The sequence below is a fragment of the Cervus canadensis genome, chromosome 18 (assembly GCF_019320065.1).
Source record: "Cervus canadensis isolate Bull #8, Minnesota chromosome 18, ASM1932006v1, whole genome shotgun sequence".
NCBI classification, from domain to species: Eukaryota; Metazoa; Chordata; class Mammalia; order Artiodactyla; family Cervidae; genus Cervus; species Cervus canadensis.
The window spans coordinates 45,976,534-46,045,539 of NC_057403.1; the positions used below are offsets into that span (position 1 = coordinate 45,976,534).

Genomic DNA, 69,006 nt, shown 5'->3' on the forward strand with positions numbered 1-69,006 from the left:
AAATTGTGTTAGGATCAATGTTGCTTCAAAACATAGTGTATCTTGGGACTTCCCTGGTGGTCCAGCAGGTAAAAATCTGCCTGCCCATGTTGGGGACACGGGCTCGATCCCTGGTCTGGGAAGATTCCACATGCCACAGGGCAACAAAATCTGTGCACCCCAACTAGAGAGTAGCCTCTATTCACCCCAACTAGAGAGTAGCCTCTATTCACCTCAACTAGAGAGTAGCCCCTACTTGCCTCAACTAGAGAAAGCCTGCATATAGCAACCAAGACCCAGTGCAGCCAAAAATAAATAAATAATTAATGAAAAACCCACCTTGTATCTCATTGGACATCCCCCACGAGGTCAATGCTAAAATAAACTTTAACCACCACTTATTAAAGGTTTACTATGTGGTAAGTACTGGGTAATGCACTTTTCATGCATTACTTCATTTCATTGTCATTAGAGCTTTATGGGGTCAACAATATTACTTTCATATTATATGTGAGGGAACTGAAGCTCAGAGAGGTTAAGTGACTTGCCAAAAGTCACACAGTAAGTCACAATAAGTCACATGTAGTGTCAGGATTAAGGATCACTGCCTCTCGTTACTTCACTTAGCCCCAGTCTCTCACCAAACCCTGCAGAGCTTCCCTCATAAGTATCTGAAACCCAGCCTCTCCTCTGCCCTTCCTTGTCAGGCCATCATCATTGCTGACCTTGGCTGCAGAAATAACTTGCTCTCTGGCTCCCTGGCCCTGGTCTCGCCTCCTCGAATCCACCCTCTGCCCTCTAGCCAGTATGAAGTTGCCACAGTTACTGATTCTGTTACTCTCCTGATTAAAACCCTTCATAGCAGAGTTCATAACTCCTGTTACAGGACACTCGTGGGCCGCCTGGATGCCGTCTTTCTCACCACCCTTTCGTGCACCCACCCTGCTGTTAATGAGAACCGTTCGCAATCTCCTCAGCGCGCCATACCAGGCTTCTTCTTGACGCTGTGCCTTGGCATAAGTCATCTCTTAGTTCTTTCTTCTGCCCCCTGACTCCTCATCCTTCACCAGGTTCCCTCCTCCTTGTCTTACGAGGCCAAGTCTAAATAGCAGCCTAAAGGAGAAGCCACCCCTGAATCTCACCACAGCCCCTTTAGTCAGAGGGCATGGCCTGGTGGCCCTGACTCACACAGCCTACTTACCAGATGCCCTCAGAATCATAGTAGCGAGACCTCCAAGGTCATCTGGTCAACCTTCAACCTTTTCCCTAACGGACGCCACACAGCTTAACCCATTTTCGGTGTGAACTGGCTCATTTTCTCCAGGCCGCTTTAGCAACCCAGTTCATATGGAGCTTTGCGTTGGGGACCAGGTTATCCACTTGTGAATTGGAAGAGAGCACTTTCCCAGAGAGTCTCCAAGGCCCTTTTCCACTCTAAATTTCAAGATTCCACACATTACCTTATCTTAGGGGCTACACTGAGCTAAACACAGCCTCCTATTTTCCCACCTCCATTTCTCTGTCTGTCTGTCTGTCTCTCTCCACCCTCCTCCTCTGTGTCACCTGGTTGCCTCCGAGGTGGACCTGCTTGTGGAAAGCTGTGTGGGCTCTAAAGCGCAGGTACCAGTTCTACGAAACCGGAGTCTCGGGGCCTGAAATCTTGCAGGTGGTGGCTCCCGGCAGCGCTCCCAGCGTGCCGTGCGTCCTGCTTGAGGAGGAATAAAAGGCCAGGCTGGACGCCTGCAGGATGGATAAACAAACCCATACATTTGCTACCATAAGAAAAAAGGAAAGGAAGAAGGAAAGGGTATTGATTATGTGGCATTGAAGTGCCTGGGGCTTTAACAGACATTCAAGATTGGACGCACTGCCCAAGATCAATAGTAGGTTTTATGTCTCTGACCTAAAAAGTACCAGCGCCATGTAATTTAAACACAGACAGCTATGAGTATATCTCCTAACACCTGGCATGCTTCCCTCAGCTACCTCTGACACACGTGCTTAGTTCTCTGCAGCCATTTCCTGTTTCTTTCTTTTTTTTTTTGGCCAGAGGAGGACATGGATAAATATAAGGATATTTAGGAATGTAGAGTCGGGTGTTTCTGATATCATTACCTTAAATGGTAACCTCACAGAGCAGAGTTGAATGGCTGGGCGTGAACCCTGGGGGGATGGCAGCTGATAGGCGCCTGCAGAGAGGGTGCGGTCCTGAGGTTGGAAATGAAGGAGAGAAGGGCAGGTGGCTCCCTGGGCCTGAGGCTGTGATGCGTGCACAGAAGTTCTTCTGTGTCTTTGGAACAGCCCTGTGGAATGGGAGGCACCCAGTTTACAAAGAAAGAAATATAGTCTGTTGCTTCCTTGATTGAATGGCTGTTTTGGTTGCTGCCAGGGGAAGGGCCACTTCCCTGGCGGCTCAGTGGGTAAAGAATCTGCTTGCAATTCAGGAGACCTGAGTTTGATCTCTGGATTAGGAAGATCCCCGGGAGAAGGCAATGGCAACCCGCTCCAATATTCTTGCCTGGAGAATCTCATGAACAGGAGAGTCTGGCAAGCTACAGTCCATGGGATCTCAAAAGATCAGACATGACTGAGCGACTAACACTTTCATTTTTCAGGGGGAGGGTCAGGGGATTTCTAGGGCAACACTTGCACCCAAGAATCCCTACACACGCACATGTGCACACACATACACACACTTAGCATCACAGGGGAACAAACAGAAGCAGAAAAAGTGTCACAGTTATGGCTGTGCGTTCTGACTGCCTAAGGTTTAATCTTGGCTCCACCAATTGTTAGCTGTGACTCTGGACCAGTTACCTAACTTGCCTGCGCCTCAGTTCCTGCATATATAAAATGGGGATAATAATTATACTTAATAATATTATGGCTGGGGGGAAGATCAAAAGGGTTAATACAGGTAAGGTTTAGCAGATGGCAAGGATATGATAAATGCTAACTAACTTTGGCAATCAGCAGACAAGCCCGCTTAGTGAAAACTGTGGCTAAGTGGGCTTGAATCAGTTCACCAGGATGCATGCAGGTTTCTATGTCATTTCAACAGAAGTCCTAGTTCACTGTGGATGACGTGGGCCAAAATCCACCCTCGCCTCCTAGCCTGTACATATGAGGCAAAGCTTGGGGGCAGCGTCCCGGGCAGTAGATTCCTACCTGTGGCTCCTGCCCCTCTTCCCCCGAGCCCGTCCCGCCCAGCTCCATCTCTGACAGGGTTCCCAGGGACCTCAGAAGAAAGAGAGCTCCTCACTTAGTGACTCTGCAGCTTTTCTCAGCACTTGGGCTCCAGAAACCCCCCCCCAGGGACCCTTCTCACCCCTCTCTTTGTTTACGGACATATGTGCATTTGTTGAGGAGAGTTGTAGAAAGTTCTCGCCCTTAATTTTGTGGTGGGATAAGATGGCTAATCTGTTTTGACATGCTATCTAAACGGCCCTCAGATCAGTATACGGAAGAAGTCATCCATAAGTCATGTCTTTTGTACACATGTACTGGTGTGTACCAGAGAAAGAGTTATATTGGCTGCGAGAGGCTGAATAATAATGGTCGTTATTATGGCGAATTCAGGGTCTCCACATTCACTCCACATATCAAATCCTCTTTCAATAAGGCCAGTTCCATCAGCTGTCAGATTCTATTAAATATATCCCTCAGACCTACTGACCAGCTGACAGGAGAGAAACTCTAAACCGTACAGCCACCATTAGCATCATAAAATGTGAAATCAGCTGGAAGGAATGATAACAGAACTAAAAACAGAAGAGATGAAAATCTGTAATGCCCTTGTGTGCTCCTAAATAGAAACCCCGAGAGTTACAAACACACCCATAAAATACCGAGGTTAAAAAAAAAAATAACAAGACAAAAAAACAAAGGTCGGCCTCTTGTATGCTTCATAACATAGAATGGTTCTTTTACCTTTTGTTAATGTGAGATTTGCATAAATGTTTCATGAGGTTAATACAATGCATAAAACAAACATTTATTAGGCAACATCTGTGCTGTTTTCCCAGATAATGCAGTGTTTCTTCCAAGTCAATGAAATATAACCTATCAGAAGGTTGGAGGTGTGGGAATACTTGTACAAGGGCTGTTGATCATATTTTATACTTTTGCAAATGCTTGGGTCCTACCAGAAGATTTCTTAAACAAGGAGAAGCAGGTGCTGGCTGGTGCTCTAGTAAAAGATACAGAACACTTGGATCTATCAAGGAACCAAGCCCTGCAAAGAGAAGAAAGATTTCTGCATGGGAAGTAGACCTGCTTCATCATTTCTTTAGCCTAACTTTCTAAATTTGGAGTTGTTCGCTGACATATTCACTTAATACTCAAAAGAAAAAAAAAAAAAAAAGATCTGCGCTTAAAATCTAAGAAGCAGAGAGATGGTCAAAATGTCCAATGGTTTTGTGCAGCTACAATCCTATCATGATATTGGTTCCATATGGGGCTCTTTAAAGCAAAAAACAAAAAAAAAAGTTATGAGACCAATAATTTTTAATGAAACTTGGCTTAGCTCACAAGCAGGTCTAAGAGATGAAACAGCAGCCCAGGCTGGAAACATGACTTTTCTTCTTCCTGGCAGGGATGAAAGAAAGCATCCTTTCAATTAAAGGAAACCTTAATGGAGATATGTTTTGTATTATCGATTTTGTACAAGTAGGGATTTAGGCATTGTCCCTTTCACCACATGTGTCTAAGCAAGTCCTCTCTTTCTCTAATGGGTGTGTTTGGGCCATTTTGAAAGTGGGAAACATCCTGATCATGCCTTTTGAGCTGCATTTTGGGTGGAATTTTTTAGTAGAATATTTGTATTAACCAGTTCAGGCTGCCATTAACAAGCTATCATAGACTTGGTGACTTAAACAGAAGGAATTTATTTCTCATGGCTCTGGAGACTGGGAAGTCCAAGGTCAAGGTGCTGGCTAATTCAGTTTCCCAGTGATGATTCCTGACCTGCAGACAGCTGCCTTGTCATTACCTTCTTACATGGGCAGGTTGAGAGAGAGAGAGAGAGAGGAAGCTTTCTGGTGTCTGCTGTCGGTAGGGTACTAATCCCATCATGGGGACCCCACCCTCATGACCTCATCTAAGCCCAACTGACTGCCAAAGGCCCCATCTCTGTCACATTAGGAATTAAGCTTTCAACATATGGATCTGAAGGGGTTGGGGAGGCAAAATTCAAGGCATAGCAAGGTTGTTGAAAACTCTTGTCTCCCTAGAAGTTTGAAAGGATTTGGGGCATAGAGATTCTTCAGAAAGTGAATGAGGTGCTCTCTCTCCAGACACTTCAGTGTGAGGCTTCTGAACCTTGACACTATTGACATTTGGACAGGATCATTTTTGTTATAATCCCTTCCCAGGTGGCACTAGTGGTAAAGAACCCACTTGCCAATGCACAAGATATAAGAGATGTAGGGTCGATCCCTGGGTCAGGAGGATCCCCTGGAGAAGGATATGACAACCCACTGTAGTGTTCTTGCCTGGAGAATCCCATGGACAGAGGATCCTGGGGGCTACAGTCCATGGGGTCGCAAAGAGTAGGACACTACTGAAGTGACTCAGCACATTTTTGTTATAGGGAGCTGTCCTCTTCATTCTAGGATGTTTAGACGCATCCCTGGCTCCTGCCCACTACGTGCTATTAGCATCTATCTCCCAGTGATGACAACAAAAATGTCTCCAGAGAGCACCAATTTTGGGAACAAAAATGGCTCCCCGTGGACAGTCACTGATTTTAGTGTTTTTCAGTCTTTGGACACCTGCTTGCTCCATATCTGGCATCCTCTGTAGGATTATTTGCTTAAGGACAAAAATGACTTTTTATGCAGGTATCATCTAACTCAGCTCATTTCTAACCGTCTAACTTACTCTGTGCTGGGAAATCCCACGTGTCAGGACGCAGAGGAAGAATGCTGGTCGTAAGTAGTGAGGAGTGCTACCTGTACATCTATAGCATGAAAGGAGCCATGCAAGCATCCTTCACCCAGCCGTCTGCCTTCAGGTGGAACAGTTAAGCCCAAAGAGCACCATCCTGCTGTCATAGGCACCCAGGTGGGCAAGGAGGATCCTTGTCTTGTCATTGCCTCTCATATCACTCTGCTCCGTATTCTCCTATGTCCTTACTGCTATTGAAAGTGTCTTGCTTGTTTATATGCTTACATTTGTCTTTCTTTGCAACTGAGCGTCTCCCCACTAGGATGAAAACTTCATAGGGCAAAAATGTTGCTTGTCTTCAGTGGCAGTGGAGTGTTTCAGCCAAATTTCAGGGTGTGGGTCTTGGTATCAGGCTGCAAGGCTGAAATCCAAGGTCTGCTGTGTAATAGCTTTGTTGACTTTGGGCAATCATTTAGCTTTTCTAGCCTCAGTTTCCTCCTCTGTATTTATTTATAAATAAATTTAAAAAGACCAGTTCCTATCTCATGGGGCTAGTGAAGAAGTCCCATGAGTGTTGATAGGAATAACTAATAAAATAATGTTTATCACATAATATATGCACAGCAAACAAGTTATTTCTGTTCACCACTGTAATTATTATCCCTTAGAGCAGTTCCTGGGCTTCCCTGGTGGCTCAGATGGTAAAGAATCTGCCTGCAATTCAAGAGACCCAGGTTTGATCCCTAAGTTGGGAAGATCCCCTCGGGTAGGAAATGGCTACCCACTCCCACTCTTGCCTGGAGAAACCCGCAGACAGAGGAGCCTGGCGGGCTATAGTCCATGGAGTCGCAAAGAGTTGGACACAACTGAAAGACTAACCCTTCCACTTCACAGAGCAGTCCCCAGCACAAGATGAAACACAGTATCAGTAAAATGAATGAATGAATTCCCTTGTGTCTGTCTCTGATTTTCACTTCTTCCTGTTGCAGTTGATAATTTGCTACCTATCCAATCCCTCTTTTCTATTTTCACATAGCTGGGAAGAGGAGGTCTAATCAAATGTTTGTTTCTAAGCAAGTAATTAAAGCAATTGTACATGGATAAGAGGTCCAGACTTGGGAATCATATGCTCCCAATAATTTTTCAAGGTAATAGCCCACATTCTGTACAAGCACGCCATCATCCTCTGAAACTCAACCTTAGACTGACCCAGAAACTTTTTCCTTCCTTGTGGGCTAGTGGGGATCTGCCAGTGCCCCCAAATCAGGCACATGCCAAGGAAAGACAGAGGCGAGCAGAGGAGATGCAGTTCAGGACTGGAGAGGCAAAGCTGCCGGGCTCACAGCCTCCTCCCGCTTCCAAGTGGTAAATCACCATTTGTAAGAAATGTACTCAATCAGAGAAGAAAAAGAGATGTAATTATGTCGTTTATAATGAATTCTGAAGGAAACAAAGAATTTAAGGAGAAAAGCTCTGGAGACGACCAGAGAGCCGAAGCCTTTCGGATCGTCTGAGCTGCCCTGGAGAAGACGCATAGCTGATCAAACATTCGTGTTGATCACAGGGGGGCCCTCCCAACCCCTGAGAATGCTCCTAAGGAAGCAGGAAAACTCAGGAGCCCCCGCAAACACAGTCCGACTTTTATTAAATAAATTACATGCTCCTCTCAGCTTCCCCCAGCATCAATAATATCAACTTTTGGACAAACGGTTCTCTCTCGGGAACGGGTTCTGAGACTCACTCCTAATCTTCTCGCTTTGAAGTATCCACGGGCTTAAAGGCATGTGTCAATATCTGGGGCCTCTGGCCTTTGTGGGAGGGGCTGTGAAAGGGTCCCTGCTGTGGAGGGGAATCAGACCACCAGCATCTGCATCCTCCCTGTTTTCCTGCAGCCAGTTCCCAGGGCGCTCCAGACCGCCACCTGCCCATTCTGGGCTGAGCGTTCCTAGAGGAACCTGATGTTGCATAAGGAAATGATCCCCAAGCCTCTCCACCTCTAACACAGGCCCCTCTCAGGGGTCTTTGCTTTCAAGAATGAAAAAAACAGGAGGCTTGGGGGCTGGGGAGGGATAATTCAGGAGCTTGGGGTTAACAGACACACACTACTATATAGAAAATAGTTAACAAGCAAGGACTTATTGTATAGCACAGGATTATATTCAATATCTCATAATAACCTATAATAGAAAATTATATATATCTATGTACACATATATATACATGTGTGCTCAGTTGGTTAGCCATGTCTGACTCTTTGCAGCCCCAGGGACTGTAGCCCGCCAGTCTCCTCTGTCCATGGGATTCTCCAGGCAAGAATACTGACTGGAGTGTGTTGCCATTTAGGAGAATCTTCCCAACCCAGATATCAAACCCAAGTTTCCTGCGTCTTCCTGCATTGGCAGGCGGATTCTTTACCACTGAGCCACCTGGGAAGCCCAGTATGCACGTGTGCATGCTCAGTCATTCAGTCATTTCTGACTTTTTGTGACCGCATGGACTATAGCTCGCCAGGCTCCTCTGTCCATGGGATTTTCAAGGCAATAATACTGGAATGGGTTGCCATCTCCTTCTCAAGGGGACCTTCTCCAGGGATTGAACCTGCGCCTCCTGCATTGGCAAGTGGGTTTTTTACCATCTGAGTCATTTGGGAAGCCAACAAAGGTCCTTCTAGTCAAAGCTATGGATTTTCCAGCAGTCATGTATGGATGTGAGAGTTGGACTATAAAGAAAGTTGAGCACTGAAGAATTGATGCTTTTGAACTGTGGTGTTGGAGAAGACCCTTGAGAGTCCCTTGGACTGCAAGGAGATCCAACCTGTCCATCCTAAAGGTAATCAGTTCTGAATATTCATTGGAAGGACTGATGCTGAAGCTGAAACTCCAATACTTTGGCTACCTGATATGAAGAATTGACTCATTTGGAAAGACCCTGATGCCGGGAAAGATTAAAGGTGGGAAGAGAAGGGGACAGCAGAGGATGAGATGGTTGGATGGCATCACCGACTCAATGGACATGAGTTTGAGTAAACTCTGGAAGTTGGTGATGGACAGGGAGGCCTGGCGTGCTGCAGTCCATGGGGTTGCAAAGAGTCGGACATGACCAAGTGACTGAACTGACTGACTGAAGTGTATACACACACACACACACACACAACTGAATCACTTTGCTGTGTACCTGAAACTAACACAGCATTGTAAATCAACTATACTTAATTTTTTTTAAAAAAAGCAAAAAGCCTGGGATAGTGAGCATCTACCTTGGACTGAAATTTCTAAAAGTTCCCAAAACATCAGTTATATAGCTATGGCCTTTGTTATGCCGTAAGATATGGAATACCATGAACTAATTCCTTTAAAAATTAATATGAGAAGCAGATTTATTAATAACTTTTGTAAGTTCTCTTGATCTGCATTTCCAATACATCCGGTCCTGGGGCACTGTGTCATAGGCCACATGCTAAGCCCTCCAGAATCTTCATCGTGTGTGTTCTTCACTCTAGCCCCCTGAGATAGGTATTATTATTCTCATTTTATTAGATCCAGACCCTATGTTTTTAACCTATGAGCTATTAAGTTTTTGTGGTCAAGTGAGTTTGTAAAACTCAGAGCTAACCAAGATTAACAGGTTTCGTTACTATAGGAATGCTCAGCCTTTTAATACGCTTATATCCATTAGAAATCTCCAAGAGGGAGAAGAGAATATATAGACTTTCCAAATGTATTTCACCCTGGAACACTTCCCCCCACTACGTTTCCATGGATTATTGTTCTACAGGAACAGGAAGGTTATACTCCTAAGGAGACACAGATGATCATTTCCTGAATTAGACAGGATGCCATACACGGATCCTTGAATGGCTTTTGGTAAGTCAATCATTATATTCATACAACCCACCCCCCCCACCCCCGCCGGCCTTGACTCCAGTTTTCTTTTTTACAAACCACTTTCAAAATCACAAATATCAGAACTATTTGACAAAGAGCCAGGCCCATGGCCGGCTGGATACAAAAATTCACAGGAAAACACTGGCAGAACTGTTCACTGCTTATGAAAGCTCTCATCCCTTCTGTCATTTTACCCTGGAAACTATTTCCTAATCTACAGGGTCTTCTCCTATGCTTGGAAAAGAAGTTGCCAGCAGAACCTTTATACTCCTACCCTAGAGCAGGGGTCAGCAAATTATAGCCCATAAGCTAAATCTGGTCTGTCATTTGTTTATTTGCAAATAAAGTTTTATTGGAACATAGCCATGCTCATTCACCTACATATCACTTTAGCTGCCTTCATGCTACAACAGCAAAGCTGAGTCGTTGTGACAGACACAGGGTGGCCCGCAAAGCCTAGAATATTTGCTATTTGACCCTTTAAGGAAAAAGTTTGCTGACTCCTGCCCTAGAGCTGTGCATTTCAATGGTTATAGAGCCCGGCTGTCACGCAAAGCTTCTCCGATAGGGACCACTGCCTAAAACACCATGTGTTCAATTTGGGGCAAGCTACCACCATAATTTCATTGTTGCTTAATTGCTAAGTCATGTCTGACTCTTTTGTGACCCCTTGTGCTATAATCCACCAGGCTCCTCTGTCCATGGGATTTCCCAGGCAAGAATACTGGAGTGGGTTGCCATTTCTTTCCCTAAAGGATCTTCCCAACCCAGGGATCAAACCTGCATCTCGTGTGTCTCCTGCATTGGCAGGACGATTCTTTACCACTGTGCCACCTGGGAAACCCTAGGAGTGCCTCAGAAAACATTTTCCATTGAGGCTTACTGGCTAAATGGAGGCAGAACTGGGGGGAGAGATCTATCAGGAAAATGAAATAATTCTCTCTTTCTTTAAAATATCGATCTTTTCTATTCCCTCATGTAAATGTGCTTTTTTTGGCCACACTGCGTGGCATGTGGGATTTTAGTTCCCTGATCTGGGATTGAACCAAATGCCCCCCGCAGAGGAAGCGCAGAGTCCTAACCACCAGATCACCAGGGAAGTCCCAGGAAAGTGAAATCTTGAGCAACTAAACTTGTTAGCAGAAAGAGCCAATGTGGGGAGCTCAGTCAGCACAGGTGCCTGACTTTTACTACCGCTTCAGAGGATTCGGCTTTGGTCTGATGTTTCTGTTATTTATCATGCTAACTGTCATGCCTTAAAATCATTTCTCATCTCTCAAGACTCTGTGGGTTGATGGGGCTCAGTGCTGTCACTGGGAGCTAGGGACTCAATTCTTCCGAAACGACCAGCAAGATGGCTCTCTCAGACAGTTGGCAGTGGGTGCTGGCTCTGGCTTGGAGTCCATCTGGGGCCCCTGAGCAGAGCAGCTCGGTTCATGTCCACATGACATGAATCAATGTGCAATGCCAACCACGTGTCCAATGCCTCTGCATTTGACTTGGGATTCTCTCAGTGTGATCTGCGAGTTTTCAAGAGGAAGAAAGCATAACTGTCTTCTCAAGGTCTAAGCTTAGAAGTTCCAGAAAGATACTTCCTCAGTATTCCTTGATCAAAACAAATTCTAAGGGCAACCCAGATTCGAGGGGAGAGGAAATAGACTGCCTTTTGATGCAAGAAATGACAAAGAATTTGTGATCATCTTTACTCTAGAAAAACTCCTTGGACATCATCTTGGACTATCTGATTATAGCCAGGATCTTCCTCCCCCATGAGACAGTCCCTTTATTCTGTTTGCGAGTTTGTTGTTATTCAGTTGCTAAGTTATGTTTGACTCTTTACAACCCCGTGGACTGCAGCACAACAGGCTTCCTTGTCCTTCACTATCTCCGGAGTTGCTCAAGCTCATGTCTATTGAGTCAGTGATGCCATCCAACCATCTCATCCTCTGTCGCCCCCTTCTCCTGCCCTCGGTCTTTCCTAGCATCAGTCTTTTCAACTGAGTTGACTCTTCACATCAGGTGGCCGAAGTACTGGAGCTTCAGCATCAGTCCTTCCAATGAGTATTCAGGACTGATTTCCTTTAGGATTGACTGAGAGTCTTTTAGGAACTCTCAGGAGTCTTCTCCAGCACCACAGTTTGAAAGCATCAATTCTTCGGTGCTCAGCCTTCCTTATGGTCCAGCTCTCACATCTGTAAATGACTACTGGAAAAACCATAGCTTTGACCATCTGAGGTCTGCGAGGTTACCCAGATCTTAACCTGGCATTTCAGTGCTTGACAAATGCTGTCTGTTCAGTGAGGTTGTGAGCAATTGGATTCCTGCTCCTGGCCCTTGACTTTGCTGTGAGCTTCCTAAAACAAAGGCAAGCTTGCTCTCACTTCAGCTCCTTCAGGTCTTTCTTCTCTGCCACTAAATAATTTCCACTTACCCTTCACATTTCAATTTAGGAAACACCTGCTCCAAGAAGCATTCCCTGCTTTACACCCACTCTAATTGTTCAGTGCTCCCATAACACTAGGACTTAACCGCCACCTTGCTCATCCACCCACTGCATTTCTCCCTGAGTTCACCCCCATCAGATAGAAGGTTTAATGGGAGTAGAGACAATGCCTTATTCTCCTTACCAGCAGGTGCTCAATGAATAACACCTTCTCACAAAGCAGAGCCCCCTCATATTCCACCGTCCTCCTGCAGGATAGTGGAAGCCCCTCAAAGCCCTTCTCTCCATGCTCTAAGCCCAGCTTCTGCTTCTCTCTCTATCTCACTTCACCGCACATCTTCTTCCCTAAAAGCAACATCCCACATCCCCAGCTGAGAGCATCAGCTCCTTATCCCTTCTACACAAAATAGAGCTGTGTGTCTCCTGCACCCTTACTTCTGAGACCCCAGAGCAAAGAAGGGGGTCTGATCTCTAACTATGGGGACAGAAAGAGCAGAGACGGCGTCTTCCTGTGCTTCCCCGGCGTTGCACTCACACGCCAACATTTGTCACACGCAGATGAACGTGCTATTCCCAACATGATAAATTTCACATCAGTCCTGCTGACTTGGGCTTACTAATTGCCCGATAGCGTTTTCTTTGTTAAGCTTCACTGTGATCATCACACTTTTTGTTGAACTGACAGTAAAAATATTCTGCAGCTGACGACCCAAATGCAGCCCTAGTCTTTCATGGTTGGGGTTCATGCAGGTGGCACTGGGCAGGCCCCCAGGATCCCAGCCCCTGGGATCTGTGGAGGGCTCTCCAGGTCTGCCATGATGTACAACTTCAGGGAGGTGACATTTACTCTGCGCCCTTGTGCTTCCTTCAAATGAGGAGGGTATAAGCTGTACACAGTGGCCCCAGGGCACACCCATTCTGAATCTGGAGGTTTGATGCCTGAGAGGCAAGGGACCCAGCAAGCTTATTTATTAAAAGCTGTGGCAACAGGAATGGGGACCAGGAAGAGAATGCCCATGTTCACGTTATTCTAGATTGTACTTTCTACGTGCTGTGCTGTCTGCCTCCCTGGCAAAGCCTTTTGATGGAGGCATCTTCAGTTTTAGCTGCCAAGTCCAGCTGTCAAATGATACCCAGGGAAAGGCGGACAGCCTAGATACCACTGACTGTCTGGAATCCAACCTGGGTTTGATGTGGGTAAAAGGAGACCCTATGGAAGATGGGGATGCCTTCCTAGAGAGGCAGGGACAGAACAAACCACAGGGAGGTCTCCTCACCCCAACTTGCAGACTCCCTCTTAGCAAGAGACGGAGCACTCTTATCAGCTGAAGAATTCAGCCAGACAGTCAGGGTCGCATACCACACGGTGGCTGGGCCTGGCTCGGCTGTCTAGCCAAGAACAGGCTGGTCTTTGTTCCTGTGTGACTGGGGGTGCTGCTTGGGGATGGTGGATCCAGGGTGCGTGCAATTATGGGATTTTTTTTTAAAAGGTATAGAAATTGTATCCCCCATCTTGGACCTTGGGAAAATAAATTGAAGAAGGGAGTGTGATGTTAAAAGGGCAAGGGGAGTCATTTTCATTGCTGGCAACTCTTCTCCCCCAAAGTGATCCTATGTGCTCACATGCCTTCCTATTGTTGCAGAAGCCACCAATGTTCTAGAAACACTGCATTTAGCTTTTCAAACCTCATTTACATTATCCCAATGTCTCATCCTCCAGGGATGCAGAATCCTAAAGCTTGGAGCTTGAAAAAACTTCCTAGGTCATCCCCATCCATCCACCCATCCATCTATCCATCCACCCACCCACCCACTCATCCACCCTCCCACCTACCTACTCACCTACCCATCCATCCATCCACTCATCCATTTATCCACCCACCTATTCACCCATCTATCTACATTTTTACCCACCCACCCACCCTCTCATCTATCCTCTCACCTACCCACTCACCTACCCATCCATCCATTCATCCAGCCACCCAGCCACCCATCCATCTGTCCACCTACCCACTGATTCATCTACCCATCTACCCATTCATTCACTCACCTGCCCACCTAATCAACCACCTGAGCACCCACCTATCCATCTATCCATCATCTATCCACCCATCCATCCATCCATTCATTCATCTATCCACCTACCCACCCATTCATTTACCCACCCCCTACCCATTCATCCATTCACCCACCTACCCATACTCATCCACTCAACCACCTATTTAGATACCTACACACCCACCCATCCATCTATTCATTCATCCATCCTTTGAAGATACATTTATTGAGCATTTGCCATACGCCAGTCAGTGGTGAACAGGGAGACAAGTTGCCTGCTCTCATGAAACTGACATGCTCTTGGGGGGAGATGGGTAGTAAACAAGTAAGCATATAAATAAACAAAATCAGTCCAAGGCTATGATTAAGTTCCCAGAAAGAGAAAACAAAGGAGATATGAAAGAACAAATGCAGAGGCCTGAGAGGATACAGAAGTTAACACTTAAGTTGAAAGGTAATTGACAAGGAGAGTCAGCCATACTTAAAAAAAATGGACAGACAACTGTACTAAAAAAAAAAAAAAAATGGCCCAGAGAACAGCCATCATTCAGCAGAGGCTCAGAAATGGGCACAATGTTGAGAGACAGACAGGAGGCCGGCATGGCCGGAGCAGAATGAACTTTGCAAAAACCACTTGTTCAAGTGAAATATGGCACAAAGTCTAATAGAAAATAAACCAAAGCAGAGGGATTCATATAAAGCCAGTTTAAAACCACTGATAAGACTTGACGGCTGGCTCGGCTCTCCCCTGTGATATTTAGCATTTCTTGGAAGGCTTTGCTGATGCTAAACCACTGCCTCTAAAATCGGCAGCTTCCTGGGGCACCTCCGGAGTACACGCGCCCAGAGCGGGTGGGCCCAGAGACCGGCAGGGCTTTCCTTGGGGACCTCTTTCTGAACAAAACGTCCGTCCGCGTGTGTGCTGAAGGCTTGACGCTCTGGCGGCCAAGTCACGCTGTGGTTTCCCCCTCCCGGCGGAGGCAGGCTTATCCCAGCTGGTTCTTGCTGAGCGGCGTAAAGGACATATTTCAGACCAGGAGACTTTGAAGTACGTGTTCTCTTAAGGCTTAACAATGTCAAGCTTCATAACCCAAGAACTGGCTTGCTAGCTTCCTACTTTAAATTGCTCATAATTTGAAACATGCAAACATTTCCACTTTATCAAGCAGGGCTACTAAACATATTATTGCTGGAACCTGCATGTTTTATGGTCTCCATACAGCCAGGGAGCTGAGTTTTATTAAAATAGACTGTTAAGAGGCTCAACTCATTATAGAATCTTCCAGGCCCCAGAATGAAAGAGTTTTGTTTATTCTAAGGGCGGGGGCAGGGGGAGAAAAAGCACTGGGAAGAGGGTGGGGATGAGAGTGTGTGTGTGTGTGTGTGTGTGTGTGTGTGTGTGTGTGTGGTGGGGAGAGAGGTGAAAAGAAAGCAGAGACCACCAACAGTCTGGGCCCTGTCCCTCACCCCACCTCCTGCCCCACCTCTGTGCCCACCGCCTGTCCCAGACCCAGCGCTTGTTTGCGGGGTTATGAATCTTTACTTACGGCAAAGTTCAGTCTGGGTGCAAGACAAATGGAATTTAGCAAAGAAGGGTGATTCTTCACTTGGAGGAAAAAAAGGCTCAGGGCCTCCAAGGAGGGCAAGCATAGGAAGAATGGTAAAAATCAGAACTGACACAAACATGCACTGTGCACAAAGGTTGTTAAACATGTTGGTGGTGAGAAGACAGGTCGGGCTGCGTCTGTCCTTTTTAGTGTGTGTCTGGGCTTGGGCCATATTTAATGATGCTAAAGGTAAGATCAGGTAATACAGTCATCTCTTGGTACTCAGAGAAGGCTGGTCCAGGACCCCAAGCAGATACCAAAATCTATGGGTGCTCAAAGTCCCTACGGTCAGTCCTCTACATCTGTCAATATGAACCCCTGGATTCGAAGGTCCAGCTATACAATCATTCCTGTCTGTTCTGTTAGCCTTCTTTGCTTGCCAGAGCGGAAGCACTGAGCTGCTCCCAGCCTGTTGTGTCTATTGCTCTGCTACTGCCCACGCTGGGCTTGTAGAAAGGAGAGACTCCAAGACAGCATGGGTTGGTGGGAAGCGACTCGACTGTCCTTGGATCCCCGCTGAGTCTGCCCTTAAACTCTAGCCGCCAACGCCCATTGGGCAGCAATAGTAAGAGAGACTCCAAGTGAGACCAGCAAAGAACTGCCCCCCTGAACCCCGTGACCCATAGAACCGTTGAAGACATTCAGTGATTGTCAAGTCACTAAGGGTGTGTTGGATGGTGATGCAGCAATAAATAACCAAAGCACAACACATCACTTCCTCCCTCCTCTTGGGGGTGTTGGGGGAAGAAGCAGCTCTCCAGGAGCAGAAAACAATGTCTGTCGGCCATCCTGCGCACAGTGATGATGAAAACGAGAATGGTAGCTATCATTCATGAGACATCTAGAATGTGCCAGGCACAGCTTCAGAGTTTTTATCCATTGCCTGTGGTTCACTTAATTACTGCCCCCATTTTGCAGACAAGGAAACTGAGGCTCAGTCTGATTCTGGAGCCCATGTGGTTTTTATTTTTTTAATTGGAGTATAATTGCTTTACAATGCTGTTAGTTTCTGCTGTACAAAAATGTAAATCAGCCATATATGTACATATCCCCTCTCCCTCTCGGACTTCCCTCCCTCCCACCCCCATCCCACCATGCTAGGTCATCACAGAGCACCACGTTGAACTCCCTGTGTTATATAGCAGCTTCCCACTGGCTATCTATTTTGCATACAGCAGTATATATATATGTGTCAATACTACCGTCTCAATTTGTCCCACTCTCCCTTTCCCACCCTTGATCTACAAGTCTGTTCTGTGTCTGCATCTCTATTCCTGCCCTGGAACTAGGTTCATCTGTACCACTTTTCTATCACTTATATGTGTTAGAGTGCAGTATTTGTTTTTCTCTTTCTGACATACCTCACCCCGTATGACAGGCTCTAGGTCTATCTACATCACTACAAATGACCCAGTTTTGCTCCTTTCAATGGCTGAGTCACATTCCATTGTATATGTGTGACATATCTTCTTTGTTCACTCATCTGTTGTTGGACTTTAGGTTGCTTCTGTGTCCTGGCTATTGTAAACTGTGCTGCAATGAACACTGGGGTCCATGTGTCCTTTTGGATCGTGGTTTCCTCAAGGTATATGCCCAGTGGTGGGATATCCCACCCTGCGTGGCTGCCACAGAGGTCCACACCCTGCCCCGCGGCGCCCACAGCTGTTGGCAGAAGGCCCGCACGCAGGAAGTGCTCAGTAACAGTAGTTGGGGGCAGACAACACTAGGAACTCCTTGGAAGTCACCTCTCATCCCACATTTACCAAGTTACCACCCAACTTCCAGGAGCTGTGCTGGATTCTAGAAATATCCGTGGAGCTTGGCATGAGATGCACGGCCTTCCCGCACACAGAGGCACTGGCAGTCCCCATCCTGGCATCTTGGGGTTGCCCTTGATCTCCTTTAATCCCTGCAACTGTGGTGCTGGATGCCATCAGCATAAGCAATCATTGTTTACCACATGGGTTTAGGACTGAATTACGTATGAATAAACAAGAGACGGGTAGATGGACAGATGGACAGATACATAAGAAAAACATTCTTTATTTTTCCCTAAATTGAAGTTTGGCTTAATTTTTTTACAGTCTTTATTGAATTTGTTACAATATTGCTCTGCTGTTTTATAATCTGTTTTTCAGCCACAAGGAAGGTATAAGGGACCCTACCTCCCTGACCAGGGATCGAACCAGCACCTCCTGCATTGGTAGGCCAACTCTTAACCACTGGACCACCAGGGAAGTCCCACAAATCACACGCACATACCTTTTAAGAAGCCCCCTCTGAAGTATCCCTTGTGATGGTTTTAATTCTATCCGAGTGTCATCCTCACTGTGATTTTTTATTTGGCCTGGGTACAAGGCCAAGAGTGTTGGGGAGTACGATCTGGCCATGGAGGAGGTCGGAAAGGTGTTAACAAGCTATAAATGACCTTCCCGGCCTATTCAGGCATAAGTAATGTCCCCAAATTGCCTACAGTCAAAACTGCCAATTCCAAGCTGATTGCGATGAATCAGGCTCCCCCTATACGCAATAATGTGATCAATTTCTCATTTCGCTGAATAAATAAGCTGGAGGATGGGGAACTGTCTCTGACCCACCGTTAACCTTCTGCCTCATTATTCATATCAGACCTATGACATGCATGTAAGAAATCCCTGGTTCAATTTTAGCTAATTATTTGTTAGGACTGAAGGCTCTGTGAAGTGTTACTGATGGTACAAGTGCCCAGGGACCTCCAGGCAGAGAAAAGCAGACTGAGAAAGCCTTTGTCTACCAGGAGAGAAGCCCGGAGCAGCAGCCTTTTCTATGCCTGACTCTAAGTTTACGGCTGGTGTGTTCACTTGCGTGTACACGAGTATTTGCCTCTGAATGCGATGCCATAGTAATTTACAACATCTCTGACTATTGTTACCTTGCATTTTTTTCATTGTACTTAGTGAAGATCACCCTTACAGATCAGTTCTTTCATTGGAAATAAATCCTGTCACAGACTTTCCCCTCCCCTCTACCCTACACAGCATAGCCCTGGCATGGGTATTGAAGGACCCATGAGGTTTTGGAAACATTACATTTTGTTGTTGTTGTTTAATTGGCTGGCTGCCTCTGAGAGATTCCTGGGAAAGCTGCAAAAGTAGGTTTGTATGTACGGGGAGGGATAAAGCTCACATGGGGGATTTGGCAGACAGTGCCCTCAGAGATGCTGGGGGCCACTGGCTTGATTCCATCCCAGGGGCCATTGGTGACACCCCTGGAAGAAGATACTGATGGGGACTCCTCTGGAAGGGACTCACTGGCTCAATCTGGAAGACTGGGTGCCTACCCCAGAGAGGGGCCTGGATGGAAGGTTTGTGACTGGTCGCCCTTGCCAGGGGTCCACCTGGAAATCAGGATGGGTGACACCCAAGGACTCTCCCAAGACCAGAAGAGCACAAGCTATTATTGGTGCAGGTGTGTTTCCTTAACAGGATAGAGACCTTCATTGTCCACTGGCTGTCATGGTGCCTTTATAAAGATCTTTTTCATTAATCAAAGTTCCTAAGAGGCTCTCCCAAGCACCTTCACCTCAGGAGACCCAGTGAATCAGCAGCGTCCATTCATTTCATTCAACATACAATTTTTGAATATGAGTCATGCACTGGGCTAGACTCTGAAGGTAATGGAGAAATAGTGTTATCAAGTCAGTACAGTCTTGTCTTCCTGGAGCTTTCTGTCTAGTGTGGAGACAGATTATGTAGAAGACATCACTGTAATGAGGCGATGAGTTGAGGGATTGATGGATTTGGGAAGCCAGAGAGGCTTTCTGGAGGAAGCTCTGAGGATGAAAATCTGTGGGAAAGGAGAGAGGTAGAGAAAGGGGTATGATGGTGGGGAAGAAGGGTGTCCCACTAGAAGAAGCAGCATCGCAGAGGGTATTTCAGGGGTGAGAGGGAACTTGGCAGGCTGGAAGACAGTCTGATCACAGGAGGTAAAAGAAGAGGTCAGAGAAGTAAGTAGGATCAAGGCATGAAGTGTCCCATTTGTCTGCTGCAGGATGTGAATGCTCCAGTTTGGGGGCGGGGGGGCGGTGTGGACTGGGCTCCATTAATAATTGCTTTAGATCATAAACCTAGGATGCTGTTGTTGTTCAGTTGCCCAGTCGTGTCCGACTCTTTGTGACCCCACGGACTGCAGCACGCCAGGCTTCCCTGTCCTTCACTATCTCCCAGAGCTTGCCCAAGTTCATGTCCACTGCATTGGTGATGCCAGCCTAGGATAAGTCTTTTTACGTTTTTTTAAAGATTTATTTTTATTTTTTGATTGTGGTGGGTTTTCACTGCTGCATGCAGGCTTTCTCTAGTTGCCGAGAGTGGGGGTTACTCTTGACTGTGACGCACCAGCTTCTCACTGCAGTGTCTTCTCTAGCTGCAGAGCAGGGGTGGGCTCTAGGGCATGTGGGCTTCTGTAGTTGCCGCTCACAGGCTCTAGAGCTCGGGCTCTGTAATTGGGGCCCATGGGCCCAGTTGCCCCGAGGCAAATGGGACCTTCCCTGACCAGGGACCATACCAGTGTGCCCTGCGCTGCATGGCGGATTCTTAACCACTGGACCACCAGGGAAGCCCTAGGATAAGTCTTTCATCAGGACTACCACACACAAACCAGCATGCGCAGTCACCCTGTTTAAAAGTCAGGTCTGGGAGCTTGAACTTCTTGGATTTTATCCCAAGATCCCTCAAAAGTAAATAAGATCAACTTTGCATCTTAGGAAGATCTACGCCTGTGGCTGAAAGCTGGGAAGAGGGCAGGACTCGATGAAGAGAGGCAAGAAGAAGCTATGCCTTCCCCAAGGTGGGATGGGCCCTAGACTAGGTGGGATTAGCTTCATTTTACAGATGCAAGACCAAGATTCAGAGAGACAAGGATCACTAACAATTGTTGGATGACTGGCTTTACCAAACCAATCAAAGAGAGTTCCATCATGGACCCAATTTTGCTGTCTTCCACTGTGGAGAGCCTATTTTCTGTTTAGGAGATGGGAGTGATACCAAACCTAATATCATGTGTATAAAACCCCAGGAAAGGGAGAAATTGTTGTTTTTAAAAAGAATAGCTGACTCCCAGGGACCAAACCCTGCACATCTTGGCCAAAGAGCTAAAGAATCTGTATTTCTGAAAAGCAGTCATTCAGTGTCTAAATAATTAACTACAAAAATATCCTCCTTCCCCCGGAATAAGAGTGACTGGTCCACCAGTCCTCAATATCATTAGGAGCCACCGCCAGGCACATACACCCAAAGGGCATGCTAATCTCTCTCCCAGGGCTTTGCATATGTTGTTCCTTCTAGCTGCCATGCTCTTCCACTTCACGGTCACATGCTTTTTTCAGGTTTCTGCTCAGATGTGGCCTCCACCAAGAGACATTTCCAGATCATCTTGTCCAACAACCTTGCCCCCGTGATTGTTTTTTGTTTTTTTTTAACTGCCCATCCTAGGGTAGTCAGTTCACCATCTCTTTCCCTCACTAGAACATGAGCTTCCTGAGGGCAGGGACTCTGTATCCTTCACCCCTGTATTTCCAGGGCCTTGCCTACGAGCATGAAATGAACAAATCAGTAGTGAAGTGACTGCTCCCTGGTGAAGATACTTGGAAGAGGCTCCCAAGATGCTGTGAAGGGCCAATCGCAGGAGGATAGAATAGGGCACAGCCACCCCCTGGACCTGTGATTTCCTTCCTCTCCAGTCTTGTATCTCTGAAGCCCAGAAAGGGGCAGACACAGGACTCGGCTGGCTGAGATTTGTTTGGGTGATGGATGAGGGAATGACTTGACTGAGCAGCCTGTTAAATCTCCCCTGGGGTCTGGACAGGAAGCAGATCCAGCTCAGGGGAACTGTGGCATCATGGGTAGTAAAAGTGTCCTCATTATTGGAGTTGCCATCTATTGATTGCTTATTATGTGCCAGACACAGTCTAATCATTCCACATTCATTATCTCATTTAACCCACACAAACCAGCCGTTAATCGGTACTATGATTGTCTCCATTTTACATCTGAGAAAACTGAGACCCATGGAGGTTCAGCAGCCAGCCCAAAATGATACAACATGAACATGGAATAGTCAGGATTACAATTCAGACCAATTGCTTTTCCTGCAAGCAGGGGATGTGTCGGGGGTTCAAACCCTGACCAGGGGTAGGTCATGTTTGGTAAGTGGGCACAGTGGAGGGAGGACTTCTACATGTCCATTTGCAAAGAAGAGGGAGAAGATGAAATTCTCCCCTTGGAGATATGGTAGAGACTACTTCTGATGGTGGAGGCCTAGTGCATCTTCCCTAATACTTTGGGAGATTCCAGCTGAGGAAGAGAAACCATTTCAACTTCTGCATTGATAGCTATAGAACAGCAAACTCTCTCAAGAGAAAACATAAGATACAATTGAGTTTGGACTTCATTGCTTTGTCCATTCATTAATGCAATCGTTTTATTGAGTTCCTACCATGTTCCAGGTGCTGCTTTATGAGCTGGGGTTACATCAGGGTGCTGGGCAGATAGGAGCCCTGCCCTCATGGAACATACCATCTCCTGGGAGAGATGACTATACAGGGTAGGGAAAGGAGGTGGGGGAACAAGCGAGGAGCTGAGAGAACAAAGTTGGAGGGTGCAGAGACTCTTCTAGAGATTTCCACCACAGCAGAGAGCAGGAGAGGCCAGGTAAAAGTGCTAGGCAGGGGTGGGATGAACAACAGCCTGGCTTTAAGAACTGGCATTCATATGTCCAAGAAGGGAGGCCGTGGTGGTGGAGGAAGTGGGTCTCTGTGTTGAAGAGGGGAGCAGAGACTATGTTCAGACTTAAGAAGGAAATCAGTTGCCCAGATGCCTCCAGACAAGGCAGGAGTGGGGCAGAAGTCCTGCTGTAGGACCCTCGGTAAGCTGCGTGCCCAGGAGCTCCATCCATCAAAGTGGATGCCTTTTTCAAGTTCACATCAAGTCCCCTGTGGACCATCAGTCACCCTCAACAGGTCACTTCATAAACATGGCCCGAATGTGTTTCTTCTCATAGGAAGTAGCTTGGTCTCTGGATGGCCAAAGCAGCTATGTCCCTCTCTGAGACTAATACAGCTCTATGGTGGGGACAATCACAGTCAGGTGGCTAACCTTGGGAACCTTGAGGTTCCATCCTCAAACCAGTACAGGTGGGAAACAGCCCCCTAACCTGGTCATGGGAAGAAATGACCTGGGCTCATTTCTCTCCCCAATCTTTAAGATCCCTTTCATGAAGTCATCTCTATTCGTGTTTCAAATTCATCATAAACTCAATTATTAAGCTTTTTCCATTTCTTAAGATTCCTCCAAGAATTTCTGAGGAATAATTGCTGAATGGACTTATATTGTTGCCAGTCAAGGTCTTGCCCCTGAGTGGTCCAGGCTGAGTCTGGGTCCTCCCCTGGCTGAGCCCCTATCCGGGCAGGAAGTGAATGATGAAATTCATGTGAAGAAAAATGAAGGCCTCTCTCTCTACGATCCAACAACCCACCATCTGCTCTGACCCAGAGCCAGGGATCGGTGGCCGGTATCTCCGTGGCTGTTTTCCATGACAACTCACATGCCTGAGCTCATTCATCAATTTCTATGCAACAAAACCAGTTGGTGGAAAACTTGCATGAGTTTCCTGAATCCGGGGGCGAAGGGGCGGGGAACACAGGGAGATACAAGACAGACTTTTCCCGTGATGGTAGGAAAGTTCCAACTCCCCCCACAGGCCTCCCTTCCGGTCCCCAGCCACGGGCTCACTTTTTCCACCGCCTTATCAAGTTCTGATAGGCAGGGACTAATCCAGCATTTGAGAGAAAAGGAAGCTCTGGGAAAACCAGAGCCCACCAGGTCCCCCCCCACCATACACACATGCAGCCCCACAAAGGCTCAGCCCTGCCCTCCAAGCATGACATCAGCTAGCTCAGTCACATCGCCTCATTCCCTGCACACGTAGACTCAGGGAGGAAGCTGAGCAGGACAGGAAGTCATCAGTGACAGAAGGCCATGCATACGTTGACCATGCCTGGCTTTGGCCTCCAAAATGGAGGAGAAAGATGGGACTTCCTGAAAAGGTCTCTGCGTAGCCTCCGAGCATCACTGTTAGTCATTAGTGCTGCTTACTGGGAATTTCTGGTTCTCTTCTCTCCTGGGCCCCAGGGGGCTTCCTGCTCACCAACCCCCACCCATAGGTGAGTGGGACCCTGTGACCAGTGATCAATGGATGTGACAAGCATCAGTGCCTGGCTCAAAATTTAACTGACAGTAGGAAAGCTCCCAGATTTTACTATCACTCTTATTTCTGGTTATGTGATTGGCAGTGGTTGAGATGATGGAAGCTCTGATCATCTGGATGCATGGATGACTACAGGATGAACAAGGCCCTTCCACCAACTGTGATGGACATATAGCAAGGGCAAGAAGCCTTTGATGTTTCTGAAACTTGGTGCTGTTTGTTACTGCCACATAATGTAGCCTATACTGACTGAAACAATGATGGAGAACCATAGAGATAAGTGGAGGAGAGGAAGCTTGGGTTTCAAGTCTCCCAGTTTAGTGCTTGTTCCTCTTAATAATGCTAGCAATAACTTTATGAACTTAAAGCACTTAATTAAATTTTTCTGAGTAGTTATTCTTACCTATAAAATGAGGATAATGATACTTGCCTCTCAACATTCCATGAGGTTTCATTGAGGTAATGCATGTACGGTCTAGCCTGTTGTCTACACTCTACTTGCTGTATTTCATTGATTCTGAAATTTTTTTTCACATTCAACATTTCTGACATTTACAGTCAATGCCATTTTCCAACTAATTGGAAGTTTTGTTTTTCCTTTCTCAGTGGCTTGTAAATAATGCTATTTTACGTTTCAAAGGTCAGAGTTACTTAAACACAATAGTTTGTCATCAGTAATCAGTAGCAATTATTATCTGTCACCTTATCTAGTTGAACTTTTCTGGGTTTGTGTTACATCTGGAAAATGGGAATTATGATCATAATCCGAAAGGAACTGATAAAGTAGAAATGCTTTCAGAAGATTAAGCATTCTGGTAGTAGAATGAATAGTAAAACTCCAGGGGCACTGCCTCCAGGAAGCCTTCCTGACCATATCCTCTCAAAACCTGTGCATTTCAAACATTTCATTCTAGCAGAGCTGTTGAGGATGCAGTATTTAAGGTGTGGCGAGAAATGGTTCAACCAGATGCACACAGCAGTGCCCAGCCAATGCCCAGCCAGTGCAGACCCATGTTGAGATGTGAATTTCATCTCTCAGAAGCCATGAGCTTTCAGACAGCCCATTTCCCCTTTAGGAACCTCAGAGTTATCATCAGCAACATGAGGATATAAATAGATTTCTTACAGGATTATTGTAAGGGCTCAACGAAAAAAGATATAAATGTAGAATACAAAACTATGCTGTCTAGTATTGTAGGCGCTGCCCACATGTGGCTATGAACACTTGAAACGTGGCCAGTCCAAACTGAGTGTGCTATAAAGTATATAATACACACCATATTTCAGAAATTTAGTAAGAAAAAAAGAATGCAAAATATCTCCTTAGTAATATTTACATTAATAATGAAATGATAATATTTTGGATATACTGAGTTAAGTAAAATATACAATTAAGAGCAATTTGATCCATTTCTCTTTTACTATTTCTTATATGACTACTAGAAAATTTTCAGTCACGACTTGCATTAGTGAGGGCATCATATTGGTCTAGAACAAGGCCTGGGCCCTGATAGGTACTCAATAAAATTGGATGGAGACAGACAGAGTGCTGGAGGCTTTCAGGGGAGAATTCCAGGGTTGCCTCGGGGGACTGCAGTGAGGAGAAAAAGAAAACATTTTAACGTGGGGAAAATTGCCCTAATGGTTTCAATATGAAAGAGGAAATGCCTCCCATTTTGATTGTGGGTAGAGATGAGGGGCAGGACGTTCTTTTATCTCCCAACCCTGCCCTTCCTCTGTTAGCCACACTGCTGCTTATGCTTCTCAAGCTTCAGAAACGGTGAATACTATGAACGTTTGTCCTTTTCTCTAAAGTGCCAGCTCCCCGCAAGCAAGCCCCCTATCTGTCATGGTCACATGTTATCCCTGGGATCTATCGTGGTGTCTGGCTCAAACTAGGTACTCAGTAGATGCTTGTGCAAAGAATACATTAATTTCTCTAGAGGGTCGTAAGACATTTGGACAGTTACTGCTCTTTGTTAACCCCCCACATTTGCATATATATAAGTGGTGTTTTCTAAGAGCTAGAGCTTGGAATTCAAGCTCCACCTGCTCAGGCAGGAAGGCATAGAACATCTGTAGCCTCAGTGTTTCCATCTGCCAAATAGGCATACCCCTGTTCCTCCTCCTATTTCCTTCACACAGCTGCTGTGAGATCAGATAACAAAGGTGGCCAATGAATGGAGCAGGTGAGAGATGAGAAGGTGTTCACTCAGCTAACCACAGAAATGAGCTTCTTTCTAGCAACACTGAGAAAGTGAATCTGTGGTCTTGGCTGTGTCAGGCTAAGAGAGAAGCACTGAACTCCTTTCTCTAGGATGACTACCTTCCTTGTATGGGTCTGAGCTGAAAGGATGGAAACACAAATTTGGGCATAGTCTCCAGGAGACAGAGAGTGTACATTTCCACTGACCCTTTAATGACCAGGCATGTGGGGGGCTCCAAAAATATTTTGTACATGACAAATCCCTAGACAGAGGAATGTGATCATAGTCATCATGATAATGATGGGAGTAAAGATGGTCTTTTTTTTCTGTAAAGGAACAAAGTAGAAAGAAATCATGGGGTGAAAGTATAAAAAGATGCATTGTTGTGACACAGGATCATTCAGTAAATAACCGAAGACTTGAATTCAAGTCTGGGTTCCGTGCTTTTGAACCTCTGTTTCCCCAACATGGAGGTGGACTGGTCCCTGTCCCGCCCATCTTGAGGAGTCAATGATAGACGGCACGGCGATGGATGTTAAATCACTTTATGAACTGTGATACCCTTTACAAATGCAAATGTTATTGATTATCATTAGAGCATCTGTCAGCAAAAGAGGTTGTCTCATGAAGCTGTGTTAATTGACCAAAATGATTCGGAGTAAGATTGGGTCAAGGAAACCAGGTAACATGGAGACAACTGAGAATTAGACCAGAATGATTTCCAAGCAACGTGAATACACAGGAACTCAGGCTGCAGATGGCTCAGGAGCAGAGCTGGGTTCAGAGCGTTAGTCCTGGGCAGATGGAGGCAAGGGACGTTGTCTTGGCCTCTGAATAACCAGGGAAGTGAGGCTAAACCTCCCTGATTCCCACTGTTCCATATTCTAGACTCCAAACTGTGCCCTGCAGATGGTGGCTTCCGTGGGGGGCCCAGGCGTGTTTCAGTTTGAGGACACAATGTGTGGAGTGCTGGAGCAGAAGTGTCTAATAAATGGTTGGCGTGGGTCTCTGGACATCAAACAGTTCTTAGGAATAATATTTTGAGGAGCTAAGTGTCAATGAATGGAAACACATGGATTAAATTTCCATGAAATACATATGGATGTAAAAATGAAAGAAAAGCTTCGGGCACTGCGTGCTAAGATTCAATTGACCTAGAACCAAATAAAATAAAAACTTCAGAGGAAGTGGACCTACCCCAGAAAGATTCTCTTCCTCTAGCCCCTAAGAGCACCCTAGAATAGCACCCTTAATTCTAGTAAACTGAGGGATGAGGAAAGAATGGAGAAGAGTGAGTGAGAGAGAGGGGGGTCCCCAACCGGACAAGCCACAAAGTTGTCCTAGATGGGGCTGTTAACACTCCTGCTTTTACTCCATGTTGCCTTGGGACAGAGGGAGCAAATACGACAGTCTACCCAACCTCTGGCTTTGAAACGGCAGGTGAAAGCATTTGTCGCTCAGTCGTGTCCAACTCTGCCACCACATGGACTGTAGCCGGCCAGGCTCCTCTGTCCGTGGGGTTTTCCAGGCAAGAAAGCGAGAGTGGGTAGCCATTCCCTTTGCCAGGGGATCTTCCCGACCCAGGGATCAAGCCCAGGTCTCCTGCTTTGCAGGCAGATCTTTATGGTCTGAGCCACCAGGAAAGCCCAGAGTGGCAGGTAACAGGGTGATTTAGAAAGCCAGCAGCCATTTCTCAGGCCCCGCTCAGCGAGCGAGCTCCCAGAGCTGACTGTGATGCATCAGAAGAAATGCAAGCTAAATAATGTTTAATTGACAGAGCAGCTTGTTTACTTTTGAATAATTGCACTAAATTGCAGTGCTTAAAAAGTACTTAGACTTTGCAACTTGGCTCTGCCGGCCTGCTCAAGTGGGGATGGCGGGGGCGGGCCTGGGAAAGGGTGGAAGACCCTTGGAGCAGGCAGAGGGGCGAATGGGTTGCAAGGCAAGTCTGTGGGGTGATTGGCCATGAGCCTATTTCTTCCCGAGGTCTTGCTGGGGCTCTTGTGTCAAGCAGCAGCTCACCCAAGTTCTCTCTGAGCTTCAACACCAACCCCCCCTCCCCAGGACAGAGTGCTTTGTCCTCAGGAAGTGGACCCTTCTACAGCCCTGGCAGGTACTCATGCCTGTGGCCGACATGGTGGTGTTACAACAGTTCTGAAAACAGTTCTGAAAACTTGTAACTTTGAGCAGAAGCATCATCGCCATCAAGACCAGGAAACCAGGCAGTCTGTGCTTGAACCCCGGGCCCCCAGGAAATGTGCACATGTGTACAACCAGAGGTGATTCTCAGCAGGTCACTGAGGCACTGAAATTCTTCTGCACTGGTTGGGACACAGCTTCAGCCTGAGCTCCTGAGTGCCGCCTGCCTTCCTGGCTGTCCCAAACCCTTCTCTGGGACTTCCAAGACCACTCCAGAAATGAATGAGCCAACCCTGGGTACCAAAGGCATCCTTTAGGACCTGTCCAGGGAGATAGTGAAGGACAGGAAAGACTGGCATGCTGCAGTCCATGGGGTCGCAAAGAGTCAGACACGACTTAGCGACTTAACAACCACCACCAGTACCTGGGCGGTGGCCACTCTGGCTGGCGATGCCACAGTACAGGACATGTTCAATGCTGTCACATCATTCTGCTGACTGCCTGTGACCAGGTACGTGACTGATGCAGAAGCCTGCCAGGTGGGGAATTTTCATGGAAGCCAATGTCACCAGACTGTCTCTGTCAGACCCTGGCTCACACCATCCACCCCATCCCCCCATCTCCGTCACCTCAATCCCAGGCTGGGCCATTTAAAACATTTGGCACTACAGGCAAAATAGCTAAGCTTTATAATATGTTTCTCCAGGGCCTGTGAAAAATGCTGAGAACTGAAAAAAAAATCTTTTTGGCTTCCAAATACAAAAAGAAAACCTCAAAATTAAAATTAATGCATGTTTAAATGTCTACAAGCTGTAACATTACGTCAATGACTCACCTATAAGCCAACTCAATTTGTATATAGTTATATAAAAAAATGGGTTTAATGTGGACTGGGGGTGAGTTTTAATTGGTTTGATGAGGGGCTGAGCCTTCTAAACAAAGAGTCTCTGGGGTCAACGGGTCATGAATGCCATGAACTCAGTAACAGTAAGACAGCTCCAGAACCTGTGGTCCATAGGCATGCTCCCCTGAGCCACTGACCATCGCTTCTCAAATTGCGTCCTTCCTTGAACTTTAACATGACAAGATATCCCCTTTTCCCACTCCTCTGACAGTTTGTTGCTAGTTCTCTTGCTGTAATTTTTTTTTTTTTTTGGATGGGGCTGAAGAAAAACTTTAATGCACTAAAAAATGTGTTCTTGGATGTGAAGACTCAGTGTGTCTATTCCACCCAAATTAATTGAGATTTTTATAACTTTCTTCAAAAAAACTTTTTTACCATGATAAAAGTTACATAAAACCAGTACATGGAAGCAACCTAAATGTTCATCAGCAGAGGAATGGATAAAGAAGATATGGTATATATAAACAATGGAATATTACTCAGCAATAAAAAGGAACAAAGCTATGCCATTCGCAGAGATGTGGATGGATCTAGAGTCTGTCACACAGAGTGAAGTAAGTCAGAAAGAGAAAAACAAATATCATATATTAACGCATACGAGTGGAATCTATAAAAATGGTACAGATGAACTTATTTGCAAAGCAGAAATAGACACAGACATAGGGAACAAACATACGGATGCCAAGGGGGAAGGAGGGGTGGGATGAATTGCTGTGGTATTTTTGATATTTGATATTGAACTGTGAGTGTCTGTCCCAAATAGGCCTCAGCTCTCTCCACTCACTCTCTCCTTCCGAAAGATCATCCGCCCTGATCGTGTCAGCTGTCGCCTCGATGTGGCCGCCTTCCAAATCCATGTCCCCAGCTCCAGCCTTCAGCTGAGTCCAGACTCCTATCTCCAAGTGTGGATTGAATGCTTCCTCTCCGATATCCCCCACAAGCCTCCTGCTCAGCACGGCCGGAAGCCACCCGGCCTTCACCCAAAGAGCTGGACTCCGCACCTCCAGCCACACCCTGCCTTTCTCTCGCTAACAATATCAAAGACATTTTCCCCTTCCCTGAGAATTCAAATTCAAAGTCATCCCTGACCTCTTCCTCTTCTTGATCCTTTCCATCCATTAGCCCACCCCTTCCTGCATGATTTTTCTGTCCTTTTATTAGTGTTCCCGTGGTCCGTCCTTCTCATACCCAGTCCCACCTTCTCAGTCTAGGACCCAGTGGGCAAGTCAGGTTCTTTGCAAGTCCCAGCTCTGACCCATAGATGGTGACCACCTGGAGTACAAGGTGGAGAATGGGACAGGAGGCTGTGATCGATTAGTGATGTCTGCCATGGACACCGAAACAGAGGGAGGCGGCAAGAGTTCTGCCATCCAGTCTTGGCCTTTTCAAGTGGGAACTTGCCTGGAGGTGAGCTGCTACCTGCCTGGCCTCCCAGCCTCCAAGGGCTCCCCTCTTTCATACTTTTCCGTGCATAAGATCAACACTTGCATCCAACAGGCTCCCTGCCCAGAAATCACCTTTGACCAGTTACCTGACATGAGGCCAAGCCCACACTTGTGGACTTGCATTTATTTTATTTATTTATTTTTGGCTGATCTGGGATCTTAACTCCCTGACTAGGAAAAGAACCCACACCCCACCGCATTAGAAGGCAGAGTCTTAAACCACTGAACCACCAAGGAAGTCCATGGGCTGGCAGTCAAAGTCTGTTTGGTCTGACCCCAGCTTTCTTCTCTCTCTTCTGTTTCCCACTAACCCCCAGCGCCAGAACCTTGCTCCAGCTAACCAGACTAGTCATCGCTCCCTGACTGCGTCTTGCTCCTCCCACCTCCACATTATTGCTCACAGCCGTCTAACAGCCTGGAGTCCCCTCCTCTTTCCACTCCCACCTACCCACATCTTCCACCCAAGTGTCAGGCTTAGCTTAATAATAGCAGACTTATTGAATGTTCTCTCTGTGACGAGAGTGATTCTAAGTGATTCGCTCCGATGAACTCATCTGACCCCTGCAACAACAGTATGAGAGAAATATCTATTGCGATCATTTCTATTTTATAGATGAGGAAACTGAGGCACGGAGAGGTGTGATAACTAGCCCAACGTCACACAGCTTATAAGGAGGAGAGGTGGAGTAGGAGCCCAGGAAGTCTAGCTCCAGAGTCTGCACCTTGGTTACCTTGTCCCTTAACTCCCACCTGTTCCAGGCAGACCTCTTTACTATCCAGCCCCTCCTCTGTGGTGACTCTTGTCTGTACCACTTAGTTTTCACCAGATGCTGTCTTCGTTCAATTCCTTTAGCCTCCTCTGCTGTATTTCATATTTCAGCGAGGACAAATCAAACCATGGGTCAGTAGTAATAACATTAATGACATAACAACCAGCATTCATTATGTCCCTCCCGCATATTGGGAATGCCTTCTCATAGTGCTCTGTCAGCATTATTTTATCTTTACCCTGGGACGCAGGAGGGTATTATTATCCATACTTTTCATATAAGGGAACTGAGACCAGAAAAGTTAAGAAATGTACTCAAGCTCACACAAAGATCAGCCACCCTTTTCTCCTTACTCCACAACTTCCTTTTTCTGGGTTTACGAGGAAGAAGTGAGTGTGGGGAAGGAGTAAATGGTGGGTTTCTCTCTTCTGTCCCACTGCAAGTAAGTATCAAGTGGATGAGACCCCCACGCAGGGCACAGGAGGACACTGGTGTCCAGAGGTGCATGACAGAACCACAGACTCAGGGTAAATGTGTCATAAAAGTGCACACGATATGGGTGATGCCTGGTCCAGACACACCCCCATCATTTCTGTTTCTCTTTTCTCAGATATATATATTTTTTCATTTATCTCTTTCTCCCCAATCTCACCACCTCCTTTAAAATATGATTTTACGTCTCTCTGTGGGAATATGCGTGCTAGGCCCTCTACATGGAGCAAGCGCCCCCACCCAGCCAGCTCTGAGCCAGGAGACGCGTGGCGGATGCCCAGGTGTAGAAGTCTGGGGGTGGTGGTGCTGGCAGATGAGCTCCAGGTGATCCCCAGAGAAGGGCTGTCTCAAAACAGAGAGTGTCATCTTCATTTCCAGGGTGGGAAGCCTCTTTTACGTCTTGAGTATGAGCTGAAGCCCTAAAGACCCCTTACCATGTGCGACCAGCAGGGAGACCCGCCAACTCCATCAACAGAAAGAGATCATAAGCCTTTCTGATCTGAGATAGTTTGTATTACCTGAGCTTCCCCTAAAATCCTACAGGAGGGCAATTGCCAGCTTCTAAATTTAGGCGTTCGTGGGTGCCTGTTGGCAGAGAGAAGAAAGGCTTGCTTCAGTGCTGTGGTTTGCCTTGAAATCCAGTCAAGCCCCAAATTCTAAACACAAAGCAGCTGTTTGCCCAGAAAGTGAGCCGGGATGTTTCATATCGATGGCTCTTCCCATCACCACCTCCCCCCGCCCCAACCCCACAACCCCTTCTCTTTCTTCCCTCTCTCGTTTTTCATTACTATAGTGCCAGAAAAACTCAGTGTGAATGAAAATGGGGAAAGGATGCACATTCAAGCCAGCATTATCTGCCATAGACGATCACGGATTCGGGGGCGGGCCCGTGGGCAAGCCATCCAGGCAGACCTGCCTCAGCGCCACTGTTTACAGAAGAAAGGAAAAAATAGAAATTGATCTGCAGCGTTGGTACAGGGGCCGGGTCAGGCGGGGCAAAGGATTCAGTTGCCACTCTTTCAGCCACACGAAATGCCAGCTGATCTCTATCGGGCCCCAACCGGGGTATCTTTAAGGTAAATCTTCTGTTCCACACTCGCAGCCAGGGTTCTACTTTCCGATGCCTCGGGCGGAGCGGTCCACCACTGAATCCGCCCGATCGGGTGACGGCTCGGGTACCTGAGCAAGGCGGGCATTCTGACACCCCCTCTCCCCATTGCTGGTCCCCTCTGGCCCTCTCTGGAGGAAGGTTCCGTCCCTAGGCCTGGCTCCAGCTGTCTCCATAAGGCCGTGTCACAATCGCATGACAAAATCCCATGGATTTGGGTCTTCTGTGAAATGGCCAGTTCTCGAATTCTTTAAGAATCAATAATGGGGGATGGCAGGAGTACAGGTGTCTATCTGATACCTAGAGAGAGTGTTTCTTGGGCACCTGCTACATGCCAGTCACCATGGACGGTGGTTGGTGGTTTCAGTCCATTATCCTCACACTGTGATGGGCAGGCTAATTCCCATTTTATAGATGAGAATGTTGAGGTGCAGAACTTAGTAACTCCCCAAGATTATGCTGCTAAAGTGACAAAGTGAGGATTCGAACCAAAGTACACCTGATTCTAAACTTTATTTCTTCTCCCCACAGTCGATACTTCCCACCAATGCCAATATTTCCTTATATCAATCTACAGTTTATTTCCAGGTGTCTAATTTCACTGTGGACTTCCTGGTGGCTCAGAAGTAAAGAATCTACCTACAAATTCAGGAGACATGGGTTCGATCCCTGGTTCAGGAAGATTCCCCTGGAAAAGGAAATGGCAACCCACTCCAGTATTCTTGCCTGAGAAATCCCATGGACAGAGAAGCCTGGCGGGCTACAGTCCATGGGGTCACAAAGAGTCAGACATGATTTAGAGACTCAACAATATAAACAACAACAACTTTGCTCTGGGCACCTCCTTGGCCCTCGGTTTCTCCGTCAATGAATAAGGCAATTGGAAGGAAGCAGTCTGGCACTTTCTTTGCCAGCTCTGACATTTCTGAAATCCTGTGTCTGCGGCAACAGTCAGGGGCTTTCGAGCAATAAATCAAGGTGTTTGAAAATTACAATTTAGCAAGGGGAGCCAGGGCTCACAGTGGCTGGGGCCTTTAAGCTATGGTCTATAAAAGTACAGACTGACTTGAGAGGTTTACTGTTGGCAGGCCAGGTGCCCAGCCTCACAGGGCTCTTGCACTGGCGTCCTTGTAACCAGGCTCTGTAATGTGACTGACACATACGGAGCCCACTCCACACCTCGGGGGCCTGCTTCGAGATATGTCCTTACCGGGCCATGGACGGCTGGAGTGAAATGTGACTTTCTGTGAGGTGGCGGGAGGGGTTTGGGGAGCCATGTGGGGTGGCGACAGGCCGTGTGGCAGCCGGCTTTGGCAGGCCCCGGGGTGTTTTCTTTGCACAGCATGCTCTGGGGAACCAGGTTTCCAATCCCCCTTGGCTCCCTTCTATGGCCCTCACCTTCCCTCTCCTGCCCCCCTCTTCCCGCTCTCAATGAGTGTAGCGGGAACCCGGCCAACGACTGAGCCAAAATGAAGACATTTCGCAAATGGCATGTTCCAGAGGCTGAGCGCTGGCAGGCAGGCCTGGGGGGAGTGGGGCCGCTCCCTGTCCATCCCCTAAATATCCTAAGTATGTTCCCTCCTTGGCCGCAAAACCACAGCAATGTCTTCCTTCCTCCCCTCCGCCCTCGGACCCAGGGTCTGCAAGCAGATCAGCCTGCCGCAAGGTCCCGGAGGCGCCGCCGCTGCCAAGGGAGGGGCCTCAGCCAGCCTGGCGCTCCGGCTGGCGCTCCAGCCATCAGCTGGCCCATCCTGCCTCAGCTTCTGCTTGCGCTGGTCTGGCCGCCAGGCCCAGGGCTGCTTCTGGTGAGGAGTGGGATGGAGCGTCCCCTTCATGAGGAAGGCCTGCCGTCCCCTTATCACTCCTTCTGGGACAGGCTTCCCTTCTCCCAGTCTTTCTAAGTCACAACCCTGGGGGCTGTTGGGCATGAGGTGACCTGGTGTCATTCACTCCCAGGCCCATTGCAGGCCTTGACTATCTATCTGTGGGACCCCTTAGAGAATCACGTCCCTTTTTGGGCTTCTGTTGTACCATGAGAATCTCGGGGAAGAAGGGTGGTTTGGGATCTTGCTTTGGGGAGTTTGGTGGAGGGAGCTCAGGCCAGAGGGAGATAGTTTGGGGTGTGTTCATCACTCGTCGTGTCCAACTCTTTGCAACCCCAAGGACTGTAGCCTGCTGGACTCCTCTGTCCGTGGAATTGTCCAGGCAAGAATCCTGGAGTGGGTAGCCATTCCCTTCTCCAGGGGATCTTTCCAATCCAGGGATCGAACCCCGATCTCCTGCACTCCAGGCATATTCTTCACCGTCTGAGCACCCGGGGGAGCCCCAGGCCCTCAACTCTCAGAGAAGACCCTTGCTTACGTGTTTCACATCCATTCAACCAAAGTTCTTTGCATACACCAAGCTCTGGGTGCCAAGACTACTGGTGATGCCCTGAATGCCTGTGACATGGTGTCTGTCTTCACAGAGGCTGCTAATACTCTAAGGATAGAGTTGACGCCAACCGAAAAGGTCAGCTATCAGATCCAGTGAAGAAGAGACAGGTGGGGGCCTGCAGAGGACTTGAAGAGATGGGTCTCTTGGGCTAAATAAGTGTTACCCTTCCACTTTCCCCAGAGTCTTGGGGTCAGAGAGGTCTTCCCAGGTCCTTCCTTCAGATCAGCCACTCCTACTCCTCTTTCTTGGCACCACCTCCAAACACCAGTGCTCTCGGGTTCTGGCTATCTGGTCTAGATGCTCTGCTCTCTCGACCTTTCTGGGCTCAACCACGCTGATGGCTTCCCCTTGCACCTCAGTCCCGGCAATCTGCCTTTGCTGCCCCAGTCCACTAAGATCCAGACTTACAATCCTGCCTCCTCTGGGCAGTCTTCCAACATGCACCGTATGACTTTCACTCAATAGCTTTTGCTCTCATGCCCTCTACTTTGGTTCTGGGCCCCCAGGCCCCAGGTTATTTAGGCCGAGACCTTGGACTTCACCTTGGATGTGCCCTGTCTCTGCCCCACCCTCTGACCTGGTTACCAGTCTGCAGCTCTTTGCTATATGGCCCCCCTCTCTCTCCACCTCTTTGTAGACACTTCTGCCGCCTAGCTCATGACTTGCGGCTGTTGTCTGCATCCTTGAAGCAGCTTTTTCTCACTTCGTCAAGGGAAACTTTCTGCTGCTGCTCAGTTGGTCTCTGGCCCAACTTCCCATATCAGATGCCATTTCTTCTGCCCTGCTTCTTGACCTCTGGGCATAAGGGAATCCAAGTGAGGCAAAAAGGGTCACCTGTACTGCATTGCTTCAGCCAAGGCCATCATGAAGTTATCCACCTCCTCAGGCTCCAGGGGAGGACTCTTTATTTAGCATTCACCTCTTCTTGGGGGAGTGGGCAGGTTCTCGAAGAGTATGTGGGACAGGAAATACGGTGCTGAATGCTTTTTGCATGAGAGGGCGTGAGAGCAAGAGCTGGTTTGAGATAGTTTACTTTGGTGTCCTGTTGAGAACCAGAGGAATGAGGGATGCTGCCTCGACCTTTTCCCACATCAGGTGACCCTAGGTGACATCCAAGTCCAGACCATGAATATCAATACCATCCACCTGACATCCTCTTTGGAGTCCTGAGCCACCATGCTGGAGTACCCAGGTGGAGGGAGATGTGCCTGAAGACACTCCCTGTCCCAGCGTCTGGCCCACGAGTCAGCCACCATCTCACGCCACTGAGGGCCCTGCAGATGATTCCAGCCCCACCAGTGTCAGGCAGGAAAGAACTGCTTGAGAGATGCCAGTGAGAACCACCTAGGTGAACCCAGGTGACCCTCAAACCATGAGATTATAATAAAAGATTATTATTGTTTAAGCCTCACATTTTAGAATGCTTTGTTACACAGCAGTAGCCTGCTAACACATCAGGCTCTGGAGCTGGAAAGCCCTCATTTCAAAGCCCAGCTCTAAGACAAGCTGCCTCAGCCAGATCGCTTACCTTCTGGTCCAGAGCTTCTTCATCTATAAAACAGAAGCATTAATATCAGCACAGCAGGCTTGCTTGGAGGCTCACACCTGATGTGAGAAAAGGTCGAGACAGCATCCCTCATTCCTCTGGTTCTAGATAAATGACATCTGTATTACTATTCCCCCTAACTAGAACATGACCCGGGCCCACAATTTAACCTCAGTTTAGCCCAATTTTACTCTGCTCAAACCTCTTCTCTCCTATGATGTCTTTCCCATCTCTCCAGCTGGGAGGAAATTGTCTCAGTTCAGAGCTTGGTACCAGCTGCCTGATGTTTTTCACACATTCCCTCATCTCATGGGTATTTGGCATGTTGGTGTAAGACTCACACATACCTAACAAGCCAGGAGATTGCATGTGGGTAGAAGCCACGGGTCACACCTCAGTCATCCCTCAACCCCTGGACACCTACTCCCTCAGATATATGGGCTGCAATAAATTCTTGACTTAAACAAATGGAGAGCAGAGCATTTCCTTTAGAAGTCCCTATTCGTCTCTGACCTGAAATCCTTGTGCTACAGAGTCAGCTACCTGTGCTGCGGAGCCTCAGCTGCTGCAGCCGGGGGCCCTCCCAGTGCAGGATCTGGGTCTTGGTGCCTCTCCTGCCTGTACTCTGTTATATTCCTGGCACGCAGGTCACAACCCACCTGTGGTCAGCACCAGCCAGCCAGTTGGCACCTGAGTCCTTGAATAGGAGTGATGTAACAGAAGCAGATGTCCCCTGAAGTGCCTGACACATAAGTGAGTCTGGGGTGGATCAGGCAGGTGCCAGGAGAGCTGTCATCTCAGAGAGGTGAGCGGTTCTGCCCAGAGGGAGGACCTTAGCCCAGAAGGAGATGCAGCTCAGGGCATGCGAGTTGCATGCATCACCCTTCTATTAAGGGGATGAAGATGGCGCCCGTCCACCAACGTCGGCACCACACTGGGCCAAAGACATAGTCTCCAATGTTTCCTGAGCTTTTCTCCTCCCTTCCTCCTTCCCTCTCTCCCTTCCTTTCTTTTCTCCTTTCCTTCCTTCCTTTATCAAACATTTACTCCTGGCCTACTATATTCCAGGTAAGTACTTGGGGGCCAAATGGTCATCAAAACACAGGACTTGCCCCCAAGGATCTCCTGTTTTACTGCATGCAGGTGTGTGTGCAAATAACTAAGCAATTAATTGTCACAGTCTGTTAAGTACTGGGCATGGTAGAAACTGGGAATCCACCCAGCCTTAGAATTCAAAGAAGCCTTGCAGAAGAGATGGCAGCTAAGCTGAGTCAGAAACAGCTAAGCATGCAAACGGGTGATTGGAGTGCATTGCAGGCCATTGAAGAAGGGCATTCCAGGTCACACGGACAGCTGGTGCAAAGGCCCAGAGGTGACTGAGGGCCCAGAGGAACTGCAGAGTCAAGCAATGCTGACCCAGGGATGATGGATGAGGTAGGGTGAAGAGAGAGCTGATGGAGAGGGGCTCAAGACGAGGATCACAAGGGTCTTGTGGACCATGTTAAGGGGCTTGACTTCCTCCTTGGGTCACTGAGGGACAGCTCTGCATATTAGAAGATCCCATTAACAGGATGAAATGGCCGTGCCTGGAGTAAGGGGTCAGTTAGGAGATCAGGGCCATCTCCCAGGCAAGTGTTCATAGTGGTCCAGACCAGGGCAGGGGTGGGAGGGTGGCACAGGGCTGGCGAGGAGCAAGTGGATGGTCCCCAGAAAGACAGAAGAAGCAGGAAATGTGTAGGAAGTTGAAGTACATGTTGTATAAGGAAGCATAAGAGCATATTTCTGAGGAGAGGGGCAAACAGACATTCCGCAGAAAGGAGAGAGAGTTGGAAGGGTCTGCACCGGTGAGCACCTGTGCGCTTCCAATCCCTGTTTCTGCTTACGTGCACGTCTGCCAGGAGACACACCGAGGCACAGTACTCTAGGGGCAGCAAGGACCTCGATCATCACCCCTCACTCAAGCACTCCTGTCTCCATGATGGAACTTGGCTGACACTAGTTCTAAAAGGCTGCCAGAGCCCTGGGACTCCAGAGTAGGAGGGGGTCTGAGTCATACGCAGGCATCGGAGTGCCTTGGAAAGGGAGGTAGTGAGCCTCTAACAGTGTTTCTGTGCCCTGAGCCCAAGGCTTAGCAACCGGAAATGAGAGGGAAACAGATGGACAGTGCAGGTGGTCACAGAGAAGGATTTGCAGTGGTCTGGGTGCTTACAGATCGAAGCGTGCTCTGCCTCCTCTCAGAGTGGGACCTCAGTGTGACCATCAGTCCTGGCTGGGTTGGACGATACTTGTTCCCAGGACCACTGCCTTCACTCAGCCAACTGGACTCCAGGAAGCATGAAGGGGAAAGGCTCATGGCCACTCACTTGCTCACAGAGTGTGGTCAATCCACATGGAGGCATCTGTCCAAGTGAGCAGTGTTTACATATACGTGTGTATGTGTTGAGTCATGTGTTATAGGTCTACTTCTGTATGTGTGTTGTTTATGCATGCCCGTGTATGTGCTCTGTGTGTGATCACCAGAATGTGTGTGTTTACCTTTCTGTGCTCTTGTGTACAGTGTGAGTGTGGGAGTGTGTATGGAATGTCTCTGTATGTTCCTGTGAGTGACTCTTTGTATCAGTTAGCTTGTGCTGTTTAACAAGTTGCCCCAAAACTTTATAGCCTAAAGCAACAAGCATTTATAATTGCTCACCATTTTTTGGGTTGGCTTGGAGGTTCTTCTGAGCTTGGCTAAATTCTACTGAGCCTGTTCATGTGTCTTGGGCAGCTAGTGACTCTGCTGGAGGTTGGGCTACAGAGACATCACTCCCCTCTCTGGCACTGGCAGCTGACTTGAAGTCAAGGAGTGGCTTGGATCACTCTTGGTGGTGGCAGTTTAGTCACTAACTCGTGTCCGACTTTTGCGACCTCATGGACTGTAGCCCACCAGGCTCCTCTGTCCATGGGATTTTCTAAGCAAGAATACTGGAGTGGGTTGCCATTTCCTTCCCTAGGGGATCTTCCCAACCCAGGAATTGAAGCCGGGTCTCCGACATTGCAGGCAGATTCTTTACTGACTGAGCTACAAGGAAAACCCACTAAGCTTCCAGCAAGTTATCCAGGGCTGATTCACATGGTTCCCAGTACATCAATAGCAAATGTTAATTTCAATTTCAAATTTTCAATTTCTCTCTGCATTGTATTTGCTTCTTTCCCTCTGGCCAAATCTAGTCACATGGGTTAAACCTGAGGTCAATGTAGAGGAGGGAGATTACAAAGAATGTAAACACGGGGAAGGGATTCATTGCTGCTATTTTCACAAATAATTCACCTAGACTGCATGTGTGTGTGTGTCTGTGAGGGTATGGCTATGTGTTCCCCTGTGTGTACATGCATGCCTGTTTGTGTACATGCATGTGCTTGCCCCAAAGAATAGCAGCAAGAGATTATGCATGAACACATGTGGGTGTGCCTCTTTATGTGCACGCACATGTGTGCACACGGACATATCCACAGTGTGTGTGCATGGCTGCTCAAGAGAACCGCAGCAGAAGCAAGTGTGTGAGCACACACACACCAGAGAGCTCCTCCCTGTACACATACGCACTTTCACGCCAGCATGTGGACCCGTGCATGTGTGCGTGTATGATTGCCCCATTAGGCAGAGACAGGATCCTGGGTGTTAGTACCTACCCGGGCTCTGTCTCTGTGTGTATAGGTACCCATGCAGCTTGGAAAGGAGCCAGAGCCTAGGCTAGGTCATGGGCCTGGGTCTGGACCTAGTTCTAGAGCTTTCCCACAGGTGGTTAAGTTAATGGAGACCAGCTCTCAGTCCCCAATTCACATCTGTTGCCCCTCAGCTCAACCTGCTTCCACTGTCCAGCACCCACCTAACCCCACATCCCACGCTTTAATCCTCCTTGTTTGAAAGCTCAGCTGATTTTCTTCCTCCTCCAGGACACCTTCCCAGGTGAAACCGCAGCGGCACCCTCAAGGCTTCCAAGCCCTTGTCTGAGTCACTGGTTGTGTTCGGGTTAATCCACAGGCACCCTGCTGTGTGTGCGGGTTCCTGTCTCCCCTTTGGGCCCAGGGCCCCAGGAGGACAGCGGCCACTTCATGTTCAGTTCTGCTGCTTCCTCGCCCCCTTCTCCCACATGGTGCCTGTATATAGTAGGTGCCAGATCCACACTTGGTGGATTGAAAAGGACGCAGTCTGCTGTGTCTCTGAAGGCGAGGTCCGAGAAGGCTAGTGGTTGAGATACACTTCTCCCCAAGCACCCCAAATCCCTCCACCACCCACCCCTTCCACGGGTCCCACTTCCCGCCCTGCAGCCACCTTACGCATGCACATCCCCACCTGTGCTGAAAAAAAAAAATAGTAATCAGTCCCCAAATGAGATGCACAGCCACTCCACAACAGACACTTACCACCCGATTTCATCAATTCTAAGATGGCTTTTTTCCTATTATCTCATTTTCACCTTCTGAAATCGGGCCCCATCCCACAAATGATGATGTCTCAAGTCACTGGCCAAGTGGCTGTCATGATGCGGTTGTCATCTCCTGGCGAGCATGTTCATAGCCCTTCCCATTGTTGTCGCATCAGTGGAGAGCTCGGCATTGTTGTACGACTCGCCCTGAGTGTAATTGCCGCTTTACACATCTTCAAAAAGATCAGACTATGATTCAGCAATGGAATGAAAAGTTACTGTGTGTGCAGAAAGGCAGAGATAAGACGGCAGCCGTGCAGCTGGGATTAGAGAGGCAAATACTTATTGTTGGAGCAACCACGATATATTATTTCCTTGTGAAGGAATGTTCCACAACAACCTGCATTATGGAACCTAAGACGAAAGATAGCACAGGGAGCTGACATTGTTCTTGTTTTTTTATTACTGAGATATGTTGGAAAGAACTGTCCAGCACCTGCCAAGAATGAACCAAAGGCAGGAGAAGTTGCCAAATCCCTGGGTGTGTGTGCTCAGTCATTAAGTCATGTCCATCTCTTTGCAACCCCATGTAGCCCACCGGGCTCCTCTGTCCATGGGATTTCCCAGGCAAGAATACTGGAGTGGCTTGCCATTTCCTTCTCCAGGGGAATCTTCCCAACCCCAGGATCAAACCTGAGTCACGCAGATTCCTTATTGTTGAGCAACCAGGGAAGCCCAAACACCTGAGACTATATGATAAATTCAAAAGCAACAAAAGACTTTTCTGGTGAATCGTTGCCTCTCACTCTTTTGAAGACATTACATCAGAGTTTACCAGATATTTTTCTTTCTCAGTGATGGCTGTAATGTGTCCTGCAATTGAGTCATAAAGGAGATATACTAGGGCATATGCCCAGTGACACTTAATCCTTTCAAGACTCTAAGATGTGGGTTTTAGAGGGGAGTCAAGAGTCCTAATGGTCAAGTGCACCCTAGTCAACCCAACAGTACCCTAAAAGCACAGAGTGTCCATCATAGAGGCTAAGAAGACTGACTGAGGCTTCTCTCTGTAGCCCGCCTTTGAATAATAATCAGAAAAACAAGTTGACCCTCCACTTTCTAAATAAACTGCTTCCCAGGAAATGTACCAACCTATTAGCACAAAAGCATTGTTTGCTCCATAAATGTCAGTTATATGCAGGCTACTGTCTTACTTTCTGCCATATCCACGTGTAATAACTGCTTTTATTTTTAAATTACCCTTTTTTTTCCAGGGTGTGTATTAGTCAGTATAAGTGGGATTGTGCTGCAGTAATAAGCAACCCCCAAAATCTTAGTGGTTGATAATAATCTAGGATTCCAGCTCAGGGTGAATGATCTGTCAACAAAGGAAAAGGCTACACAGGGGAAAGTGTACTTCAGCCAAAGGAGATGCACAGAAGCCAAAGGGACCATTCCAGCAGGGGAAAGTCACTCTTTTCTTGAAACCACAGTGGCGTCATCTGTCAAATGGAGATTGTCAATTGCAGTCAGCCCTCTGTATATTCGGGTTTTGTATACATGGAAACAAAAAATATACCAACCATGGATTGAAAATATTTGGGAAAAAAATTCCAGACAGTTCTAAAAAGCAAAACTTGACTTTGTTGATGATTTAGTGTACTGGAGGATGAGCACAGGTTACATGTAAAAACTATGCCATTTTATATCTGGACTTGAGCATCCTTGGAATTTTGTATCTACAGAGAGTGGGGCATCCAGGAACCAATCTCCCACAGTTATACAAGGATAACTGCATTTCTTCTTTGCCTCCTTCAAATATGTCTTTCAAAAATACAGTAAGATTGTGCAGTCATTTGAAAACATTCAATTTTAACCATTGTGGGTGATCCTATTGGTGTCTGGTCCATATCCTACAGCCCGACTATTTATTCTTGCCCTGGCCAGCTCCCAACTGCCAATATCTGATGGGTTTGCTTGAGAACTGTTCTCCAAGACTTGGGAGGGCCTTTCAGGCTGTGCATATTAGCAGGCTGGGCTGTCTGCGGCATCAATGTCCTGAGGGAAACCTCTTTCACCAGTGACTCATGAGGTTTGGAGGACAGCTCCCCAGCTGCCTTACCCTTTCATAGGGCAGTTCTAAGGCAGAATTTTTAATTTCCTAGGGAGAGTAAACTCTGGGTGCCCACTGTGGTAACTAGTTCAATAACTCACTACACCTTTGCTGCGTCCCCTACCCCACAAGCTCTTCACATGCTCACATTCAAAGCCTTGTCTTGGGATTTGCTTCTGGGGAAACCCAAACTCAAAGATCCATAGAACTCCCTTACATAAGATGCAGGGAAGAGGCATCACTCGACTTCTGGCAGAAGTGCGATGCCCCCAACAGTGATTCCTGTTCTGCACTTTGCAGGTGATGATCTCCTAGATGTTGGTACCCAAGTCCTCTGCCAACACAGTCAGGAGTTTCTGGGTGTGATGGCAGAATGGGGAGAAGGCAGGACCTAGGCAGTCTTGAGAGTTCCACCCCAACTTCAGGCTCATAGAAGGATGTCAAGACCCAGAGAAGGGGTGTCCAAGGTTATATAGACAGTTTGAGTGGAGGCTAGGGGTTCAGACTTGTTTTCAACATAGCTCAGAACACAAGCCCCCAGATGAAAGGGGCTGGAGCTATCTCCTTTCCCCTTCCTCCAAGTCTATCATGCTATTGACACAAAGCTCCTGAAGCTGTTGGAATTTCCTGGGTAGCAGGAATGCCCTTTGTTATTCATAGGGACTCCCTATTGCACCCTTGAGTTTATACTGAGATGACAGGATGGAGCCCCTTGATAATCTCTGAAAGCAGCAGGTCACCAGAAAGGCCAAGGGATTGGAGGTTGGAACTCAGCCCCATCCACCACCTTGTTCCTGGAAGTAGGGCTGTTGCTGAAGGTTTTGTTGTTGTTCAGTCGCTAAGTCATGTCCGACTTTGTGATCCCATGGACTGCAGCGTGCCAGGCTTCCCTATCTTTCACTGTCTTCCAGAGTTTGTTCAAATTCATGTCCATTGAGTCAGTGATGCCATCCAACCATCTCATCTTCTGTTGTCCCCTTCTCCTCTTGCCCTCAATCTTTCCCAGCATCAGGGTCTTTTCCAAAGTTAAGTTCTGCCAAAACTCTTGAATAATAAGACTCAGTGAGCTTCAGAGTCTGTAAACACACTGAAGTGATGGCAGGTTGTGCCAAAGAAGGTATGGAAGTTCTGTACACACCCTCCCCCCTGAGACCGTTCCCCATGCCCCTCTTCCATCTGGCTATTCCTGAGTTATAACCTCTACAACAAACCAGTAATTGTGAGTGAAGGATCTCCCTAAAGTCTTTTCTGTGTGGGATTCCCCTAGACTTTGTAGCCAAGTCAGATAGAAGTATGGGGACCCTGGGAACCCAAAACTTGTGTCTGATACCGGAAGTAGGGACAGCCTTGTGGGACTGAGTCCTTGAACTTGTGAGTCTGATACTTAGTGTCAGAATTAGTCTAGGTACTTAGTGTACTAAGTGAACTCAGTACTTAGTCTAAGTACTTAGGGCCAGAATTGACTTGTCACACACCAAGCTGGTGTCTGGAGAATCAGTGAGCTGCTGGCTTGGTGGTGTCAGAATGGCCAGTGTGAGTGGGAACAGCATTGCGGGCCCTTGCACAGCTGGGTGCCTGCTCTGGCCCTTTTCAGAACCATCTCCCACTGTCATGTGGCCTTCTGCAGCCCGACCCCTTCTCACCGGTCCAACCTACTGTCTCGCCACTCTCTGCCCCTCCTAATCTCTGCCTCAGCATCCAGACTCCATGCAGTTCCCAGAAGGAATGTTCCCTGCTCTTCATGCCTCAGCCTCTGCCCTTCTGGATCCCTCACGAGGCTCCTCCCTCCCCTCCCCTTGCCCTGCATCATCTAGCCGACTCCTGTCCATCCCCCATTCCTCAGCCCAAGCACCACTTCCTCCGAGAAGCCTCCCTGCTTTTTCCTCTCACAACCCCTTGCCATTCCTCTTTGACAACTCTCATCACCCACGTAGCATGGGGCCCCCAGATCACTGGCTCCAGGCCGGCAGGCTGGGCCCCAATCACCTGTCTGGCCCTTTTGGGGCAAACAGGTATTAGTCAGGGCCACGCAGTACCATGAGGAGAGGAGCCAGCAGGTAGAGTGTGCGGAGACAGGGCTGGGGAGAGAAAACAAGATCCTCTTTTGATTGAGCCCGTGAAGTCACTGGGGAGAGAGTGAACCCAAGGAGTTATAAATAGCCTTGGAAATCATGCATATTACATTAGGGGTGTTGGTGACAGCTTAAGTATATTTCCATAAGGTTCCATTATATTTACGTATTAGTTAATGGATACTTAAAATATTATGTTACCGTAATGCTCATGTTTTATTAGCAAACTATCACATCAAATGGAGTTGCTAAGTGCGATGGAAAATTGGCTCTGTGGCTAGATTTCTGTATTTTCACACTGAATTTTTGATTTCTCATTCCTCGCCCACCCACTGCTGGTGAGGAGCTAATTTTCTTCAAACACTTATGATCTCTGCCCTCCACCTGACTGAGAGGCTTGGAAGTGTGGAGGTGGGACCCCAGCCCCTCAGTAGAGGGCAAGAATTATAGACTAGGAGGCTTTTTGAAGGATCTAAGCTTGGTTATTCATCTGCTGTGTGGCATTAGGTAAGTTTATTGCCTTCTCTGAGTTTTAGTACTTCTTTCTGTTTAATGAAGAGTTAGAGTTGTTTATTAGCATTAGTATTATTCAGTGTTCTCCAGAGAAACAGAACCAACAGGATGGGTATAGATAGATATAGATATAGGCTATCCAGTTTGGCTCAGTGGTAAAGAATCCACCTGCCAAGTAGGATACCTGGGTTCGATCCTTGGGTCGAGAAGATACCCAGGAGAAAGAAATGGCAACTCACTCCAGTATTCTTGCCTGGGAAATCCTATGGACAGAGTAGCCTGGCAGGATACAGTCCGTGGGGGTCACAAAGAGTCAGACATGACTTAAGCGACTAAACAACAACAACAGATACAGATACAGGAAGAGAGATTTATTTGCAGGAATTGGCTCACTCAGTTGTGGGAGCTGGCAACTATGAAATCTGTAGGGCAGGCTGGCAGGCTGGAGGTCAGGAGAGAGTTGGAGTTTGACCAGACACTGGGTATCATGACCTAGCCAAGTTGACACAGAAAATTAATTTTCAGTTTCTAAGCATCTTATGGTTCTCTGGGTCGAATTCTGGATTTTCTGCAAGGGAATGTCGAACTTTACTGCTTTCTGTTTGAGAAGGTGGCTGGAAATGGCCATATATCCTCAGGTGTCCCAGGGCTGCCCAAGGGGTGTGGCAGGACAGCTTAGATCCTTCCCAAGTGGGCTTCACCACCTCTCTTTTCTCTCCCCAGGGTGGTCCAGGCCCAGAGGAGGAGCGCGTCAAGCTTTGCTTCTTAAAGCCAAAGGGAAGCCCCTAATAGCACTTGCTAGAAGTTTGGTGTTTTTTTCCCCCCCAGACTTTGTTCAAGGATGCAAAGACTCTAAAGAGGAAGAGCTGGAGGAATTGCCCCAGGTGAGGGTAGAGTGGCAGCGGAAGCTGGGGTAAAGAAGTTGCTGGCATGGGAGGCAGAAGGAGAGGGGGGGCTCCTGGGAGCATGGAGATTCGAGGAGGAACAGTGGGAGAGTCTTCTGTAGCATCCTTGCCCCCAGCCCAGAGCCTCTGAGGTCCTCACGCGTGATCATGGAGGCGATGATTTCACCTTGCTCACCGGTAAGTCAAAGCCAGTGAGGGGCAAGCAGAGGGCTGCCCACCTTCCCCCACACCAGATATTCCCAGGTCTTGGGTTCTCAGTTCTAACCACAAATTCTAGGATAACAAGGATGCCAGCGAGGCAAGAGAATGGACGTTGATGAAGAGGGTCCAATTCTCTACTTCACAACTGGCCAGCTACCTAACCTCTGAAATAAGTCACTTCTCTGAGCCAATTTCTCCACGTGCACCAGGGTAATTCAAGCAGGATCTTTTACCCAAAGGGCTTCAAAAAGGATTTGATACACTGAAAACAAAAAAATAAAACCTCAGTAAGGATTCAAGCCTGTGCTTAGGAATGCTTCCCAGATGGATGACCTTGAACAATGCCTGAAGCTCTCTGATCCTCAGTTTCCTCATCTGAAAAACGGGGCTATTGGGCTTCCCTGGTGGTCCAGTAGTTAAGAATCTGCCTTGCAATGCAAGGGATGCCTGTTCGATCCCTTATCTGGGAAAATTCCACATGCCACTAGGGGTAACTAGACCTGTGGGCCACAACTACTGAGCCCAGAAACCACAGCCTTGAAGTCTGTGGGCCCTAGAGCATGTGCTCTGCAACAAGAGAAGCCACTGCAATGAGAAGCCTGAGCACCGCAACTAGAGAGTAGATCTTGCTGGCTGCAACTAGAGAAGGCCCCTGTGCAGCAACAAAGACCTATCACAGCCAAAAAATAAAATAAGTAAATCTTTTCTAAAAAATGGGGCTATTACTAGCACTTACCTCAATGGGGCCATTTTATTCCCATTATGTGCCAGCTGCTGTGCCGGACACTGGAAATGTAAGCGACTAACACAACAGGTGAAGTCCCTGTCCTCATGGAGCTGACATTCTAGTGGTAGGTATGGTGGTACTGACCCAGGGATTGAGCTCAGACCTCCCGCATTGCAGCAGACTCTTTACCCTCTGAGCCACTAGGGAATCCCAGTATTAATATTAGCAACATAATAAAACAAATATATATCTCAAAATACGTGGCTTCCCTGGTGGCTCAGACCGGTAAGAAAAATCTGCCTGAGATGCAGGAGAACTGGGTTCAATCCCTAGGTCAGGAAGATCCCCTGGAGAAGGAAATGGCAACTCACTCCAGTATTCTTGCCTGGAGAATTCCATGGACAGAGGAGCCTAATGGTCTACCAGTCCATGAGGTCACAGAGTCAGGCAGGACTGAGCAACTAACACTTTTACTTTCTTTCTTCATGTGATTAAGAGTTATGGAGAAAAATGAAGCAAGAAAGCAGGCTGAGGAAAGCCAAGAGTTAAATTTTAAATAGCCAGGGAGGCCCTCATTGAGAAGGTATCATTTGAGCCAAGGCTATGGAGACGTTTAAATAAGATAATCGCATAAAACAGAGCAAACTAAGACCACGCCCATTCAGGCCATGCCCATTCCGTCACTCAACGCCTAGGCTAGAATTGAGTAGTTGTAACAGATCCCCTGCAACCCACAAAGCCTAAGATATTTACTGTCTGGCCTTTGCTAGAACAAGTTTGCCAACCATGAGCATACAGTCCTGCACAGATGGTCTGAATTCTGGTGGGACTCAAGTATTATTATTACTGTTGTTAGTATTATTAGCTGACAGCTGAAGGACGCTGTCCCTGGAGGTGGCAGAATACAGGGACTCCGATGTGGCCCCTGAACCCGGCCACAGATCTGTATCTCAAATCCTGTTTTGAGAGCATATAGCATCTTGGCAGACAGACCCGGGGGAGGAGGCACTCCAGGCTGAGAAAACAGTGTGACCAAAAGGTTGGTGGTGGGAAATGACAAATTGTGTTTGGAGAATGGTAAGTGGCACAGGGAAACGGGCCTCCCATTCCGCCTCCAAAAATATCTCTCCCCCGCACGTGGCCAGCAGCGGGGCGGGCCCAGGGACCACCGGCTGACAGCGGGCTCCCGGCATCCGCCGTGGGCTGGAGGTGCCGGGGCGGCGCGTTAGCCGCCTGATTGAGTTATGACAGCTCTTCCGCGCCCAACGGGAAGCCGGGCAAGGCGGTCCTAGCGGGGACCTGCAGACAAATGATGATAAAGTGCTCACTTTAAGGAACCATCTCCATAATATTTCATGCTCGCGGCGGGGGAGGGGGCGGGCAGGCTGCCCTGGTGGCACAGCTAACTACTCCATCAATTGATTTGATTCACGGCGGCAGCTACTCCCAGTCATAATATTTCAAATAAATGGGGCCGTGGATAGAAATAATATCTGCATCAATATTAACCCTGAAAGAACTAATGGACATAAGCTATAATTTCCTGGACACCCTAATAACGCGTTTTGACCATTGTTGGCATGGGACAATTTTTCTTTTTCTCTTTTTCTCTCCGCTGCCTGGTCTGTCCGTCTCTCTCTCTCCTCCTAACCTCTGTCAGATCTGCTTTGTTCAGCCCCAACCTCTGGTTTGAGGGCCTCGGGGCTCCCCATTCTCACCTCCCACCAGCCATAACACCCTAAGAGGAAAGAGAAGGAAGCTGAGGGCTGGTTGGCCCATCTATCCTGAGCGGCTTGTAACATGCCCCTGGGGAGGGGGAATAGCATTGCTTGGCCGGGGAGAGCTCGCCTGGCAGGCCTGTTAGAAAGGAAGGGCAAATGACTCTTTTCTAGCCGTGGTGCATCCAACAGATGCTTACTGTGCACCTACTATGCGCTAGGTATCTTACCAGGTGGTTGGGAAACATCAGCGAACAAGAGAGAAGAAAGTCTGTCCCTTGGAGCTTCCATTATGGTTGGGTGGGTGATGGGAGACAAGTGACAAATCCCAAACAAACAAGTGATAAATTATACAGTTTTGGTGTTCACAGACCCAGAGGAGTGAAGTGTGATGGTTGAATCAGAGATGACGTGGACCTGTTCTTTTCTGAACTGGCCAAGAAGCAGCCCTCAGAGAGTTAAACACAGCCCTCACGATGGTGGGAGTGGGTTCTTTGGCCTGTATAATGTTTTTTAAAAATTCATCGATAAAATTTATAAAGCAGGAGATTTTGCTTAAAACTCTGATGTCCTCCGTCTCTTCAGAAATGGGAGGATCCAGCATCACCCATGTTCTCACGTGATGCCCGTGGCTGGAAGGGGTTATCACCAGCTCCCGCAGCCAAGGTCACACTCTGCAATTCACCACAGTCCCCACTGCTCCCTACTGTTGGCCCAGCCCACCCGTCATCACCCAGGTGGTCCCTGTGGCCTCTGGTTTTCATCTTGAGCTGGTTCCTAAGCTTCGCTGTGCCTGCCCAAGCACCGCCCCCACCCCCCACCGCCACTCTAATCATCCCTTCTGCCTTTTCTTTGTCCCTACTTTTGATCCCACCACGGTCTTTCATTTTGTGGCTTTATAATCAGAATGCTTGGGACACTGCATCACTTCCCGGAAATACACATTGAGCAGTGAGGTGGGAAGCCAAGTATCATCACTTTATAAGATTATCCCTCCCTCTGCTATTCAGCAGAATTTTGACATTGAAATCTTGTTCCCTAATTAAAAAAAAAAATGACTATATGAATGAATGCAAGTATATATTTGCCTATACACACATATATTAATACATATAGCTTATATATGTGTGTATTATATATGTACATAGATATGTACACATTTTATTTAAAAGTTTTCTATTATATTACATAAATAATGCATATAACCATTTTCAGCAGAGTTTATGAGCATGTGAGCATTGTCACCGGAACCGGACGGATCTGGGCTAAGTCCAGCTGCTAACCTCTTGCTACCTGTGAGAACTTGTACCTTCACTTCCTTATCTTCAAAAAAGGTAGAACAACAGAACCTATATCATAGGATTGGTTTTTCATGGGAATAAAAGGAGACAAAGTGTTTATTGTATATTGAGTGTCCAATAAGAATGGTAACTACTATGATTTTTTCCATTATCCTTAATCTTACTCTCCCTAGTATGACTGCTCACTCTCCCTAGGGAGACAGGGTGGAATGGTGTGGTAATCTTTGGAGGTGACCCATAGGTCACGCTCTTATCTGTGCTAGAGCCCAGGTGGAGTTTCAAAGTGCTTTCCTAGCAAAGTTGACCACGCTTTTGGATGTCCCCCCACACTTCTGATGGGCAGGGGCCATCCAACCTGGAAGGCAAGCGTGAGGGCTACTGTGTGTAATTACAGACACCATTCACTTGCGTGTGTGCGTGCTAAGTCACTTCAGTCATGTCAGACTCTTTGCGACCCCATGGACCGTAGCCCGCCAGTCTCTTTTGTCCATGTGATTCTCCAGGCAAGAATACTGGAGTGGGTTGCCATTTCCTCCTTCAGGGGATCTTCCTGGTCCAGGGATTGAACCCAGGTCTCTTATGTCTCCTGCATTGGCAGGCGGGTTCTTTACTATTAATGCCACCTGGGAAGCCCATTCATTTATGCCAGTGGTTTTCAGACTTCAGCATTCCTTGGAATCACCTGGAGGGCTTCCCAAAGCCGAGATTGCTTGGCGCCATCCTCAGCATCTCAGAATTTGTGTTTCTACGATGTTTCCCAGTGATGTTGAGGTGGCTGGTCCAGCACTTTGGGAACCATTAGCTTAGACTATCTACCATGTGGCAAGGAAATGATGCTGAGTAAGGGTGGTTAGAAGGACGGATCCTCGCGATGTAGGGACCAGAGAGGGTCTTGCTCTCCACTGTCTGTGCCGATGGGCTACACAGATAGGTTAAAGGACGAATGCCCCTGATTCTGCACTCAGAACCCCAGGCTCCTCTATCCCTCCAGCTGGTTTCCCTGAGTGAGGCTGGTGCAGGCATTAAGGAAATCACAGTCTCCCACCAAGGACCAATGGCTGATGACTAGGGCGGGGGGCAGGGGTGGGGAGCGGGGATAGAGGCGTCTCCACGGGGCAGGATCTGTTCCTGCAACAGCAGGGCATGTGGGGGTACGACAGGGATGGTGGCTCTAGATGTGATCTCCGTATCTGCCCGAATGAGCACATAGCTAGCACCCAGCCTGCATATGGGGGCCTCCCTGCCCTTCCAGCCTGGTCCTGCAGAAAGCTATTAGCAGGTCTTCTTTTCTGGGTCTAAGGATGCTCCCCATCCGCACCTTGGTTAGAAAGGGAAAGATCTATAGATCAGACACTCCCTCATGCTCCACTTCAAAACCTTCACCCCCACCTCCCACTTGAGCCACTTTTTCAGGAGCCAGGTCTGTAAAGGCAGCAATAGCTTTGCACAGGTGCAACCTAACAGCCCCTTACCTTGGCTGGAGCCCTGTTTGTCTCCCTTTCTGCCAAAGCTCCTCTAATACCATCTCATGGGATGCCCGGTACTCACACATGCCCAACCAGGAAGTGAATGCCTTTGACCACAGGGGACGGAAACTAATGGATTATTGCTTCCCCGTTTCATCCTCTGGGTGGCAGCTCTGATAGGTATGTCCTAAAGCTCTCCCAAAAGTGCCAGGGTATCAAGTCCAGTTGGCCATACTGGTGGCCAACTCCACACAGCATCCTTGCCTTGGCCTTCTGACCCTCTCTGTTTTTCCCCTCCTGCCCTGCATGCCTACTTCCTGGAACCTTTCTTAATGAGCTTCTTGAATACAAACCTCTGTCTCAGGCTTTGCTTTTGAGGGGATCTCTGGTTAGAGAGCTTCCTGAGCAGAGGTCTGAGATCCCAAGTTTTGTAAGAGATCATTCACCAGCCAACCATTCAAAAAATGCCCTGAGGTTAGGACTCACACATGCTGGGTCCTAGAGATGCAACAACGGACTAAGAGATGAACAGGTCACAGGTCTTGCATCAAGGGCTCCCAGTGCACTGGGAAAGGAGTCCGCTAGCTACCTTAAGCTTTGAAGGGGAATAAACGCCATAATCAGGAGAAACAGAGCAGGCACCCAACCCACTCTGCCCAGAAGAGGTGGCATCTAAACTGAGACCTGTCACTAGACCAGGACAAAACCCAAATCGGCTCTTGAGTTTTTGAAGTCCACCCCAGGAGGACAGGAGTCAGATACATGTGATGAATATAGATTACTGTGGCATCCTTTCTAGACTATACTAGAGTCTCCTAATTTGCCTTCAGCTCTCCCTTGAGTCTAACCAGAGCCTGCTGCTGCTCCAATTTCTGGGTCTTTAAGGAGGTGGAGAGGGATGTTCCAATTCCAGGAGAACAGAATGCAATCAATCCCATGATGGTACTTCACCACTCAAAGATTCTGTGCTAACCCCCCAAGCCTCTGCCTTCTCCCTGTTCTGCCATCTTTTCTTCCTCTTTTGCTTCCACCTGGGTCTGCTCCCCTCACTGGCCCATGTTTGGCAGCGTATTGGAGGGGAACTTGATCCTGGGGGCACCTGCAATTGCAGGGGATGTGTCTCCTAGAGAGATAAACCTCAGTCTCCCAACGTACATCCCAGGTCCACCCATGTCCACTGCCAGCCATTCTGTGCTCAAGACCAAATCACCTGAGGCTGGTTGGATGACGTTCAAGGCGTGGGGGGGGGAGGGGAGGGGAAGGCATGTTCTGGCATCCCTAGGCATTCCCCTTCAAATTCTCAAAGCACGTTTGGTTATTTGCCTAATTTCTGAAAAACAGCCAAGACTATAAAAATGAGCTAAGGAGACCTTTATGGATGAAGGGGAAGAGGCAGACAAGTTAAGTGTCATCTTTCCCAGCTATAGGGAGATATGGGAGCTTCCAGCTTGGACTTACCTGACCTGGGACAGGCAGAAATGGATGCTTCTGTCAGCGGCTCACCTCAGCCCCAGAGGAAGCCGGGTCTTTCTGTGCTAAGGGTGCTCCTGGATTCCATGGGGCCACCGTGCCATGGTCCCCGGGACCCGCTGGGGGAGAGGTCTCTGCTCTACTCTGCTGAACTCCTGTTCTTACTCCTTCTGGGAAATGTGGGTACCAGATCCTTTAGGGGATGTGGGATTTGGCTCTGGATTTCTGCTGAGAGCCGGAATTTCCTGGGGCTGACATGCGGCCAAGTCCTCTGTGTGGCACAGTGAATCCTCCTTCCTGTCCAGCTCTCAGACCCCCTAGGTGGCCGGGTCAGCAAGGTCAGAGTCCTCCCTCTTTGGCAGCAGGGAAACTTGGCTGAAGCCAAACCAAGGTCCTGTGGCAGCCAGCCCAGCCAGAGTCAGCCAGCGCCTTGACACAAGTATCTAAGGAAGGAAGTCAGCTTACCAGGATGGTGTAGCTTGGGCACTGGCTTGGCAGCCCAGAGACCTGTGTTCTGGGCCTAGTAGACCAACTCTGCTCCTAGCTTGCTGTGTGACCTTGGGCAAGTCACTTTCCCTCTCTGGGTCTTAATATCTCCATCTGTAAAATGAGCAGGCTGGGCCGTCTCTCACATGCCAAGATATTAATGGTGATTTCAGGAGCTCGAGGGAGGATGTGTAGGTAAGAGCAAACTTTGAGGAAGAGCCCTTTCCCACCAGCAGCCTGCAGCATCCTTCAGAACAAAGTAATGGATTTGGAATTCAAAGATCATGAAGGTTCTTTATTGCTGAAGGGGGAAAGGTCCGAATATTGCTTAGCAAATTACCATCTGCTAGGGGCACCATTATGCCTTGACACAACCATTGGTCAGCAAATTGGTCACATTATTGGTTAGTAAATTTGAGGCTGCAGAATTATTTATTGGCAAATTAGAGATGGCAGAATTATTGGTTGGCGAGGCCAGAATTGCAGCGATTGGTTAGCAAATTAGAGATGCCTGTTTTGGTCTGTGAATAAATCACGGCTGGTCAGGGTATTGGAGGCCAAATTAGAGGTGGCCGGGTTATTTATGGCCCAGCCAGGAAAGCAGAAAGCACATTTGCCAGGCAGAGAGGGGGTCAGCCCTCAACGTGTGGGGCTACTCCTTGAAAGTGCCTCCCGGTTTTGGCAGTTTTCAAAGGAGCAATTATTATTCCATAAGCACTGAGGATGAGGGAGTATGAGCTGGATTTCAGTCCGGCACCCTCTAGCCCCCATCTCCCACTCCTTATTTCCAAAGAGAGCTCAAAAGATGTTTGCAGTCTTGGATCTGGTCAGTGGAGCAGAGGCTGGAACTCCAGCCCAAGATATCTGAGCAGAGCTTCTGGCTAGAGAGGGAGCCGAGTCTGATCCAGGAACATGCTCTCTACAGACAAGAATTCTCTGATTGTCCTTTGGCCCAGTCTAGGATGGGAAACCATGGGGCAAGAGAAGTCCCTGACTCCAGGAGCTCAGGATCAAGTTGAAACTTCTCTTCTTCAAGGCTCTGGCCAGACCCCAGTTCCCTGGGAGGCCCACTTCTTCCCCGGCAGTCTCCAGTGGTCTCCCTCCTGTCTCAACCTCTCCTGTCTGGGCCTCTTATGACTCAATTACATTTGTCTTGCTTTAGACTCTTGTAGAGGTTTTCAAAGCCCTGCTGCCACATGAGAAGGTTTTGAAGGCAAGGTTCCTTGTTCCATTCTTGGATCCAGGCACAGGACTGGGCATATATGTGTACATATCAATGCCTACTTGGATGGATATGGATGGATGGGTGATGGATGGATGATGAATCAATGTATGGATGATGAATGGATGGATGGATATATGATGGGTGAATGATGAACAGATGATTGCAAAATGGATGGATGGTGTCTGGACAGTTGGATAAAAGGATAAAAGGATTAATAAACTTGCTGATGTTGTTTATAGAATTCAAGGATCCCAATGTGGAGAAACTTGAATTCCAGAGTTAAAAGGGATTTGAAATCAAGCAACCCATGCCCGCTCTCTTGTCTAATCCAAGTTTTTAGATTAAAAACAAAAATGTTCAAACATCTGGGAGCATAAAGGAAAGTCAACCAAGGTCTTCTTGTTACCCTGAGAGCAGCGAGTCCCACTCACCCTCAGTCTGCAGAATTCTAGGAAGAGCCCAGAAAGAATTACGGAGTTGAAGGGGGACAACTGGATCATGGGGAGCTTTGTCCTCCATAGTCATCAGGAAGTCCTAGAAAAAACAAGGGGTTTATCACCCCTTATCACAAGCTGAGTTTTCGCATTCCAAAGTGACTGTGTACTCACCTGGTCACTTCTCCCCACTGCATCTCAGAGGGTAGCCTGGCAAGTACCCCTCATTTTACAGATGAGAAAACTCAAGTTCAAAGGAAATGGGGCAGGTGACTGAGGACTAGAACCCAGTGTCCTAATCATTGCCTTTGCTCGACTCCCACGTTTACCCACAGTCATGAAATCTATCCATGAAATCACTGGAGATTCAAGTTCAGGCCCACCTGACTCCAAAGCCCCTACTTTCAACTGCTCACTGCATTGTTTCCATCTGCAGTTCTGTTGTGATGGGCTGGCCTCTCTCCCTGGCACCAGGCCCCCATACCCAAGCCTGGGCACAGTGCCCCCTGGAGCATGCTCAGGCCTGGCTGGAGTGGGGGAGGCAGGAACCCTCTCACAGTCTTCCCTACCCCAGGGCACTCCAGTCTCTTATGGCTCAGGGATACATCTGGGTAACAGACGTCTAGCTAGAACCAGGAGGGAACTTGCAGAGCCCTGAGGACAAGACTTTTCACACACAAGAAACTGCCTGGTATTTACCTCTTGCAGACTTTTTTTTTTTTTTTGGTCATACATTGATATGAATCAGCCACAGATTTACACGTATTCCCCATCCCGATCCCCCCTCCCACCTCCCTCTCCACCCGATTCCTCTGGGTCTTCCCAGTGCACCAGGCCCGAGCACTTGTCTCATGCATCCCACCTGGGCTGGTGATCTGTTTCACCATAGATAGTATACATGCTGTTCTTTTGAAATATCCCACCCTCACATTCTCCCACAGAGTTCAAAAGTCTGTTCTGTATTTCTGTGTCTCTTTTTCTGTTTTGCATATAGGGTTATCGTTATCTTTCTAAATTCCATATATATGTGTTAGTATGCTGTAATGTTCTTTATCTTTCTGGCTTACTTCACTCTGTATAATGGGCTCCAGTTTCATCCATCTCATTAGAACTGATTCAAATGAATTCTTTTTAACGGCTGAGTAATATTCCATGGTGTATATGTACCACAGCTTCCTTATCCATTCATCTGCTGATGGGCATCTAGGTTGCTTCCATGTCCTGGCTATTATAAACAGTGCTGCGATGAACATTGGGGTGCACGTGTCTCTTTCAGATCTGGTTTCCTCAGTGTGTATGCCCAGAAGTGGGATTGCTGGGTCATATGGCAGTTCTATTTCCAGTTTTTTAAGAAATCTCCACACTGTTCTCCATAGTGGCTGTACTAGTTTGCATTCCCACCAACAGTGTAAGAGGGTTCCCTTTTCTCCACACCCTCTCCAGCATTTATTGCTTGTAGACTTTTGGATAGCAGCCATCCTGACTGGCGTGTAATGGTACCTCATTGTGGTTTTGATTTGCATTTCTCTGATAATGAGTGATGTTGAGCATCTTTTCATGTGTTTGTTAGCCATCTGTATGTCTTCTTTGGAGAAATGTCTGTTTAGTTCTTTGGCCCATTTTTTGATTGGGTCATTTATTTTTCTGGAATTGAGCTGCAGGAGTTGCTTGTATATTTTTGAGATTAATCCTTTGTCTGTTTCTTCATTTGCTATTATTTTCTCCCAATCTGAGGGCTGTCTTTTCACCTTACTTATAGTTTCCTTTGTAGTGCAAAAGCTTTTAAGTTTCATTAGGTCCCATTTGTTTAGTTTTGCTTTTATTTCCAATATTCTGGGAGGTGGGTCATAGAGGATCTTGCTGTGATTTATGTCGGAGAGTGTTTTGCCTATGTTCTCCTCTAGGAGTTTTATAGTTTCTGGTCTTACATTTAGATCTTTAATCCATTTTGAGTTTATTTTTGTGTATGGTGTTAGAAAGTGTTCTAGTTTCATTCTTTTACAAGTGGTTGACCAGTTTTCCCAGCACCACTTGTTAAAGAGGTTGTCTTTTTTCCATTGTATATCCTTGCCTCCTTTGTCAAAGATAAGGTGTCCATAGGTTCGTGGATTTATCTCTGGGCTTTCTATTCTGTTCCATTGATCTATATTTCTGTCTTTGTGCCAGTACCATACTGTCTTGATGACTGTGGCTTTGTAGTAGAGTCTGAAGTCAGGCAGGTTGATTCCTCCAGTTCCATTCTTCTTTCTCAAGATTACTTTGGCTATTCGAGGTTTTTTGTATTTCCATACAAATTGTGAAATTCTTTGGTCTAGTTCTGTGAAAAATACCGTTGGTAGCTTGATAGGGATTGCATTGAATCTATAGATTGCTTTAGGTAGAATAGCCATTTTGACAATATTGATTCTTCCAATCCATGAACACGGTATGTTTCTCCATCTGTTTGTGTCCTCTTTGATTTCTTTCATCAGTGTTTTATAGTTTTCTATGTATAGGTCTTTTGTTTCTTTAGGTAGATATACTCCTAAGTATTTTATTCTTTTTGTTGCAATGGTGAATGGTATTGTTTCCTTAATTTCTCTTTCTTTTTTTCAATTGCAGAAGGAAGGTAAGCTTCCAAACTCATTCTATGAGGCCACCATCACCCTAATTCCAAAACCAGACAAAGATGCCACAAAAAAAGAAAACTACAGGCCAATATCACTGATGAACATAGATGCAAAAATCCTTAACAAAATTCTAGCAAACAGAATCCAACAACATATTAAAAAAAATCATTACACCATGACCAAGTGGGCTTTTATCCCAGGAATGCAAGGATTCTTTAATATCCGCAAATCAATCAATGTAATACACCACATTAACAAATTGAAAGATAAAAATCATATGATTATCTCAATAGATGCAGAGAAAGCCTTTGACAAAATTCAACACTCATTTATGATTAAAACTCTCCAAAAAGCAGGAATAGAAGGAACATACCTCAACATAATAAAAGCTATATATGACAAACCCACAGCAAGCATCACCCTCAATGGTGAAAAATTGAAAGCATTTCCCCTGAAATCAGGAACAAGACAAGGGTGCCCACTCTCACCACTACTATTCAACATAGTGTTGGAAGTTTTGGCCACAGCAATCAGAGCAGAAAAAGAAGTAAAAGGAATCCAGATAGGAAAAGAAGAAGTGAAACTCTCACTGTTTGCAGATGACATGATCCTCTACATAGAAAACCCTAAAGACTCTTCCAGAAAATTACTAGAGCTAATCAATGAATATAGTAAAGTTGCAGGATATAAAATTAACACACAGAAATCCCTTGCATTCCTATATACTCTTGCAGACTTTTCTCAGCGAAGTCCTGGCCCTTCTGAGATTGGAAGAGGCAGGGGCATGGAAGACCACTGTGCTAAGCAGCCTTTTTTCCAGATGGCCAGACAAGTAGCTGGGGAGATTGAAGCAAGCAGGACTGTCTGTCTGGCTTCTTTTGCCTGTCTCCCCATCATCCATTCGGCAATGGCTTTGCAGCATTTGAAAGGCTCACTGTGCAGACCTGGCCACCAAATCCTTGCAGAGTCAGATCATCGGCCGGAGCCCAAATCTACAGCCTCTGGTGCCCAGAGTCCTGAAGGGGAAGCCAGTGCAGGGGAGGACTGGAGCTGCTGGGGGCGGAGGGGCACCGGCTGTTCCAGCTGGAGCTGCTCCCATGGCAGCTCCCGCCCAGCAGCCTGGGGCTAGCATCTGCCGTGGCCTCCATCAGGACCCTAGGACCTTCAAGAGAGGCGTTGGTTTCCTGCCTCCCTGCCTCTGAGGAGAAGCTGTAGGAGCCCCGAGAGAACAGATGCTTTGGTTTGCAGACCATGAGCACAGAACACAGAGGTGGGCCCAGCTACAAGGGAGGAGACTGGAGCCTTGTTAGTAAATAAGCAGGGAGACAGCAAGCAGTCTCAAGAATAACCAAGGGGCACTTAAGTGCAGGATGCACAATATCTAATTGCAGGTTGCTCGCTGTGCTGTCTATAACATGACTACCCTACCTAGTCCCCAACCTCAGTAACGCAAGTTGATGCCTAGTCTCCACTTGATGCTGCTTTGAGGAATGAAAGGATTGGGCAATTCCTGGAGCCCTGATATCACTTGAAGATGAGCTAGCATAGGGTTGCCAGATAAAAATGAAGTGTGCCCAGTTAAATTTGGATTTCAGAAAAACACTGATTAATTGCTTAGTAAAAGAATGTTCCCCAATGTTGCATGCAACATACTTTTAAAAAAAATTCATAGCTTATCTCAAATTCAAATTTATCTGCATGTTCTATATTTTTGCTAAATCTGAGCTAGCCCTAGGTGAGTGAGTGTGTGTGTGGTAAATCACTTCATTTGTGTCTGACTCTTTGTGACCCTATGGACGTATCCCACCAGGTTCTTCTGTCCATGGGAGAGTAGAAAATTACAAAACAGAGAAAGGTGCAAGAATTCAGATGAAGCAGGAATCTGGATTTGAGAGCAGAGTAGATGGAACGTGAGGACCCTTAAAAATATAATATTGAGAGTGGGGTTAGTTTTCTCACCAGTGATGGAAAGGGGGACCCACTCAATTGTAATTAAGGCTCAAAGGACAAATAACCATCACCTGAAAGTTAGGTTTCTCCAAAGATGGAGAAAACCTTGTCCAAGTTCAAAAGTGACCCACATCCTTCAGGAGGAACCAGAACAATGGAGGAGGTAACAGGGAAGCCCTCATGCAAAGACTGTGCTGCTGAGATAAGGGACATCTAGGAGGTTCTGGGGGCCAGGGAGGCCCCAACCCAGCCAGCAGAACTCACAAACTGAGGAGGCAGGCAAGCTCATTCAGTCAGCAAGGAGACATCTTCCTCCCATTTTATAGAAGGAACTGAGCCTTAGACAGGTTAAGCGATTGGCCCAAGGTTCCACCACTAGTAAATGGGCTGGAAATAGACCTAGGTTGTTTCCTCTCTATAAAGTTTATGATCTGCAGATCAGAGGTCTCCTGAAACACACAGTTTGATATCAGAGACCAGCTAAGAGAGTGCCTTAGTGGGTTTCTTGGGGATCCTGGCTGGGTCCAGCTGAGTGAGGATGAAGCCTGGTCCAGGAGGTGAGAGGATGTGAGCGATGCTGAGCCAGCACACAGGAGGACCATGCCTGCTAGCCTTCTGTCTACACCTTCACAACGGTTCTGCATCTGCCCCACCACGCTCAGCACTGGTGGAAAATTGTGTTGTGCAGGAAGAGGAAATGGAAGATGCAGTGTTTATGTCTCAAGCCAAAGGTAAGCCAGGCAGAGTGCTAGTGAATGAGGCTGGGAATCCTGCTCTGTTCCTTGTTTCTCCCGACCTCTGCCTTCCCACCTGCAAAATAAGTATAATGATCGATCCAGCTAGTGATTGAGAGGGTTAAATGAGTTATACATGTTTCCAGCATAAAACACTGCAGGCGAAACTATTATATAGAGAATGGATAAAAAACAAGCTCTTACTGTATAGTGTGGGAGCTTCCCTGATTGCTCACCAGTAAAGAATCTGTCTGCAATGCAAGAGACACAGGTTTGATGCCTGGGTCAGGAAGATCTCCTACAGGAGGAAATGGCAACCTACTCCAGTATTCTTGCCTGTAAAAATTCATGGACAGAGGAGCCTGGAGGGCTACAGTCCATGGGGTCACAAAGAGTCAGACATTACTGAGCAACTGAGCAGGCATGTACTATATAGCACTGGGAACTATATTCAATATTTTTTTAATGAAAAAGAATACAAAAAAGAATGTGTGTATGTGTGTGTGTGTGTGTGTGTGTGTAACCAAATCACTTTGCTGTAGAGCAGAAATTAACACAAGGTTGTAAATCAATAATAAGTCAATAAAATAAATTTTAAAAATGAATAAAACACTGCAAGCAAGTTTTAGGCACTAGTTAAGTGCTACCTTTCTTCCTTTCTCCATTCACTCAATCATTCATTCATTCACATTAGAAAAAAATCAGAAAAAATGAAATATGGATTTTCTCATCTACCAGAATGAAGCATCCAAGGAGAACAGTCTCTAATCAAAGAAGTTTCAACCTAACTCAAAAAATCAGAGGCCGAAATACTCAGAGTTTCAGGCTCCAGGGTTAGGTCGAGGGAGAGATTTTTGTTGATGGGTAGATTCCAAGCATTCCAAACATCATGCTATGTAGACAATAACCTGGACAATGAGCTGACCCTGTTACCCAGCACCTCCTAACCATCAGGATTTGGGAAAATAGAGATGACCATCCAGGTGGGGTCCAGGGCAGTGCAGGGCTGGAAAGATGAATCTTAGGGCATTTTCCTTCTGCTCCAAACCTGCTGCTGTAGCTGCCTCATCATTAAAAGTAGAAAGCTATCCCAGAAGTTCAAAGACTTTGATTCCAATGGGTTAATTTCAAAGCCTTCTAGATCTGTGTGTATGTGTGTGTGTGTGTGTGTGTGTGTGTGTGTGTGTGCATTACAGGAATACTGAAGTTCTCTGGGAGGGCCCCAGGCCCACTGTTCAGTGCTTATCCCTCAGGTATTGCATGTTCACCCTTCAGCTGCTCACTACCTACCACCCAAGCCATTGGCTCCACACCCTGAACTCCTAACAGGCCCAAGGGTCCTCCTAGACTCTAGCTGAACTTCCTCTTCCCCCGGGGCCATATGAAGGAACCCAATAGCTTTTTCAGAATTGCTTTTTCCCTCTTTTTCTATTTTTTTTTTTTCTTTTCTTTCCCTTTTTCATTTTCTTTTCTTTCTTTTTTGCAAGTTTGCTCTCTGGTGGGTTCTCTGCTTGCTCTCTCCCTGCCTAATTATTATTCCATGAAAAAATAGCTACTCACACCTAAGAGAGAGGCTCTCTTACTCCAGTAACTAGGGATTTTCAATGGCAGTCACTGAGCAATTATACGCTACGATTTACACTACATCCTCCAGTCTATTCTTTGACAAGAGAGTCCCTATTATTAGTCAGGCAATAATCAAACGCCTAAAATAGACTTATAAAAGATCTGTGAACTACAGGAATGGGTTATTATGGGAGTTATGACTATGGCTCAGGAGCAAGTTTCCAGAAAAATATGCAGCAATGCACATAATAGGTTCTCTGTTTGCCGGAGAGAAGCTGTATAGGCAGAGAGGGAAGCAGAAGGGCGGGGGTGGGGTGGGAAACCACAGATCTATCAAATTATAGTTCTTAACTCCTGGTAAAGCTTCTGGGATCTAACACATTCTCTGGGGTCTTTTATGCAAAAGGACAATTTGTTAGGCACTGGTTGGATTTCATTGCCCAGGAAACCACTTGAAGGAGTTATAAATTCTGTTATAACATGGTGTTTTAGAAATGCCTGCAGACCTAAGGGCTCAATCTTTCTGTCCGGATCTGGAGACATCTTGATGTATAACAGTGTAGCCCAAGCTTTGGTCATTTTTTTACCTATCATTCTCACCATTTTTGTCATATCTGTGTGGTTCCTGTACTGACTATATCCTTGAATCATCATTATTTCTTTGAAGAAATCTGCTCCAATAATAAATACAATTTCAAGTTCATTTCTTGGAGTAGGCAACTTTAGCAACTTTGTAGCATTTCTGTAAATGGAAAATCCAGTCTCTTTCCTTTCTAGCTGAAAATATTGGGTCACTCCCATCTCTACTTCCTTCTGTCTGCCACAGACAGCCCTCTCCCCCTACCTCTCTGGCCAAGGCTCTCAGGCTGCCCACCATCCACTCTCAGCTCTCTCTAGGGTTAGGGTTGGGATGGAGAGGCACCACTTCAAATGGGCAGCGGTAAAGAGTTGACACCACTCATGGACAGATGGGGGTATATGTGTGAACCTTGGATTTCTGTTATTTTAATGTTTTGTCATGAAACCGAAAGAAGTCTGTATCGTCTGAAAACTTCTCATTTTTCTTCTGGGCTTCTCTTCCCTAGTGTTTCAAATACGGCAAACACATCTCTCTCCCAACAACTCACAATCCGATATAGCGGGAGTATAGCCTCCATTTCCCCACCTTGTTGCTTCAGTATTTTATTTTTCACTTCCTCTGGGTCTAGACTATTCCAAGGAGGGATCCACATCCATTTCAAGCCTTCTAACTCCTCTTCGGAAGAGTTCGCGCTTCCCAAGACCATCCCCAAAGAAGAACCTCTTTAGTTTCTATTGGATGTGAAACGCGCGACACGGTTCCTACGGGCACCGTGCAGGGACACAAGGGGCCGCCGTCTTGTCTTAGCCTCTGCAATGAGCGGCAGGGTCTGGACACTTGGAGAGCGTCAAACACACAAACTCTTGTTTTCTACGTGGAAATGCAGCATTCCAGCACACTGCACTAGGCTAGCTCCTGCAGGGTTCTCAGGCTCCACCTTTAGGGAGAGAAGTTGATCTCCCTGAATCTCCATGACGGCCTCACTGTGCAATGAGAAGGATGGAAATGGTTGTGCCCCACACCCCCAGCCAGGGGGCCATGAGGACTGGTGCAGGGGGTACACGCCAAGCCCCCCGCCCAGTCCTGGCACCTGCTTGTGCTCCCTTTTCCCCAAGTACCTGCTGGCACCTGCCCCTGACCTCCCCTTCTCCCCACCAGGCTCCTGTGGATTAGCCACTGGAGGGGCTTATCGGTTTCCGACTCTGTTTAACTGAGAGCACACATTCACCGGCGTGGCTTCCTTACCAGTGACCCTGTGTTGTGAGCAGTGCCTTTCACCTTCCTAAGGACTGACCCAGGTCAGCCTGACCTTGGCAGCATCCCCTGGACTCCAAGATTCTGGGGTTGACTGATCACAGGCTATTTCTCTGGTCCCTGGTGGGAAAACAGAGCCCTTCTGCAGCCCTACCACCCCTCCCAGCCCATCCTACCAGAAAGTCCTCCCATTACAACTTCACTAGAACAGAGAAGGAGCAGGGTCTCACTCTGGACCAGCTCGTGGGAGCCTATTGGCCTCCATAGGATCAATTACTATGGGATACTGCTAAGATGAAAGCTCTGGCCCTAGTCACTTCTCTGCTATGTGACTTGGAACAAGTGAGTTTGCCTCTCTTTAGGTCTTTTTTATAGGTCTTTTTGCCTATCAAATGAAATTCTGTTTCTATCTTTTGAGAGAAGAGATGCTGTCTTTTTCATTTTCTTCTTTTTTTAAACAAATCATAATATACATAAAAAAAAAAAAATGGACAAGTGTAAACTTTTAACCCAGGAGTTGGCTTACTTTCTGCAATGAACCAAGTAGAAAATATTTTCGACTCTGAAAGCCTTACAATTTCTACTGCAGCTACTCAACTCAGTGCTGGTAGTTCAAAAGCAGCTATGTGAAAGTGCAAGTGTTAGTCACTTTTAACCATCACTTTCAGTCGTGTCCCAATTCTTTGCAACCCCATGGACTGTAGCCCGCCAGGCTCCTTTGTCTATGGGATTCTCCAGGCAAGAATACTGGAGTGGGTAGTCATTCCCTTCTCCAGGGGATCTTCAAACCCCAGGGATGGAACCTGGGTCTCCTACATTGCAGGCAGCTGCTTTACCATCTGGGCCACCAGGGAAGCAGCTAGAGGCCATATGTAAATGAGTGGGTGTGGCTCTGTGACATTAGAGCTTCATTTACATGCACAGGCAGCTCCACCTCCGACCCTTGGGCTATAGGTTGCTAACTGCTATGAACTGAATGTTTGTGTCCCCACAAAATTCACCTGTTAGAATCCTAATTTCTGATGTGATGGCATTTGAAAGTGGGCCTTTGGGAGAGGATTAGGATTAGATCAGGTCAAGGGGTAGGGACCTCATGATGGGATTAGAGCCTTTATAAAAAGAGGAAAAGACCAGAGATCTCTGTTTCCATGTTATGTTGTTAAAGCAAGAAGTTGGCTGTCTGCAAACAAGGGCTCTCTGCAAACACTGAATCTGCTGGCGCCTTGACCTTACACTTGCAGCCTCCAGAAATGTGAGAAATAAACGTTTGTCATTTAAGCCACCCATGTTTGTCATTTAAGTGTTCTGTTATAGCAGGCTAAACTAAGACACCAACACCTGATATAACCCAATGAATTATCACAAAATGATCACACCTGCGTGGCCATCACCCAGATCAAAAAACAAAAGATAATCAGCACCCCAAGAGTCTGTGTCCCTTTTCATCCACTAGCTTCAGTTTACTTACAGTGGCCTTCCAAGTTTTTTTCTTTTTTAAAATTTTATTGAAATATAGTTGATCTAAAATGTTGTGTTAATTTTTTCTGCACAGGCAAGTGATGTGTATATATATATATATATATATATATATATATATATATAAAATTTTTCATTATGGTTTATCACAGGATACTGAATATAGATCCCTATGAAATACAGTAAACCTTGTTGTTTATCCCTTTTATACATAATATAAAAGGCATGTAAACATGAAGAGCCTTCTGAAGAAATGCATTTGTTAACCCCAAACTCCCAATCCAGCCCTCCCCAGGCCCCTCATTGGCAACCACAAGTCTGTTCTCTATGTCTGTGAGTCTGTTTTTGTTTCATAGATATGTTCTTTTGTGTCATATATAGATTCTACATATAACTGATATGACATGGCATTTGTCTTCCTCTTTCTGACTTAATTTGCTTAGTATGGTCATCTCTAGGTCTCTCTATGTTGTGAATATTACTCATCCATAAAGAGGAATGGTTATTCCTCTTTATGGATGAGTAATATCCACTGTGTATATCTGCCACATCTTATTTATCCAGTCATCTGTGGGTGGACATTTTGGTTGTTTCCATGTCTCTTCCAAGTGTTTTTCTTAAAAATTTTAAAATTTCTTCTGTCATCAGTTGTTCAATTGCTAAGTCGTGTCTGACTCTTTGTGACTGCCTGAACTGCCGCATGCCAGGCGCCTCTGTACATGGGATTTCCAGGCAGGAATACTGGAGTGGGTTGATATTTCCTTCTCCAGGGGATCTTCTTAGGTCAGGGATCAAACCTGCGTATCCTGCATTAACAGGTGGATTTTTTTTTTTTTTTTTAACCACTGAGCTATCAGGGAAGCCCATATATCTCATCATTTTTCCTTTAATTCAAATGTCTGTCTTATAGACTTTTTAGACATTATCATTTAGGACACTGACTTCAAACTTTCTTGAAGGAGCAGTCTTCAAGGGAAGCATTTGGTGAAACTCTCCCATGTATTGTAGCGAGAGAACATGTGGTCTCTGTGGTCGCACTAGAGGCAGAAATGCAGAGCTCATCCCTGCCCTTCTCTGAGCCCAGAGGCACTTCTGAAAACTCTAAAAGGTGCCTTGAACCCAGTTTGGAAATCATTCCTTTGAATACTCATTAATACCCAAGTAAGACAAATATTCATATTCTAACTCACCATAGGTGACCCATAACTCCGTGGCCCAGGATGATCAAGGACACAGCAAGGGGTCTGCAAAGGCCATGGCAGAGAGGTTAGTGGTAAGGCTCGTATTGTGGGCATCTGTGAAAAGATGGGCTGTGAGAGCAGGCAAGCTGAAGAGAAGCTGATGAGACAGAGAGGCCCATGACTTACAGGGGAGTGAGTCATACCAAATATATCTGTGGCTTGGCTTCCCCCCCCTTGGCTCCTGTGTGGCCTAGCAAAGCTTGCTCAACCTCTCTGAACCTCAGTGAGCACTGTGCAAAAAGGGGCACCATGCCTTATTTAGGTTCCCTGCTAGAACTTTTTTCTTGTTCAGATGAGTGGAAGTAAAGCTGCTTTGTCCCTCTAGAGCAATGGTTCTCAACTGGGGATGATTCTGTCCACCCCTGGGGACATCTGGTAATGTCTAGAAACATTTGTGGTTGTCATAACTGGGAGAGGGGAGATGACACTATTGGCATCTAGTGAGTGGAGGTCAAGGATGCTGCTTCTGTGTGTCATAGTCCCCAGGATATCCCCCTACAAGAAAGAATGATCCAGCCCAGTGTCAGCAGTGCTGAGCTGGAGAAACCCTGCTCTAGAATCTTTGGAATGTGTGATCCAGATGGAGCCAGCTGTCAATAAACACCTGAGGCAGAGGATGGGTGATGGTGCTCTGATCTTGCTTGAGTCAGGGGGTAGGGGGTGGGCGAGAAGGAAAGATCCCCGTGGCCGAAACTTCCTTGGAGTTTGAGCCCGAGAGAACCTGTTGGCTATGGGCAAAAGAAACATGGCCCTGGTCACTCAAAGAAATGCCTTCCTCAGGGCAGAGGCAGGACATGTAAACATGAAGAGCCTTCTGAAGAAATGCATTAATCACAGGGGATCTCGTTACCCACACTTGCCCACTCAAATTCTCCCTCCTCCCTGGATGCCCACACACCTCACCACCAAGTGTCATGGCTTCCCCTTCGAGTTCTGATTAGACCTTATCAGCCATGTGGGGACCAATCAATGGCAGATCACTGGGAGATCAAGACCCCCCGATACCTCATATGTCCTGTCCCCAGCCGCCCCACTTGTTGGCCGCAAATAGAGCAGATCTGGCTTTGGGTGATATCATTCCATGCCCTCAACCAGAGACATTGAGATAATAACTTTCCAAATATTGTCTTACGAGATGCTTATCATTGTAAAACAATATTTTGTCACCGGGCAGTCAAGGGGCAGTATCGTTTTGCAGAAACGCACAGCTTGGTGAGTGGGCGGGGGGAGATCACTGAACAGTGGGAAGGGTTAGAGGAATCAGCAGGTGGGGTGAGATGGTGGGCTTCCAGGACCTTCTAAGGTCTTCAGAACAAGTTGGGGCGGGGGGGGGGGGGGGGGGGCTTGGCCAGGGGGGCGGGTTTTCAGGGTGTAAAGGGTGAAACGCAAATCAGGGGGGGAAAACAATTTT

The 69,006-nt window shown here is 47.2% G+C and overlaps 1 long non-coding RNA gene across 1 annotated transcript; it reads right to left on the reverse strand.

Annotated features, from left to right (window-relative positions):
* Positions 1–32,609: 32,609 nt before the first annotated feature.
* Positions 32,610–54,152, reverse strand: LOC122421623. The gene is made up of 3 exons (XR_006263530.1): positions 54,029–54,152; positions 37,128–37,204; positions 32,610–32,640 (listed from the first exon to the last, which is right to left on the reverse strand). It is a non-coding gene; the product is annotated as an uncharacterized LOC122421623 (long non-coding RNA).
* Positions 54,153–69,006: the final 14,854 nt, after the last annotated feature.